General features: G+C 54.9%; 15 protein-coding genes across 15 annotated transcripts; 7 read left to right on the forward strand and 8 right to left on the reverse strand.

The window, feature by feature from the left end:
* Positions 1 to 341: 341 nt before the first annotated feature.
* On the reverse strand, positions 342 to 1,028 carry PHYSODRAFT_366754 (hypothetical protein; the record flags this gene model as incomplete). The annotated part of the gene is made up of 1 exon (XM_009536811.1): positions 342 to 1,028. A coding segment is annotated over one exon (687 nt), but the record flags the coding sequence as incomplete, so codon positions are not given.
* Positions 1,029 to 2,690: 1,662 nt separating this feature from the next.
* PHYSODRAFT_338915 (hypothetical protein) lies at positions 2,691 to 4,429 on the forward strand (the record flags this gene model as incomplete). Its single annotated transcript, XM_009536812.1, has 3 exons — positions 2,691 to 2,807; positions 3,168 to 3,746; positions 3,881 to 4,429. 3 exons carry the CDS (start codon positions 2,691 to 2,693, stop codon positions 4,427 to 4,429), a joined length of 1,245 nt encoding a protein of 414 aa, XP_009535107.1.
* A 1,818-nt stretch (positions 4,430 to 6,247) lies between these two features.
* On the reverse strand, positions 6,248 to 14,700 carry PHYSODRAFT_318554 (hypothetical protein; the record flags this gene model as incomplete). Its single annotated transcript, XM_009536813.1, has 4 exons — positions 6,248 to 6,565; positions 6,685 to 7,359; positions 7,399 to 7,571; positions 13,872 to 14,700. 4 exons carry the CDS (start codon positions 14,698 to 14,700, stop codon positions 6,248 to 6,250), a joined length of 1,995 nt encoding a protein of 664 aa, XP_009535108.1.
* Positions 14,701 to 15,994: 1,294 nt separating this feature from the next.
* PHYSODRAFT_305476 (hypothetical protein) lies at positions 15,995 to 17,073 on the reverse strand (the record flags this gene model as incomplete). Its single annotated transcript, XM_009536814.1, has 2 exons — positions 15,995 to 16,216; positions 16,282 to 17,073. 2 exons carry the CDS (start codon positions 17,071 to 17,073, stop codon positions 15,995 to 15,997), a joined length of 1,014 nt encoding a protein of 337 aa, XP_009535109.1.
* A 282-nt stretch (positions 17,074 to 17,355) lies between these two features.
* PHYSODRAFT_429481 (hypothetical protein) lies at positions 17,356 to 17,676 on the reverse strand (the record flags this gene model as incomplete). The annotated part of the gene is made up of 1 exon (XM_009536815.1): positions 17,356 to 17,676. A coding segment is annotated over one exon (321 nt), but the record flags the coding sequence as incomplete, so codon positions are not given.
* Positions 17,677 to 17,958: 282 nt separating this feature from the next.
* PHYSODRAFT_523287 (hypothetical protein) lies at positions 17,959 to 22,220 on the reverse strand (the record flags this gene model as incomplete). The annotated part of the gene is made up of 13 exons (XM_009536816.1): positions 17,959 to 18,163; positions 18,245 to 18,303; positions 18,381 to 18,523; positions 18,596 to 18,686; positions 18,756 to 20,350; positions 20,422 to 20,807; positions 20,894 to 21,093; positions 21,167 to 21,293; positions 21,362 to 21,450; positions 21,532 to 21,690; positions 21,772 to 21,817; positions 21,909 to 22,021; positions 22,113 to 22,220. 13 exons carry the CDS (start codon positions 22,218 to 22,220, stop codon positions 17,959 to 17,961), a joined length of 3,321 nt encoding a protein of 1,106 aa, XP_009535111.1.
* A 227-nt stretch (positions 22,221 to 22,447) lies between these two features.
* On the forward strand, positions 22,448 to 24,740 carry PHYSODRAFT_247100 (hypothetical protein; the record flags this gene model as incomplete). Its single annotated transcript, XM_009536817.1, has 3 exons — positions 22,448 to 22,598; positions 22,677 to 23,209; positions 23,283 to 24,740. 3 exons carry the CDS (start codon positions 22,448 to 22,450, stop codon positions 24,738 to 24,740), a joined length of 2,142 nt encoding a protein of 713 aa, XP_009535112.1.
* Positions 24,741 to 25,222: 482 nt separating this feature from the next.
* Positions 25,223 to 27,109, reverse strand: PHYSODRAFT_523306 (hypothetical protein; the record flags this gene model as incomplete). Its single annotated transcript, XM_009536818.1, has 1 exon — positions 25,223 to 27,109. The coding sequence occupies one exon, from the start codon at positions 27,107 to 27,109 to the stop codon at positions 25,223 to 25,225; it is 1,887 nt and encodes a 628-aa protein (XP_009535113.1).
* A 1,754-nt stretch (positions 27,110 to 28,863) lies between these two features.
* Positions 28,864 to 30,465, forward strand: PHYSODRAFT_318558 (hypothetical protein; the record flags this gene model as incomplete). The annotated part of the gene is made up of 1 exon (XM_009536819.1): positions 28,864 to 30,465. One exon carries the CDS (start codon positions 28,864 to 28,866, stop codon positions 30,463 to 30,465), a length of 1,602 nt encoding a protein of 533 aa, XP_009535114.1.
* Positions 30,466 to 31,050: 585 nt separating this feature from the next.
* On the reverse strand, positions 31,051 to 31,333 carry PHYSODRAFT_409143 (hypothetical protein; the record flags this gene model as incomplete). The annotated part of the gene is made up of 2 exons (XM_009536820.1): positions 31,051 to 31,157; positions 31,243 to 31,333. Coding segments are annotated over 2 exons (198 nt in total), but the record flags the coding sequence as incomplete, so codon positions are not given.
* Positions 31,334 to 31,540: 207 nt separating this feature from the next.
* PHYSODRAFT_318559 (hypothetical protein) lies at positions 31,541 to 33,879 on the forward strand (the record flags this gene model as incomplete). The annotated part of the gene is made up of 4 exons (XM_009536821.1): positions 31,541 to 32,603; positions 32,678 to 33,054; positions 33,113 to 33,379; positions 33,862 to 33,879. 4 exons carry the CDS (start codon positions 31,541 to 31,543, stop codon positions 33,877 to 33,879), a joined length of 1,725 nt encoding a protein of 574 aa, XP_009535116.1.
* Positions 33,880 to 35,033: 1,154 nt separating this feature from the next.
* PHYSODRAFT_522096 (hypothetical protein) lies at positions 35,034 to 37,799 on the forward strand (the record flags this gene model as incomplete). Its single annotated transcript, XM_009536822.1, has 5 exons — positions 35,034 to 35,129; positions 35,189 to 35,418; positions 35,507 to 36,499; positions 36,572 to 36,882; positions 36,931 to 37,799. 5 exons carry the CDS (start codon positions 35,034 to 35,036, stop codon positions 37,797 to 37,799), a joined length of 2,499 nt encoding a protein of 832 aa, XP_009535117.1.
* A 70-nt stretch (positions 37,800 to 37,869) lies between these two features.
* Positions 37,870 to 39,993, reverse strand: PHYSODRAFT_247101 (hypothetical protein; the record flags this gene model as incomplete). Its single annotated transcript, XM_009536823.1, has 1 exon — positions 37,870 to 39,993. The coding sequence occupies one exon, from the start codon at positions 39,991 to 39,993 to the stop codon at positions 37,870 to 37,872; it is 2,124 nt and encodes a 707-aa protein (XP_009535118.1).
* A 3,656-nt stretch (positions 39,994 to 43,649) lies between these two features.
* PHYSODRAFT_522834 (hypothetical protein) lies at positions 43,650 to 45,179 on the forward strand (the record flags this gene model as incomplete). The annotated part of the gene is made up of 3 exons (XM_009536824.1): positions 43,650 to 44,408; positions 44,692 to 44,767; positions 44,794 to 45,179. The coding sequence occupies 3 exons, from the start codon at positions 43,650 to 43,652 to the stop codon at positions 45,177 to 45,179; spliced, it is 1,221 nt and encodes a 406-aa protein (XP_009535119.1).
* A 12,488-nt stretch (positions 45,180 to 57,667) lies between these two features.
* Positions 57,668 to 57,838, forward strand: PHYSODRAFT_522173 (hypothetical protein; the record flags this gene model as incomplete). Its single annotated transcript, XM_009536825.1, has 1 exon — positions 57,668 to 57,838. A coding segment is annotated over one exon (171 nt), but the record flags the coding sequence as incomplete, so codon positions are not given.
* Positions 57,839 to 58,499: the final 661 nt, after the last annotated feature.

Below are 58,499 nucleotides of genomic sequence, written 5' to 3' on the forward strand. Positions count from 1 at the left end.
GGCGCGGCGGCCGCTGCAGCCCTGGCCTTCAGGTCGACTGACGGTCTGCCGTAGCGTTTGTGAGGAGGAGGCTGGGATGCCGTATTCCCGATGGAAGCAGACTCGGTTTGCCGACCCCGCTTGCGCGATGACGACTCAGTGGAGACCGGGGAACCAGCAGAAGCGTCCACTGAAGCAGCGGGAGCGGACGTAGCCTCGGTGGACTCAGCCATCGGCACGTCGGTCGTCTTGGACTCCTCTCCCTCCTCTGACGAGGATTCGTCATGGTGTGGACTCTCGACAGTGACCGTCGGTGGGGACAGCCCGAGAAGATTCCAATCAAGCTCTGCGGCGGAGATGCCGGCTGAGGCCAGGACCAAGGTGTCGACGTCGAGTCCGTGTGCTGCCGAGTGCCGACGAAGGATAGAATTCGCTCGCCGCAAGCTGTTGTTCTCGTCCGTTAACGCTTGAATGCGTGCGGGGATGACGTTTGCTCGGTCGCGGTCGGCCACCTGCTTCCGAAGCCTCTCCAACTGAGTGTTGTAGGTAACGAGGCTTGCACTTATACGCTCGTGGAGCTGGGTGTTCTGACGTACAGCAGCGGCCGAATCGGCCTCAGCAACGAGCGTCCGCTTCTCCAACGACTGAGTGACGTCAGCGTGGTGAGCGATGGCCGCGTTCGCTTGCATCAACTGAGCGCTGGCGTTGCTGAGCTGGACGCGCATGTCCTGGACGAGGTCCAGAGCTTGGTCGCACTCGGAGTTGGCCGAGACGAGGAAGTAGTCCGGCTTGGTCCGCAGGTTCATCTCTTCAGCGAGTTTATCTTTGGCGTCGGAGAGCTCTGCCTGGAGCCGGTCGTTCTCGCGGCGGAGGGCCACCAGTTCATCAGCCTCCGCAAGAAGGAGACGCGGAGGAGCAACGGCGGCAGCCAGCACCTCACCGACGTTAGTAGCAGCTTGCAGGCTGTGGTCGAGAGCAGCGTTGACTCGAGCTGGAGGTGAACGGGCAACACCTACTACGAGACGAGCGAGTTCCAGCATCTGCTGCTCGCCCAAGACGACCGCTGTCGGAGGAACCTCGGCCGGGCCAGCACCAGCTCCGGCGCGACCCCCTACAGCCGCCTCCCCCCCCCACCCCACCGACGCCCCGCGAGTTGCCAACGTGACCGAAGGCGCGGGAGTTGGCGACGGTGGAGCGCTGGCGCTTGGCGGCGGTGTCGGCGGCGAGTCGGGAGCCTCTTCACTGGAAACTGCCGGCGAGGGAGTCTCGGTCGCCCCAGCAGCAGACTCAGGACTACTTGGAGGAGCCGGGGGAGGGTCGACCGAGGTCCCGGAGGCGGCAGGAATGAGCGTAGGGCCACCTGCAGGCGAGGCCGGGACTGGAGACACAGCACCAGCGGCGATAAGGGCGGGGGCACCCGCCGAACGAGCCTGTCACGCCGGACGACGACCCGAAGTGTCGGTGGCGACATCAACAGCTCCCAGAGATGACCAAGATAGAGATGGAGTCAACAACGAGGATCCGAATGACAGTGAGGAGCAGCGGGAGCGACGAACGTACCGGTCCGGAGCACTGGAGAGCCCGAAGAGCAGCGGCAGCCGCGTCGGCGAATGCATGCGACGGAGGAGCCATGGAGTCGAAGAACGGAGGACGCCTAGACGCTCACCTGTGTGGGAGGCTCGCGTCGAGGCGGGGGCAGTTGTGGTATTGGAAAGTGGCAGTTTCCAACGCTGTTGACCCGCCAGCCCGACAATCAAGTTCAATCATGGGGCGATCAAGGCAAGGTCAAGCGAGAGACGGAGATGGCTGCTTCTGATTGGATGATGACATTATCCTCGGTAGAGTGACAGGCAGTGGCCGAAGCCTCGTCGGGTCCTAATAGAACCCCGAACGAGGCTTCATGGTACCCACTTTTAGGTACAGATGCATTTAGTTATGTACTTCGGTCGCACTTATTAGTGTGGCCGCGGTCGGCATTTGATGTGTCCGGAATCGCCTTATTGCGGTCGTTCACCCTAGATATTTGTATAGGGATATGGGACTCATCATAGGATGATCAGAACGAGGCCCCAGGGCCTCAGAAAACTCAGTAATAAAAAGACAGTCTTCCCCCAAAGCCAACAAGGGTCAAGTCCGACTTCGGTAAGTGTAGCTAGCTTATTGTAGTGCCTGGACACGCTCGGCTGCGTGTGGATGCCTGTCGGGGAGCTTATCGTGCATTGACCGAGAGTTTCCTTGGCAGCGCCAAGAGTTGGCGTGGCCGGAGAGGCAGGAACGGTATTAGAGTATCGTTCAGTATATATTTGTGGGATTAGAGTGTCCCTGAGTGTATTAGTCTACCTACCGAGGTTTTACCTTGGTCCCCCTGTATAAGGCCTAACACGCCGGTACCCTTCCTTTCTGAGGGACTGCAGTGGGGTTGCGCGAAAGCGCTACATAGTATCCTAGCCTTAGCTCGTGGCTAGCGGTACAGGTTTTTGGGTTGACCGAAGACAACCTAAGGTGCACAGAGGCGCTTGCAACCGACCCGGTGTAAGGGATCGTTCCTGGTCTTCAGGTTTTGATCCAATAAGCGCTTACCTTTGCGGGTTAGCGTGTTGTTGGTGCCTCTAATACCTTTTAGTAGATGAGGATTTTAGTGGAATTACCACACCACAATGGTTTGGGCGACGCCAAGCCTCTGCACAACCCCAGCAGCATTTTTTGGTCATATGCGCTACACTCGCGAGCGGGACGCTAGGCGCATCGTTCGCCAACCCTTTGAGTTTCAAAATGAGCTCATAGTGCTGTACGGCTTCACCGACACAATCGACAGTGGTGACATCTCGGTCGGAATCATCTTCACTTCGCGAAGGCTTTTTCGAACAGCTCCCCGAACAGTGGCAGGTCAAAATGGCGAGATGCTCGGGGTCACAGATGGAACATACAAGCTTCACTTCGGTGGTTGGACGCTTGTGTCTTTTGGCACATTTGGACTTCGTTACACCGCTTCGCACGCGTATCAACAGAAGTTTTACCCGATTGCATTCATGTTCGTCAGGACGGAGACCGCCTTTGCGTATACGAAGCTGTTTTCCGTATGCAAGCAACGGTGCCAAGAATGTTTCGGCGTGACACTGGACCTATAGTTTGGCTCATTGGACCACTCCACATCAATTGCGAACGTTTTCCGGACAGTCTGATCGGAGATCAAGCTTCTCGACTGCTGGCCCCATCTCGACCGGAATGCTCGGAAGAAGAAAGGGTTGCTTGCAGAGTACAACCGCTACAACGACATCATCAAGCCCCAGCTCGATTATTTGAGTCAATCGCGCTCGAAGCAGCAATTCGAGGCGCTTTCCGCACTCATTACTCAGAATTGGGACGACTTTGGTGAAGGCGAGTATGCGGCGTGGCTAGACACGGAATATCTTACAGAGCCATGCCACCTGTGGTTCTATACGGCCAGCGACGTTCCAGGAATTATTCCGAACCAGAATCCGATTGAATCGCACCACCACAGCATCAAGACTACTGCAGTGAATCAGCTGCGGGCTTCAACAGGGCATGTGCTTGCGTCGACTCTACCGAAAATCCTGGTCGAGTGCGTGATGGAAATCGGGTCGGAGTCTATCCAGCACTTTGCAGCTGGACCCGTTTCCGCAGAGGTTCTAGCAGCTGGTGTACTCCTCTGCAACGACGACAGCCATTTCTCGACTCACCAGCGCAAGTCGCGCAGAGCAATCTGCAACATCCGGACGCATTACTTCAACCAGAGATACTCCATCGTCCGGGACGACAAGTGCATGGATTGAAGGTGAACGCGAGCCGAACAAAGACCTCTGAGAGCTCGCTCAGCGGATCCCTCAAGGATGATGAAATTGTGGAGAATGTCCAGCTTCGATAACTCTCACTGCACAAGGTGACGGTGTTGGATCGACTTCCGTATGAGCGCGACTGGAACTCTCCGTTGTGGTCCCTGGAGGAGATCAACACCATCAGAAAAAAGGTCAAGTGTGACTGCAAAGATTTCTACCAGACGGGGTGGCTGTGTGCTCATGTACTAGGATGCCTTCACCTCGTTGACAATCTTGATTTGGCGGTGATGCGTCGAGGGCTCCCAGCTCGCAGTCCTCCCGGTAGACCGCGCAAGAAAAGCAAATGCCTCCAGCGAGATGGTGTGAGAACATCCCAATACTCCGTCGATGCCCTGGTGAAACGACTTGTGGACAAGCCAGCAAGTGTTATCAACTGGAGCGTGCTAATCGAAAAGACAGTTGCCGAGGCGGATGGCGAGGGGTCCCAGCGGGCCTATGTTGGCAAGATTAAACCCCCCTTCACTCGTGGAGGAAAGCGGTTCTGGGAGATCGCGTACGAGGATCAAGATGAAGTGACTGTCCTGGAAGTTGAAGCTCTTGCAAGGACGATCAATTTCTCCTTCCAAATGGGGCACAACATTGTTCCCAACTAATGCATATCTTCGACACAACAGCGGTAGCGTGAAGTTTCAGCAGAATAGCAAGTGGACGACATAAGGCTAGACGTAGTGAGCACTTCGGGCGCTACGAACTAGGGACCGAGTAACCCGGACATTTGTTTTACATTTTTCAATAAATGCAATATAACCCTTGTGAATGCAATAACACCACCGAAATGAAAACTAGCCAATAATGAATGAAAAGCAGACTTTTTGACCATAAATGGAAAGTAGCCGCTGAAAGAATGAAAAAAAACTGCGCCCGCCTGAACCTGCTTGGAAGCGATGAAAACTCCAGGCTGAAAAGTCTCTCAAGGAGATCTAGGGATATGCTCAGTTGTGGTTGGAAGCAATGCCTAGTGTCCACGAATTGACCGCACCCTTTCAGAAGCCACTGCCTTCTAACCGACGAGCCCACTCATCTCGTGTCGCCACCTTGAAGTGTTGATGGACTCTTCCCTCTTCATGTGTGTAAGATCACCGAGTGTCCAAGTAACTTTCCAAAGCCCTATTTTCCTCTCCACACAGCATGACAAGACCATTTCTCTGGAGCAGAAGAATATCTGCCTTCGTTGGGTTGACGTGATCTCGTCCCCCTCCAACGTACAACGGTGTGGCGTGACACAACGATGTTGTCATTTCAAGTAATGCATTATGACGAAGTTGGCACCCAAGATGCAAGGGTGGCATGTGATGCTTTATGGAGGAACTTTTTGGCATTTCCCGCTATCCGGAGCTGTGTAGTTGGCCATAGTGTCACGAGCTCAAGCTTACCCTCCGAAATGGGGAATGGCCGATATTGTGTTTGAACTGTAAATTTGTGAAGTAGTGCATAGGTTGTACAGCAGCGTTGCGTAAATAAAAATTGCAATAACACTATTGATAAGATTGGGGTCAACAATTACAATTAGAAAATTGGCTGCAATGATATTATTGTATTGTACAAGACAGTTGATTTGATAACTGTATGTGCGTGGGTAGCCAACCAAATGATACATACAGACCCTATACAAACCACAAGAATACAATTCAATGTCTACATTGTACAATTAAATTGTAGCGTGACGGCAAATCTCAATCAATTTTTCAATATAAATTGACGCAACGCTGTTGTACAGTATATTATTAATACAACTTGTATTGTGGCTTTCATCCGTTTTGGCAAATCGGGTGGTCCAAGATCCGATATATCGGGTCCGATTTGCTGGAGGGCTCCGATTTAGCAGGAAAGGCTGAGGGAAGCAAACTATATATGGCCCGATTTGCGTCTGGGGGCTGCGAGTTGCGAGCAGGGGCCAGAAATGCCGCTTTTCGCCGGCAAAAGGGACCGCAGCGAAAACATGTCTGGGGCCCTCTCAGATCGGCGTGGCACGGAGTTGAAGCGGCCGTAGATGTTCACACATGTGATTTAGATGGCCATAGTGCTATGAAGTGGCTATATACAGTGTACTATTGTCCCCAATGTCTTGCAGTTCTAATGCGTTCTGAGAGGTGGGGAGGTATGTCCAACTTGGAATGCCTCCCCTTTGAGCCTTATGCTACTAACTCAGGCCAAATATAGCTAAATTGGACTAACCGATCATGTGGGAGCTCCATTTTATATAAATCGGACTCCGAGATAACACGTCAAATAGGGAGGCAAAATAGTTGAAAACCACAATACAACTACTAACTCTCGCTGCGCGCAGGGCCAGAGGTTTTATTATTGGATGGGAAGTGCTCGAATATGAGGAACTGCTTTCAGAATCGGGTTCCTTGCTACGCCACGGGCATCGCACCGTGCAACTTATGGTCTTCTTCGCTAGCATGGTACTACGTGCACGGGTGCGCTCGAGTGAGTGTACCGTCCTTCGGGTCCAGACGCCAGAGTAGCAAAAGCACGTTGAACGTGCGTATTATTTTCTTCGGCACCACACGCGCCAGTAGCAACAGCATGACGGAGGACGATCGGTAGATGTGTTCCCCGTAGTAGAGATACCCTGTGAGCAGCAGTGCTTCGACAGTGATGCAGCGCTTGCCGTTGTACACAACGTACGCAATGTCGTCGTAGTCTCGGAAGAGCTTGTCGAAGGGTGCATCGAGGCAGTTCCTCTCGAACGACGTGACGTTGTCAAGCAGGGATGGCCCTAACTTGGTGGACGTGATCTCCTCCACTTGGGCCACACTATCAGCGATGGGCGGGACGATAGCGAGCGACGAGATTGCCACGACAACTGGAACGACTCGAGCACCCTCGTCTTCATCTGTACAGCCACCTTCCTATCGGTGTAGGATATGATCGCAGCCACAAGCGCCAGCGCGAGAGACAGCACTGTCACCACGGTGGGCATGTTAATTCTGAAGAGGACGCAGGCGTCGTTCAGTCCGCAGTACTTGGCACCACGCGCAGAGGTTTTGCACAAGATCTCTGCGTTCTGGGACAGAATGGACCCGATGGCGGTGCGTTGGATGGACTTCAGCAGTAGCCCCACGCACAGCGTGATGGCAACCTGCATGGCTTTCCACGTGAGTCGGAACCGACGGTCCAGTTGTCGGTCCCCCGACCGAGCCTTGGCCAGGTTGATGAACGAGTACGAGAAGGCGAAGAAGGAGCACGTGAGGTTAGCGATGGACTCGTCCGTCAGCGTCCCCGTCGCGAGCCCTAGCAAGCACAAGTCGGAGTTGTACACGAGGTGGTACGTGACTTGGGCGAGGTAGATCACCTGCATGACGCCGTTCTGGCAGCGGTAGGCCCAGATCTCGGTCAGTAGAATGGATCGCTTGTGCGACATCACCTGATAGAGGCTCACGATACCGAGGGCGAGCAGTTGTGCCACCACGAGACCGGACAAGACACTGATGGAGACGCGATCGGCGTAGCGACTACGGAACGTGTTGAGCTTCATCCCGACGCGGTTGCCGACATTGGGGTCGATGTAGTGCTCCTATTCCCACCAGGAGTTAAAGTAGTTGTGGATACAGACGCCTCCTGTGCTGCAGAGAGGGATGTCGTTGGGGGAGTGCACCATCGATCCATAGCTCAGCCAGTGCTTGGAGACCTCGCACGTGTCCTCTATGTAGACGCCCGTAGTGTTCACTGCACGCACCCAACAGCTGCCGTAGTAGGCTCGGAAGTAAGACTGCACGACAGTAGTCGCTCCGTTCTTCGTCATGGAAGCGTCGGCTGGAGCTGAGCGCGAGATTTTGGCCTGACTACTGGTTGTAATGATCTGCACGTGCAAGAGCAGAACACAACCCCATCATCAGTTGAGTCCGCACGCAGAGAGCCCAAGTCGTCGTCTGCATACTCACCGGTTGCGCAAGCTCCTGCTCCGGCACGCCTCAGCCAACCACTTCATGTTTAGGACCGAGCGCCATGAGGGCGCCCTCGGGTAGATCGATAGCAGCAAACAGACAAAGACATCAATTCAGTTTCCATTTTACTCGCAACACAACAAGCACAACCAGAACCTTACACTTGGTAGCACTTGCGCCTCAAGTGCGCGCTTCCGTCCAGTTCCAGTCTCCGTTCGAGTCCCAGTTCCAGATCCAGTCCAGTCTTGCCACGCGTCGCTAGTGTGCACGCCGTCCAGCCTAGTCCATCCCGCGTTGCCTTTGCGCACGCCGTCTTCCTCGCCTACGTTCTTCGGTGCGCCGCACCTGTACCTCTCGCCGTTCAGCTTCTCCGGGTGCGCCGCGTGCGTTGCCTCGTCCGCAGCTTCGTTCCGCTCGTCGCCGACGGGACCTCCATTTTTGCCGGGCTCGCTCCTTTTCTTTCTGGGGGAGGAGTGGCGACGCGCATTGTCACACGTCACTTCGTGTCGACATCTCATTGGTGCATGTAGCCCAATCACTCCCGGGTGTCCATACGCGGCACCCACCTCGACCTTCCGCTTGTCGCCTCGGCTGTCACTTGCAAACAGTGCGCAGTCGAATGTAACATCCGCGTCGGTGGCCGTTACGAGTCTAGTAGTAGGAGTCTTTGTGCTCCGAGGCGGGTTCGAGTTAGCGCCGGACGGAATTGCACCAGTTGCTTCCTTCGGGACGCTGGAGCAAGTGGTTGGTACTTGTCGGAACCAGAGCTCCAGGACGAGCGTCTGTGACTTCGTTGGGGCTTACAGACATTGTCGGAAGCAGCGCTCCTGGGAGTGCCTGCGACTTCAAACTTTGATTGATTTGGCTGAGAGCTTGCGCGCCCCAGCCATCTACTGACGACGTGTCTAGCGTAGGCGCAAACATGGATGAAGCAGCTATGCAGCACGCGGACAGCGTGCAGCAGATGTTCGCCTCGCTCGCGGCGATGATGCGCGATCAGCAGCAGTTCATGGCACAGACAGCCGAGCTGCAGCGCCAGATGGCGGCGACACTGCAACAACAACAGCAGCAGCAATCCACTTCGCAGCAGCAGCAGCGTGGTACCGCGAGTACGTCTCCCACGACGGGAACTTCCTGCACTCGGTCTCGCAGTTCGAGGAGCTGCTGACCAGCGAGTTCACGACCCCCGATCGCCAAGAGCACCTGCGCGACCAGCTCCTACGCCAACGCCAGACCAACTTCGCCTGCCTCGAAGATTACGTGTCGGCCTTCCGGCACATCATCTGCAAGGTAGAGGACATGAGCGATATCGACAAGGTCATGCATTTTCAGAAGGGGTTGGTCGTAGAGATCAGGCAAGAGGTCAAGCTGCGCCAGTTCCGAAACACGACGGACGCGATTTCATTTGCACTGATGTACGACCGAACGCACGCTCTAGGATCGCGTCGAACCCATGCGAACCGGGGAGGTCAAGGTGGCCAACGCCTTTAACAGTCGTTACATCGCATCGAGGAGCCGACACCGATGGAGATTGGAAGCTCGCGCTTCATTTCTCGCGACGAGTGTCTGCGCAGTAATCTGTGCTTCTACTGCAGGGAACCCGGGCATCGCTTGGTCACGTGTCCAAAGAGGCCAGCGCGCAACAACCCCCGGGGTGTATCTCGTCCTCCACATGGGCGCGGGTCCTTCCGCGCAAACCAGGGCTCGTTCCGCCGTATTGTCGAAGACGACGTATCCGACGAAGACGAAGACGACTACGTAGACAGCCGTGACGACCACGTCGAGGTCATTGACAGCTTGCAGTTGAACATGGTGTCCATCGCCACCGAGCCGTCAACCAATCGTGAACTGTCGCGATTCGAGGGGGCGATGAACGGGCGGGCAGTGCGAATCTTGATCGACAGCGGTGCAGAGCGCAACATTGTGCACCCTGGCCTCGCTCAAAACTGCGTTGAGTCCACCAAGGTCACGGCGGAGCGCTTTGACGGTACGACAACGCCGGCCCGTACGACGCAACAATGTTTGGAGACTATCAGCTTTGCTGGCAGAGACTTCAACACAGTTTCCCTCATTGAGTGGGAAGTGTCGACAAATCAAGACGTGATCCTCGGGCTTCCATGGCTGGTGCAGTTCATCCCGGGTATCGACTGGCAAACCGGAGTGATGCGGTTCCCCCAACAAGCGCTTAGTGCATGATTTCAGTTCGGTGAACGACAGTCTCGAGGTAGCGGGACCGTCAGTGGCTTCAGTGGAAGTGAAACCTGAGTTTCTTCAGCACCCCCTGCCCCCGAATCTGCGGCAGCAGCTTGACGCTCGTGTAAAGGCAGGCTACTTCAGTATGCCTTTGGGGCCAAGCTCGATAACAGCGCTAGAATGTCAGCCATTGCCACGCATCTTTGACAACGAAGGCGATGACGACACGGAGGCATCGTCGTTGTGTGTACTCTCGGCGGCAGAGTTTGAGACAAAGGTGAAGGCCGACGAGTACGCCGAACTGTATAATGTCACAGTGAAGACGTCGCCCAAGGTGAAGTCCGTGCCGTCGCAGCTTCAAGCAGTACTTGACGAGTTTGCAGATGTCTTTCCTTCAGAGTTGCCGCCTGGATTACCACCGAGCCGCTCAATCGAGCACGAAGTGGTCTTGAAACCAGGGGCGACGCCCAGCAACCGCGCCCCCTTCCGTCTCTCGAAGGTTGAGCAGGAGGCATTGGACATCTTTGTGGCAGAGCTGCTGAAGAAGAACTGGATCGAAGTGTCGGACTCTCCATGGGTATCAAACATCTTTGGCGTGCCCAACAAGGATCCCGCGACTGGCAAATTCCCATCACGCTTGGAGTGGCTACATTCGAACAATCCGCACATGCCCATTCGATGGGTCATTGACTATCGCTTGGTGAATGCGGCCTCAGATGTTGCCAAGATACCGCTGCCGCACATCGAGCAGCGCTTTGATCGGATGGTGGGAGCAGTGATCTTCTCGATTCTCGACCTCGCCAGTGGATACCACCAGATGCGTATGTTTCCGACGTCCAAGCAGTACACGGCATTCAGGACAAACCATGAGATATATTATTGGAACGTGGCGCCTATGGGCCTGGCCGGCATGCCGGGCACGTGGACGCGCCAGATGCGCAAGCTGCTGAGCCATCTACTGTTCGTGGTCGTTTATCTGGACGACATCTGCATCTTCTCGCGGTCGATGGCCGATCACGTCGAGCACTTACGGCAAGTCTGTGAAATCCTTCGGGCTCACAAGCTTTACGTTCGTCCGGACAAGTGCGACTTCGGTCAAGCTTGGGTCGACTTCCTTGGCCACACCATCTCAGCTGATGGCTTGCACGTGGACGCTCGCAAGACTCGAGCCATCGCCGAGTGGACAGAGCCTAGCAACATCAAGGATCTACAGCGCTTCTTGGGCCTCGCCGGATATTATCGTCGCTTCATTCATCAGTTTGCGACACTGGTACTTCCGCTGAGCTCTTTGGTCAAGAAAGATGTGGCGTGGGTATGGGATGACGGTCAGCGCCAGGCTTTCAATGCCATCAAGCTTGCGCTCCAGCACGCACCGGTACTACGTCTGCCAGACTTTGACAAGCCGTTCATTTTGACAACGGATGCTAGTCACGCGTGCATTGGTGGAGTCCTCTCTCAGCTGCATGGCGGCAATGATCTCCCCGTGGCATTTTTCAGCAAGAAGCTTGGTCCGCATGAGCTGAACTGGCCTGTTCACGAGAAGGAACTCTTTGCGATCAAACAAGCGCTCACCCGTTGGCGCCATTACCTCCATGGAGTCTCGTTTGAAGTGTACACGGACAACTCGGCGTGCAAGTGGTCTCTACAGCATCCCCGCCTGTCTGGTCGCCTGGCTCGCTGGCTGGACTTTTTTGCGTCCTTCCAGTTCACGTTGCATCATCGTCCAGGCGCTTTGAATGTCGTCGCCGACGCGTTATCGCGCGCCCGTGATGCTTCGTCAAGTCCGGGGGAAGAACCGGAGGCTGGTGAAACCGAACCCGAGCCGCTGGCAGTGTGTACGGCGTGTTTGACGTCGCCGACATGCACGAACATTCGCGACGCGGCATCGCGTCGTACCAAGGCTACGGAGAAGCTCCAAAGCATACCGACTCGCGATCAAGCCGTGATGCTTGCCGTCAAACAGCCAGCCGCAAGGGCACATGGTGTAGGCACGGCACAGTGGCGTATGAGATTGAACGCAGCATCGATGGAGGACAGCACGGTGATAAGCACACTCCAACTGGATAACAAAACGAAGCGGGCGTTTCAGAAGGCATACAGCAAAGATTCAGTCTTCAAGGTGCTGTGGAAGTCCGGTCGCCCGTCGGAAGAGTACGAAATCATTCGCGGGTTGATCTATTTGAAGAGCAACGACAGCCAACGCCGCCTCTGTGTGCCAAACAACCGGAAACTTCGGCTCGATGTCATTCACAACGCGCATGATGCGGCGATCATGGCGCACCCAGGCATCCGTCGCACTCAGCTTGCTGCGGCACAGTGGTACTTCTGGCCGAGCATGGATCTGGACATCAAAGCCTACGTTCAGAGTTGTGAGTCATGCATGAGGTACAAGTCAAGCACCGGACGAAGAGCAGGGAAGCTTCAGCCGATCCCGTTGCCCGCTGCGTGTTGGGATGTTGTCTCGACTGACTTCATCACGCATTGGCCTGTGTCAGACGGCTTTGATGCGATCATGGTCGTGGTGGACAAGTTGTCAAAGCGTCCAGTCTACATCCCGACGCACACGACGGCGACTGCGGAAGACATTGCCAAGCTGTTCTTCAACAACGTCATCCGGTACTATGGTATCCCATCGACCATCATCTCCGACCGGGACCCGAAGTTCACGTCGAAGTTCTGGAAAGCACTGGTACAGCTGATGAAGATCAAGACAGCGATGATGACTGCCCACCGAGCGCAGGCCGATGGCCAAACTGAGCGTCAGAATCGGACTCTCGAGGACTCGTTGCGATGCTCTGTTTCGTACCATGGCAACGACTGGAATGAGCACCTGCTCATGATTGAGTACGCGCACGCAACACTGGTGTCCAGCCCGTCGAAGCTGTCGCCCTTCTTCGTCGACACCGGTCGTCACCCTAAGAACCCATTGGGTAGTGTGGAGAGCGATCAGCCGGTGGCGAGGTCTCGTGTGGAGTACGCGTCTCGATTTGTTCAGCATCATCAAGAGGTGATCGAACGTGCTCGGAAGAATCTGTTGGATGCGCAAGAGGCTCAAAAGAAGTTCTACGACCGGCGTCGTGCAGCAAACCCATTCAAGGTCGGTGATCTAGCCTGGCTGTCGACGCAGGACCTGAACATCTCGCACGCCACCGCGGAAACGACGCTTCGCTCACGGAAGTTCATCCCGCGCTTCATCGGTCCGTACTCGATCCTGGAACTTCACGGCAGCGTCGCGCTGCTGGATCTACCGGCCAACTTGAAGCACATCAGCCCACGCTTCAACATCGACAAGCTCAAGGTATACAACAGCAACCCTGATCGCTTCGTCGGCCGTGTGATCCCGAAGTCGACTCCCGTGATTTTCGACGACGATGGCGAGCCACTACACGTTGTCGAAGCTCTGATCAAGAAGCGCATCTTCAACCGCCAACCTGAGTACTTGGTCAAGTGGCACGGGCTCCCTCACCATGAGAACACGTGGGAACGCGAGCGCGACATCAAACACGTCAGCCACTGGCAAGCGCTGCTAAACGATCTTCGCCAACGCAATCGAGTGGCACGGGCCTAGTGGAATTCTCTTGAACAGAGTTTTCACGGTACTGTTCCTTATATCGCGGGTCTACGGTACTACCAACTTCAACTTCGACGACTTCAACGTTCAAGGTGCCGGGACTCGCTCAAGTCGGGGGGAGTGTAATGATCTGCACGTGCAAGAGCAGAACACAACCACATCATCAGTTGAGTCCGCACGCAGAGAGCCCAAGTCGTCGTCTGCATACTCACCGGTTTCGCAAGCTCCTGCTCCGGCACGCCTCAGCCAACCACTTCATGTTTAGGACCGAGCGCCATGAGGGCGCCCTCGGGTAGATGGATAGCAGCAAACAGACAAAGACATCAATTCAGTTTCCATTTTACTCGCAACACAACAAGCACAACCAGAACCTTACACTGGTGAAGCTGTACGGGAAGAGCTTTAGTTGGTCCGGGACGACTGCCAGCAGGTCTCGGCCGTCTGTGTCAAACGCGAGTTTCGAGCCCACGAGCTCGTCGGTGATCTCCACTACCGGACGACACTCGGTGTAGTCGGGGAAGACGTGCGTGTCCACGGCAGGGACCTGGCCGAAATCCGTGCTGTCAGGCTCGGTGGGGTACTGGAATAGCCGCACGACGGACATCATCGTCCACCCCGTGACGCAGTCTTCGGCGTGCTCAATGGCCAGCTCCAGCTCGCGGATCATCTGAGGCGAGAGGTTGAGCTTGGCCACGGTGATGATGTTGAGCAGTTCTTGGGCTGTGCCGGTGACGACGATGGGGGAGGTCCCCCACTCATTCTTGCTGCTCTGACAGAGCGTCAGCGCCTCGTCGCTCAGAGAGCTGAAGTCGTACAGCGACTCAGTTGGGGGGAGGGAGGTGAAGATGAAGAATGGCGGTGCGGAGGTGATTGCCATGTTTTCAATCAGCTTGTACTTGAGCATGGCGATCTTGCACGGGCCTAGGCACCCGGTGCAACCGCCGGCCATTGACGGGTCTCGCTCAGTGAAGGCGAAGATGCTTTGGTCAGCGTTGATGAAGACCGTGCCGTCCGATAGGTAGGCCGTCGAGGTGAACAGCAGAATGAGAGCCAGCGGGCCTGCAATGACGCGCCCTGCGATAGCGATGTACGCAGCGACGGCTGCAGGTCGACAAAGTGAGCTCCATCCTTGCGTCTTGCGTTGGTCTTGGTAGTACGCCTCGGCCCAATGCGCAGAGCTTCCTTTTTCGTCGGTATGACCGCTCATCCCTGTGTGCTCAGCGCACCTTTTGCGAAATTCACTATGAGCAGTAGCTACTGTAGCGAATACAAACAATAATATTTGACTAGAAGCTGTCAATGACAGCACCAAGACCTTTCGTTCAGATTTAGAGGAAAGTCTAAAGATAATCTGACGGACAAGACTGCGAGCATGGAGGCAATGTAATGCTCGACGGGGCCAACGCAGCTCCTTCCCAGCACGGGACTTCATCACATCATATCACATCAACGATGACTGCAATGACGCTCGCAATTAGCGACCAACGGTCAATCTCATCCCGCGTGGGCCTGTAAATCAACTGAAACTATGTTAAGAGGCCCTCTGTTCCTCTGCTTTCGCTTGTGAACCTACCGATGCACCACGCTATGACGTCTGTGCGTGAACAAAATATGGATGTGGGAGCCAAGGACGCCGCGACTAAACCAAACAAAAAAATATAGCGTACTGTTGTTGGTCAAATTCCTCGATTTGAAGCTGTGCACATGCGATTTCTTCTTTTCGATCGAGTCTAGCTGCGCTTTTAATTAACAACGAGCCGAAGACTATCCATAATGACAAGTCGAAGGCTAAAGCCTGCTTTGAAGCAGTGTTGAGAGATAGTTCAATTACAGATTTGAAGTAGGAAATACTGTCACTCAGGAGATCTTTACTGAAATAAAGCACAACGTCTGAAATACTACTTTAGTACTACAAGACCGATCCGTTTCAGTCGTATCCCTCGCCACAAGGATATGACTTCCAACGCAATTCAAACGAAGCCCAAAGCACCCGAGATACGTATAGTCGGCGGGTATTTTGCCAGCTCAGTTGCTGTTAATGATGTAATATCGGGCGTGCACTCGCGTCGCTGCAGCAGTTTGTCAAACACACACAGCTTTTGGATTGGAGATTATGGTTCAAGTAGAAAGCTACGCCTACCGCCTTGCTGTATCTCACGGAACATACAAGGAATTCATCATGAAATCTTAACTCGTATAGAATTCACAAAACAGCACGAGTTTGCTGGTACCTAAATTCAGGGTGGCCACCAATTATCGGTTTAATTTCTGAGATAAGTAGCAGTAATCCGCCAACGATCTAAAAGCGCGCTTGGAAGTTCACAGTAGAAGGCCTTGCACACCGACATTGGATAGAAATCTGCAACATGATGATGTTGCACTCGAACTGCGCCCACGATTTGGAATCGACGACTGTGTCTCAGGCTCGCGAAGGTGTGTTCAAATACAAGACTGTTATACTCGGTAGCGAATTCATGTACGAAAAGCTTGTTTCTGACGCATTATTCGATACGCTTCGCTAAACTCGCGAGCACATCATCCGCAGTGAGCTCCGACCTATCCATCGCCGACAGAAGCATCACCTGCACGCTTTTTAAAGCTTCGGGCAACGGGCAAAAGTCCTTCATCAGCTGCCCCAACTGGAACAAGTCGTGCTGGGACTGCAGGTTTTGTCCTTCGAATGGGTGCTTCCACTTGATCACTGCCTTGTTCGGATGACACGACTTGTCCATGTCAATCAGCACCCAGTAGCTGAGGTGGGCACCAGCACAATGTTTTGCCAACTCACATCGCCATGGCAGTAGCCGCGTCCGTGCCAATAACCCAATGCTGTCAGCATTTGGCGCAGCCAGTCCCCAACTTCGTCCTTCGTAGGAAGTCGCAGATAGCCAATTGGGGAGAGCGACACGACCAAACTGCCGTCTTCCGTCTCAACCATCTTCTCCACAGTCTGCAGATGCGTCACAGCACTGCCTTCTGAGCTTGATTCTCGCAGCGTCTGGTAGACGTTGACGAGTCGCGCGAGGTCTTCCGTGCCAGGCGTAGGTTTGATCGTTCGTTCAACCACTTTATCCAGCAATATGATCTGTCGCGCCTTGTTTAGATCAGGGACAAACGGTTGGAGCCCACACGGATATGGTCGCTTCGTCAACTTGCTCATCTGATGGAGCACAAACGCCAAGTTGTAAAACACTTTGAGCGCGAGATCCTTGTCGTCGAAAATGCTGAAGTCGAAGAGTGTCGATACACGACACGATCGGTTTGCTCTTTCGATTGCCACCACTCGCAAATGGGCTCCGGAGGTTGCGTAGCCCAAAACGAACGGTAGGTCGCCGTAGAGCACCTCATTCCACGCTTGCATCTTGGAGGTCAACTCGTCAACCGACTTATTGATATCCTCCGAAATGTCGTTCTCCTGTCCACGCAGCAGGACGACACCGTGGCTCTGGAGCAGATAGCTCGGGTGAATGTCCAACTTCGCTCGGTCAACATGGGCCCTTCCCCTTCCAACAGGAAAGCCCTTGGCCCGACACATGGAGGTTGTCATTCCGAGCAATACGTCATAGTAGTATTGCCACATCTCAACCGAGGCCGATGCATCCGGATGAACGCGTCAAATGATGGGAAAACACTTCATACACGCCTCGAGGTCGTCACACGAGATGAGTGGGCCATTCGGCTCGAAGAGGCCCTCGGACTGTCGATTCAGCAAGAGCCTGAACGGCAGCGGCTTCTGGAGGAGTGTGACCAGTTGATGGACACTGGGGAATGCTCGTAGCTGCAGCTCGGAATAGTCCCAAGTCTCCGCCAGAGATTTCTCGACGTGGAGTCTCTGGCGCTTCAAAGCAGGCTCAGAGGTGGTCGGGAGAACCACCAGCACGTGGACCTCCTCCTGCTTCGCTTGGAAGTCCTCTCCAAAGTGCTTGGGGTTCTTGATCCATCGCCCAGGATTCATTGGCTCGAAGCCCTGCAGACGCCCCTCCTCATCGAGCGCCACAGCTGCCGCCTCATCCAGACTCAGCCACTTGCCGTCGTCTCGCTTCGCCAGGAAGAGCTGCAGATCGTCCGCAGGGAACTGGTACATCTTCCGCTCCTTGATCACGTCGTGTAGGTCGCTAACCAGTTGGCTGTCGTCGATGGTTACAGCAAACACGCGTCCCGCTGCATTAACAACCAGGCAGAAGAACATCTTCACCGCCATCTTTCCTCGAGACGGCAGATTGAGAAATGGCAGCACCTTGAGTCTAGTGTTTTGGTTGTCGGGGTTCAGAATATAGGTAAGCTGATTGGCACGATAAAATACTGTCACTAATGCCGGAGACGAACGTTAGTGATGGTTTTGGTCTTTGTATGAAATGGATGCCACTTCGTAAACTGAACAACACGAATGGATGCTACTTACTGTACTTCTGCGCAGTACAGTCGGTGTCGGCATACCGCACTACAAGCCGGTCTAGGCATCTTCTCAGGCAAGCGCGGTGCGTTGGTGCGCGACGTGCGACTTGAGCGAGTCGCTGGTGGCAGACACGTCGGCTTCGGCGACGGAGAAGTCCGTGTTGCGAGCCTTGGAGAAGCCGGCGTACATGCGCTCGAACTGGAGTCGCGCGGACTCAGACGTCGACGGCTTCGCGTTCTCGAACGCTGTCTGGACGTGCGCTTTGGTGATCAAGCTGGGGTGTTGTTGAACAGAAGCAACAGTGAGTAGGCGAGTTCTTTACCATAAAACGTTAAGCATATATGTCGGGACGAACCTTGAGCCATCGCCGTTGAGTTTTTCATGCACAAGCTCCAGCTGTGCTGAGTACATGATCTGTATGCAATCGACACGAGAATGCCACTCGGTTAGTACCAAGCTTCAGTATAATGGCAATAGCTACGAGTACGTACCGCTTGCAAGTCAGCTCCTGAAAGGTGCACACTTTTCGGAGCGCTGGCAATCTCAGGAAGGTATTCCTGCGCCTCGTCCGAGAGCTCCATGTCTTTGGAGACCGCGCGAAGAATATCCAAACGCTCCTCCTCATTCGGAAAACCTGTAGCAACGAAGAGCGTGGTATGGCATGAGTACATTGCAGTCAGCCCTGCCTTTTGTCGGCCTAACGTACCGCAGTATAGTGACTTGTCCAAGCGTCCAGGTCGAAGAAGAGCTGGGTCGATCATATCAGGTCGGCTTGTAGCAGCCAACACGTAGACACCCTGTTACCATAGTAAGTCGCACTCAGTAAGTATCCAATGCTTCATCTCTGGCAATGAAATGCCAACTACCTTTCGGGCCTCCACGCCGTCCAAGAAAGTAAGCAGTTGGTTCACCAGACGATCAGTGACCCCAGTGTTATCGGCACCGCGGCGGGGAGCGATCGAGTCGAACTCATCAAGGAACAGCACTGACGGAGCAGCCGATCCAGCACGAGCGAACAGATCACGGATTGCTTGCTCACTCGCACCGATGTACTTGTTGAGAACCTCGGGGCCCTTCACGCTGATGAAATTCAATCCACATTCATGCGCCACCGCACTAGCCAACAGGGTTTTGCCGCATCCAGGAGGGCCGTATAGCAGCATTCCAGCCGGGAGCTTAATCGGTGTGTTGTCGTACAGCTTTGCATAGCGAGTCGGGAGCTCCAGGGTATCCTTGAGTACTGTTCGTACATGCTGCAAGCCTCCAACGTCACTCCACTTGATGGAGCTCTTGAAGAGATCAACCCCGATCAGTGCCGTCGGCTGGAAGTCCTCAATCCCCTCGACGAAGTCGCTTTGTTGCACCTTGTGACTTACCTCCGAACTGTTGCTGGGTTGAAGCAGAGCGTGTCGCTTGAACATTTGATGCAAAGCCCGATCCGTGGCACTGGATAAATCCCGAAGGCTGTACCCTTCTGTCAAGGACGACAGCAAGCCGAAGTCAATGGCGGGGTCAACGACAATTTGCCTCGACTCCTTCGCTCCTTTCCCCGTCGAGTTTGCGTTGTCAATCTTCATCTGCAGCATCTCGCGAATCAAGGTCTCCCGTCGCTCAGCGTCCGGCGATGTTACTTGAATGGGGCGGTCGAAGAGCCCGCAGCCTCGCAACGTCTTGTGGATGCTTGTATCAGATCGAGCAGCGGCAACAACAGCCACGCTCTTGCTCTGCATCGCGTTGCCGACAGTTTCGAGGAGCTTCCTTCTTGCGTTCTTCTTCTGCGTCTCGGCCAAACGCTTGACAGCTTCACATTCACGCTTGAACGACGCGTTCAACTCTGCCGTTGCTCTCCACATCCGCTGGCAGTTCTGGTTCATCAGCACTAAAAGAAGCTCCGCGATACGTCGAGATTGTTCGTTGGCAGCACCCGCAGACTCGTCCTCTTCGGGCACTAGAGCGTCCAGATTATCGAAGACAATTAACGCTGGAGCGTGAGCCGCCGCTTCTTCAAACACGTCGTTCAGCCGCGACTTCACCGACTCCATCTTGAGTCCGCGCAAGTTTCGGCACTCTACCATCGTCGTAAAAGCTCCAAATCTTGACGATGTCTGTACTTCGTGTACTAAGGCCCGCAGCATTGTTGACTTGCCACTGCCTCGCTCTCCATGCGCCAAAGCGTAGCCAGGGGGTTTCGTTCCCAGCAGTACTCGCGCGGCTGAAGCATCTCGAAACAGTACAGGGCGAACGGCCTTCATTAGTGACGAGTACGCCTTTGCTCCACGTGATAGCTCCAGAACTGAAAGGTTCAACGCGCTGACTGATGGAGCCTTGGAGCGCATCTTCACTAAGACTTGCTGTTGGGATCCAGCTGCGTTTTGAACAGTGACTTGGTTTAACGATAGGATATTGCCGCCGTTGCTCCCACCCAGCACAGTGTACTTCTCTAACGCCCCGACTGGAACGCCTACACGTATCGACATAATCATCATTAGGGCATCCATCCAAGTTACATCACAGCACTCGACAGGACAGTACCTTTCAGTTGCTCAGCGCTAAAGGTCTCCTCTGTGTCATACTGGACCTCAACAATTGTATGAACAATTTCGCCACTATCCAGCTGAAGGCGAAGAACCGATCCAGAGCTCACGACATGGCTGCGGTCGGCGGAGCTACTCCGCCGCAAAAATGCCTGCTGAATGCGGTTCGCCAAGACAGAGTATTCGCCGTCAGTACCATCGGGAATGGTGAACAACGTCACCGAAGCAGGGGGAAGCTCCGGCAGCTTCAGCACGCGCAGGTGGACGGATTGGTTCGCAGTGACGCCCAGGCTAGCACTTGCACCTTGGTTGAGCACCACATGACCTCGGATAACTTCGTGGGATGCCTTTAGTTTCGCAACATAGCAGCATGTCGGTTGAGCTCTGTTGTTGCATTGATTCAATACAATTATTAGTATGAGATCCATTGCGTTTAAACAGCTACATACAAACAACAACAGAGCACATACCGTGGGTTTTCACCTTGCTCGTTTGATTCAGGAGTCGTCCTCGCAGGAGATTTAGATTCCGGGCTCCACAACGCGACTACAGGAGCTTGTTGGGCATCCGAAGGAGCATCGGGGATGATTGCACCGTCGAGCATAGCTAGAGTTTCTGGGTGGACCCACAGTTCATCGACCGTATCGTTTTGTAGTGTACCGATATCTTCCTGCAACAGATAGAAGCGAAAACACATGATTTAGTGTAATGAATGCTGTCTTCTTAGTATAACGGTATCGCACCTGGACAAGCAGTGGCGACGACTGCTCATAGTACAAATCGGGGCTCAGACCGCGCTCTTGTTCTTGCACTTGGCGCTCTTTGGGGGCCACAATGACCTCAGATATCGGCGTCAATCGCGCGTGCTCCCTACAAAACCCAGAACAAAGCATTCAGGGTCTATAGCAAAATCCCTTGAACAGCATTGCACTACGTACATTCCAACGGGGAGAGACGCGCGGACTCGAATGAGCGTGTTCTGGTTGATCCAGATCGGACTCACTTGCTTGTCATTGACCACACACATCTGCCATCGCAACCAACACAGAACGACCCTCATCAACAACTGCTCCCCTTCCCCTCAAAAGCAAAATGAACCACTTCCTACCTGTCGCAGCAGTTCCGTCTCGATAGCGCCCGCATGCAGCTGAATGAGCTCCCAGTCGTCCGGCGTGCAGGGCTCCACGTTCACCTGCCGAGCAATGGGCAGCGCGTCCACCACATGAACGCCAATGAACGTCTGCGGTGCCTTCTCCAGGTGATCTTGCTGCACAAAGACGCAATATACACAGTCAGCACCACCAGCACCCTCTTTTCCCATCCAGAGCCTACAGCCTCAAAAACGCACCAGCCCAACACAGCGCGCCAACTCCGCCGGCACTTCAACCACATCACTGCAATGCAAATCAATGCAGCAACCACACGCACCCATAGAAGTCAATTCAAAGAACCCTCGCCATTGTCATCAGCGCGTTCTTCGCCCACCTCCGCAGCGCTCCGTCCTTGACGAGGCCGCCGATCCAGCCCACGCACACGCGCTGGACGTAACCGTCCACCGTCTCCCACGACAGCTCGAGGATCGTCGACCCAGCGCCCACCTGCAGATAGCGAATAAAATAAAATCCACGAGTGAGTGACACAATGGGAGGGATACTGGAGGAGGATTGAGGGGACGAGACGCCAACGCACGAGCTCGGGGCCGCCCAGGAAGGTCTGCACGAAGGCCGGGGGGAGGTTCACGAAGCAGCTGCTCACGGGCACGAGCGCCGGCGCCAGGAACGCCCCGCGCGCAGCCATCTCTCAACTCTGTCGGCGTTGCAGTTTGGGCAATGATGCATGCGTCAACGCACTTGGAGGGCTCCCTGTCAAACCTGCTAGAGTTCGTACTTAAATGAGACTGGTACAAGTTGAAGTGGGCTGGTACACGTACGTGTGCATTGCAGCATCCGTTACGCCAGCTTTGAGTTAGTACATGTACTGAAACGGAGAAGAGGGGCACCAGTATTTTGCAATCGACTATTGATATGCGCGAGGAGGAAGCCAAGAAGGCGTCATTCCGCAGCGAGTGGACGAGTTGCGTGTCCAAGAAGCCGGCGGGATGGCGCGCGCAGTGCCTCGAGATCCTGCACAAGGAGGGAAGACTCACACTGCTGCTCGTGATGCTCGGCATCTCCGGTAAGTTCAAAGCTCCCTCACCGAAATGGCAAGCTTCAATATGCTGCACAGACGCGCTCACGGGTTGTTATATTGCAGCCTCCCTGGTGGACGACATCATCGACATGGTCGTGCTGGGGCTGAATCGCACTCGACGAGAGCTCCTGAAACTCGCTGGCTCGAGCGACGCCCCCTACGCTGAACTCGCAGTCTGGGGCGCGTTCACGATCGTCGTGGCGACGGCGAGCGTCAAGTGGACGGCAGTGTTCGACCCCATGGCGGCGGGCTCCGGGATCCCCGAGATGAAGAGCATCATCTCGTACGAGCGCCGCGAGGACGCCAGCAGATCCCTCCGAGCGCGTACGCTGGTGTCCAAGATCGGTGGACTCGCACTCGCTCTCGGCAGCGGCGTATCTCTGGGGAAAGAGGGACCGTTCGTGCACACGTCGTCGATCATCGTCCATCGACTGATGAAGCACTTGAAGTGTTTCCTCCGGATCTACGACAACGACTTCATGCGACGCCACATGTACGACGTAGCGTGTGCCGTGGGGGTGACCACGACATTCCGAGCACCCATCGGCGGGGCGCTCTTCGCCATCGAAGTCACGAGTACTGTGTTCATGGTGTCGGTACGTAAGACACGGAGGGGTTTCGCCACGACAATCCACTGATCTGCCGTCACTTTTCACGTTGTCGCCGCAGAATTACTGGCGCGCCTTCGTAGCTTCGATCAGTGCCTTGCTAGCCCGTCAGGCCGTCTACATGGCGCATCAGGACTGGGTTGCTGCACACCACGCCATGTTCGCTACGAATTTCGCGTCCGAGTCGTTCGCGTTTGCTGAGATCGTGGCGTTCGCGGTGTTGGCCGTCCTCACAGGCTTCCTAGGCGCGTTGTTCGCCTCGGCCGCAACAGCGTTCCGACTGCGTTGGAAGGCTTGGGCAGCCGGTAAATCGGCCGTGCTGGCATCCTGGACAATCCTGTTCCCACTTGCGGCGATCCTCTGCTTGCCAGTCGGCATGACGCGCTTGACCTTCGGCGATATCCTGGGCGATCTCACGAGTTCAGAGTCCAAGCTCCCTAATCGATGGCATGCCGATCTGTCGACGTCCGTGTTCATCGTGCTGCCCCTCTCGGGGCTCATCCGCTTGGTCGTGACGGCGATGTCCTTCTCCCTGCCAGTCCCCACAGGCGACTTCATTCCGACATTCATAGCTGGGGCCACCTTCGGTCGATTCTTCGGTGAGGTCCTTCGACTTGCCTTCCCCGCCGCTGGAATCGTGCCGGGCGGATACGCATTGGCAGGAGGAGCGGGTTTTGTCGCTTCAACTACAAACACAACATCTGTCGCGGTCATGGCGCTCGAGTTCACGGGGCAGTTCGTCTACACGATCCCGCTCATTCTCTCGACGCTCATCGCTTCAAGTGTTGGCTGCGCGCTCCGGGTGTCTGTCTACGACAGTGTCATCGCCAAAAAGGGATTCAGCCACGTGCGCACACTGGAGCTGCAGGACCTGAAAGCTCGCGACGTCATGCTGCGGCGATTCCCTGCTGTTACGCTTGAAATGGTCCGGGCAGAGCTCGAGTGCGTTCTCAAGGCAACCGCAACGACCACAACAAGCTTACCTGTGGTCGAGAACCTGGACAGTATGATGTTTGTTGGGTGCATCCGCTGTAAGGGCATTGAAAAGTTCATCCGGATGTCCTCAGATGCCGAAAATGGTTCGAGCCTGCAGCTTCGCACAGCGCTTCAGCTCCCTGAGCAGGACGACGCCACAATACCTGCAACAAAGCAGCCATCCGAAAAAGACGATGGCATGCTTGCAGCCTCCGAGGCTAGGCAACCGGAACGAGCGTCGGCAGTGGAGGAAGTAAATTCTACCTCTGCAACCTCAATTGCCAGCGCTGACAACAGCCCACTAGTAGCCTCCGATCACTTGACAACAGCAGAGGAGGCCATCAGCGGGAGCCTGGGCCTCGTGATCGACTCCACCGCGCTTCAAGTGGACCCTGACACGTCCCTACAAAAGGTTCACCTGCTGTTTGAAATGATCAAGTGCTCGAGCATCTGGGTCACCCGGCGCGGCAAGCTCGTCGGGCTGCTACACCGGCAGAACCTGCACGCCCGCATTGCCGAGCTCAAGCGAAGAGATGCCTTGTGAGAGTTTGTCCGTCTTTACCGGCTCGCTCCGGACACCACCTGCCAAACTGACCTGGCAAACAACACATGCACAATCGACTATTCAAATATATCGTGGCAAGACAAACGCACCCAGGTCGCTCCATATGCACGCGACTGGCCCAGCAGTTTCTTGGTTGTTTTTGGTTTGGCTTCTTACGCTGCTTGACATCTTACTTGACTTGTTCCCGCTCGCTCGCGCTCTTGCCCCCAAAATCGATAATGTAACACTCCTAGAACTGCATCTCTATCGAGAGCATCGAAAAAAATTGCAGAAAGAAGAGAAAACAGTGTTTAGATATGTACTCTCGGTAGCATGAGTATAGTACAAATACAAGGGGGCGAGCAGCTTCCTGCTGCTATACAGCTTGCTGCCGCTGCGATCATGAATAACTCAGGAAGCTGCCGCTCGCCCATTCACGCCACGCCCGTGGCGTCACAATGACCAGTCAAAGCATCACAAGGCTAACCTGTAGTGTTGTGGTGTCGTCCGCTCTTCTTGGAGTACGGGTAGCCCAGAATGTTCAGGGATTCTCGGCTGTAGCCGCTGCTGCGCTGCGACGCAGACAGATCGGTGTTCTGCGCCATCGGGTTGGACGCGTAGCTGTCCCGCGTCGAATAGTCCGTGGCCGGTCCACTCGGACGCGAGCTGTACGAGTAGTTGTCCTGCGCGGGCGGGGCGTTCGACCTGCCAGACTGCAGTGCCGTGTTATTCGACAGCAACGACGCGTTCGTGTTGCGCGGTGCCGTCGACGCGTAGCTGTCCGCGCTCGAGAGCACCGACGCGTTGTTGTAGCGGCTGGACTCGCGGCCATTGGACCTCATCGAGTTCTGCTTGCTCGGGCGGCGCAGGCTGGTAGCTGGGACGTAGCTCTGGGGAGACGTCACCGTGTTGGCGTACGGGTCAGCGGCACTGTACGGCTGGTACGCCTGCGAGCCAAAACGACGCGAGTCGCCGCCCGTAGACGTAGCACGGGCCTCAGACTCCCGCATGTCGTCCACATCGAAGCTTGAGCGTTCCTCGTCATTCTCGTCGTACTGGCCGAAACCGGAACCCGACCGAGGCACAACCGGTGCAGCGAGCGTAGGAGCAGCCTTGACGTTCGACACAGTGGAGCGACGAGGGCTGGTGGCCATGCTGTTACTGTACGCGTACGTCGGGGGAACGTACACAGGTTCAGGCGACGGGGTACGGTCCGAGTCGTGCGAGGACGGAACCGACGAGTGGTCCGACGCAACGGGCGACGACAGCGAGTCGACAGCCATCGAGGCAGCGACAACAGCAGCGGGGACGGCGTTCAACTCGGGTGCAGGCGCGTGCGAGCTCGTGTCACTCAAGTGCGAGCTGGGGCCCTTGGAGCTGGCAGCCGGGGAGAACGACTCGGCGTAGTCCACGGTCGGCGAAGCAGGTCGGTGGTTGTCGTCATTGTCCGAATGGAAAGTGGAGGCGCCCGCCGGAGCGGCCTTCGCCGTAGGGGACAGGTACTGGTTCTCCACGTCGTTCGCAGGGTCGGTCAGGTCCTTGGACGCACGGTTGCGGCGTCGGATGAGAATAACCGACCCCACGATAATGAGCAACGCACCGACTCCGCCGCAAATGCCGCCGATAACCGCTCCGTTGGACGAGCTCGACGACGAACTGGTGTTTCCGTCGACACCGTCCGCCGTCGACGCCGAGTTGAACTGAACGCTGGACGTGGCGCATCCGGACGTGCTGGTGAACGCAAACGTGCCGTTCAGGGTCTCGCCGTCGTCCGACGTGACCGAGAAGTCCAGGTTCTTGTACCACGTGCTGGACGACGAGCCCGAGTTGGCCGAGTACAGGAAGCTCGCCGACGTGCTGGTGGCGTTGACACCGGCGATGGTGGCGGCCGTGATGACCTTCTGCGAGTTGTAGAACTGCAGCGGCACGTACGTGGCCGAGGCGCCCTCCATCAGACACGCCTTGATGTCGCCCGACATGAGCGACGTGGGGCACGTGCTGAACTTGTACGAGACCTTGGTGCTCGAGTCGGTCGTCTCGATGTCCAGCGCCGTCATGGCGTCGGCCGAGAGCTCGAGCGAGCCCGACTCGCAGCCGTCGCACACGTCCAGCACGTAGGCCGTGGTGCTCTTGGTCGAGTCGTCGTCGCGCGTGATGGTGATGCAGCGCGCGCAGGCCTCGTTCAGCGAGTAGTCGGTGCTGGGCACGGACGCGTAGTACTTGAAATTGTCGCTCGACTCAGAGATGCCCTTTAGGCGGCAGGTGCCGTACGTCGGGTCGCTGATGTTGTAGACCGACACGGCGCCCGAGGCGGCGCAGAGCTCCGCGAGCGCCGCGGCGGCCGCGGCCAGCGTCCAGCAGCTGCGCATGGCGAAGGTCGATGGTCGATGGACGAGTGGGGCGGAGGCGCGTGAGAGGGTCCTTCGGGGGCCTGTTGGGTTGTGTGAAGAATGTACCGAGCTGGACAAGCAAGCCGGTCGGTCCGTGGGGGAGAAGAGGGCAGAGATGGGGAGGAATACGCCGCCGCTGGAGCTCGTGCGCTCGCTGGCGTTGGTCACTCGCTTGCTGTGCCTCTCGTCTTTGCGCTGCGCTTTCGGTTGTGAGTCGGCAACCGCATTCGATCGACGTCGAGGCCTGAGCTGGCTCCTCACCGCCGGTCGGGGCGGAATCGTGTGCTGCTGCCACCGAGCGCAAAAAGAGGCGCGTAGGGCTCGGGCTCCGAATTATCCTGTGGGGCACGCAGTAACTTTATCGTTTAGTTTTGACAGGTTGGTGGGCGGTTAAATTTGATCAGTGAATTCAAATCAGAGATTATTTACAACTGTTTTATCGAGGGATACGATTTCAAAAGGGGAAAGTAGATGAGTATGCTCGTCAGCTGCGTGAGCTACCGCCACCGGACGGGTCCGAGTGGGCCGTTGCAGGGATTGTGGTGAAACCAGACCAGCGGTTCATAAGATCGAGGGCTTGCTTGCCAGGCAAGGCAAGTTGCCTGGGCCACGGATGTCTGATCGATAAGGACGCGTCGTGTTGCCGTGGCGCAAGGTGGCGCTACGCAATAAGCGCCCGCTAATTTGGATTTTTGCCGTCTGAGGGCGGCATCACTGCGCTCACTGTTGATCGCTGCGCGCTCGACCCCGCGAGCGGCGCGGACGACTGACAGGCGGCAGCCGCAGTTTCGCAGTGAACTACAAAATGCGATGCCGACTGGATCGCGCTGCGCGTTTGCAGCCAGCCAGCCAGCCAACAAGGATCTCACCGTCGCCAACTTTTTCTGAAGGTGCGGCTGGGTTCGAGCTCGCTTCGTATAGGGCTCAGCTCAGCTGAAGCGAGCAGCCTCCTCTTGACAGATATCACAAGGCTCGCGCTGGCGCGCGGATCGTGATCGGCTCGCCGCTGTCAGGAATCAATCGGCAAATTTTGGCTGGGTCCGCCGGGACCATGTCCGCTTGGAAAAGACTTGCCTTTTTCTGTCGTCTTTCCACCCTGCCGCGCGGGACTCGCTCGCTCACCTTGAGTTGACAACTCGGCCGTAGATATCGTGGCGCGGCGGCAATTCGCTCGGCGTGGCCATCGCTGGTGAGCGTCATCGACGCTATGACAAGCAAGCTGGTTTCGGCGGTTGAAGCTTCTGCAGCTGAATGCGGCCCGACGGTGGCAATCGTAGTTGATGGCGGCGCGTTCGTGGCCTCGGCGGCGCGCAGATGGTCGCCCTGCTCGAGCGGACGATTTGCTCGACACGCTCGACAGTGGCAGAGGAAAACTCCTCGTCACGCGTGTGCAATGAGCGTTTCAAACTGCAGTACACACTGCAGCCGAAACCGCAACACGTGCTGAAGCGATGACAGCTCCGCATGGTTGCCGTGACAGCCTTCGAGGCGCGAGCGAGATCGGATGCGCTTGTGAGCTATGACTGGCCGTGCTTGCTCAGTAATTACATAGGCTAAGGGCGTCCTTCGGCTTTCGGGGTGCCAACAGCGGCACCATCGAGAGGCTCTTTCGAGCTCAAGCTCGCAACCGTGATGACCAAAACCCTGATTGTGGCTCCCATCCTGAGCTCTACACCATCGTTACACCACATTGATGTGGCAAACGCCACGATCTCATTGCACTATCGGACACCATGGCTCGCGCACTGCTGCTCCTCGCCGCTGCGCTCGCCTTCCTGGCGCCGGGCGCCGCAGGCAACCGCCGGTTCGCTGACGAGCTGCCGCGATGGGACTTCTGGCCGCCGCTCCCGGGAGGCGCGCGCTTCACAGGCAGATACCTGTCCTCGGAGCCGGGCGGCATCCACTTGAAGCGTCAGAGCTTCGAGCCCGGCGACCTCTTCGAGCTGCGCGAGGACAAGCCCAGCTCGAATGCGCTGCTGTACGGCAGCGTGCTGCTGGACCCTGTCTTCCCGGCGGATGTGACGACAGACTCGGCCGTTCAGGCCGCGTTCCGGGCCGCCGTAAAGTCCATCAAGACGCACGCGAACGTCCACGTGTCGCCCGAGATCAAGGTGGCGCAAGCCACCGTATTCCCCTTGAAGATCACGGGCGACAACGGCGAGTCGGAGATGTCCATCCTGCTTGACAGCACGGATGCCAACGGCCAGATGTACCGCTTCACGAGCCACGTGACGTTCGGCTTCAACTTCTACTTGACGCTGGAAGACGCCAAGTTCAACTTGAGGCATCGGGTCGTCGTGGCGCTGGACCGGGAAGCCGAGCACAATGTCTTTCAGCACACGTTCGGCCCATTAGAAGAAGCGGCAGACGCGGAGACGGACGAGGCGGTTGAGTGCGGTCTCGATGGTGAAGACGAGTGCTCGGCCGCTCCTTCCGGACCGCGTATCTTGTCGTACAATGTCTGGAACACGAACCCTTCGTCGGACGTGTATGGTTCGGGACGTCGGTGGCCACAGTATACGAAGCGTCTGGACCACCTCGTCAAGTTTGTGAATGAAGCGCGGGCTGGAATCATCGGCTTCCAGGAGGTGCGCTATGACGGCGTATTCGGAGAGCCTGGTAACCACGCGCAAGTGAAGCATCTCGCTGATCGCCTGCCTGGCTATCAATACGTTTATCAGGCAGCTATGAGCTACTTGAACTCGAGAGTACCCTACGAGCGGATTGAAGAGGGCCCTGCGATCTTCTCCAAGTATCCTATTGTCTCGACTGATTATTTATTGCTCAGTCGCGATCCGAACGACCCGAACGACTCGCACCAGCGGCTGTGCCTCCACGCTGTCATCGACTATCCGCAGTGGGGAGAGATCGATGTGTACGTGACGCACCTGTCGCTGAGCGAGCGATCCAGGGAGCAGACCAAGGTTGAGATCTGGGAGTACATGCGCCAAGGCAAGGGCAAAACGCAGGTGCTTCTTGGCGATCTGAACTCCGAACCTCAGTCTCTCGGTATTCGCTTCCTCAGTGGTGAAGCCGAGCTGCTTGGCCAAACAACGGATATGAAAGACGCGTGGCTGGAAGTGCATGAGGAAGCTGAGCCTCGGTCGACGGATCCGATAGATCGGCAGCATAAGTTTACCTTCCCCAGTGACAGTCCGTCCAAGCGTATTGACTTCGTGCTGTATCGTGGCGAAGGAAAAGTGAAGGAATGCGAGATCATCGGCCAGGAGCCCACGGAAGATACCAAGGACTACCCAGATGATGTTGGCATGCTTCACCCGTCCAGCCCGATATATGCGTCGGATCACAGAGGCGTTGTTGTCGAGTTCCAGTGAACGATGCTAGTCTTGTCCAAGCGCTGAAAAAAAAAACGGTGACAGCACAGCCGCTTCGTGTACCTGTGGTGCTCATGGACGACTTCGTCATGCTGGTGAGTTGATGTAGATTCATTCGTGTGGGCCGCGCCGCATATGCTGATGCTGACGTGGATAGAATTTCGCTGGTCGAACACGAACTACAGGTGAACCGACCCGATGGCGCTCACATTTTACATACTTCGTACCGCCTGCTAGAGTTCTATGCCGCTGCTTACCACCCTTCTTTTGTCGCCTTCAACGAGGCCTGCTTGAACAAAGCCGTCTGTTCAGCGAGCAATTCTTCACGCGACGCAGTCTTCGAAGCCGCCTTGCGCGATGCTATCCGTTCCTTCTTTTTCTGCAAAATGCCGCGGCGTCAGTAAATGGCTTTGCAATGTGCATACCTTTCCATTGCTCTAACCTGGTTCTCCACGTCCAGCGATCCCTGCAGCTCCTTAATCTCTTCAGCATATCGTTGCATCCCAAGGTTCTGCAGTCAGTGCATGACAACATCAGTATGGTCACGATATATCGCCTGCGTGCCGAATGAAGCCTTTGCCACCCTACCTCCAGCGCGGCCGTCACGTGCTCCTGTGAGATGCGATAGTTTTCCTTCTTCGCAGCACCCTCCGCCACTCTATTGGCCTCTTGTCCAACCACCTGCAGGAACTCTGCAGACGCAACAAGCACACATCAATCATCAATCAGCAACGATGCGCTCCCGAGCATCGTATCCACCACAGCCAGCGACTGTACCGCCAGCGCACTCGTTGACCCAATCGATCGTCTCCTTCGAGATGGCCACGTCGTCCCCCACCACGTCTCTCAATAGCTTCTCGATAGCTCCTGCAAAATATTCAGTGCACACATACACGCAGTCAGCCAACCCTCCATACACCCACAGCGCCCATGCATCGCGCCGCGCCACCTTTGGGTAGGGCCATGGTCGCCAAAACGTTGTTGACAGTCAAGAGCTTTCGAACTCGGCTAATTCCGATTTACAGTCAGGAGTGATGGTCTTAGAAGTTTCCCTCAACTTCAACATCTTCTCGCAATGGGGCGCCAGGTGGTGATCCCGCAGCGTAGTGCGCACTCAGGCGCAGAGGGCGGCGCAGCAGCCGATGCCGACAAGAAGGAAGGCGCGTACTGGAGCCGTGAGCTCGTGGTCCCGTCCAGAAGCCGCCAGGTGAGTCGCTTCTGGCTCGAGAAGGCGCTGGTGCTGACCGACGGCGTGCAGCTCTTCGCGCTCATGTGGCAGCTGTCGCAGCCCTGGCCGTGGCCCGCGCGCTGGCTGGAGGCCACTCGCTGGGTCAACGCGTTCACGCTCGACGTCTTCAGCTTCCGAGCCACGGGCGCCGCCATGGGCTCCACGTCGCAGCCGTTCTCGCTCTGGGGGGAGATGCCCAACTACTGGCTCTACGCGCTCGTGTGGGCGCTGGTGCCGTGGAGCGGCGTGCTGGCGCTGCAAATGGCCAAACGCTCGTGGGCCAGGCAGGGCAGGAGCGACTGTTTGCTGCTCAGTGTGACGTGGGAGAACGTTCTGCTGCAGATAATGCAGTTCCTATACGTGCCCGTGGGGTTGGCGGTGCTACGGCTAGTGAACTGTGACGCTGATGGAGCAGTATCCGTGGACCCTACGGGAATGAGCTGCGGAGGACCTGGCCATGTGGCTGCAGTGCTTCTAGTGACGTGTGGCTTGGGTGGCGGGTTCTTGGTTGGCTTGCCGTGGATGTTGCGGCGGTGCATTCGTGACTCGATGGTGCATACGAGCGTAGAGAAGCACGAACGGTTCGTGAGGGGGAAGGAGCTCGAGTTCATATTGGGCACGTCGGATTCGTATTTGGAGCTGTCTATGCCGCAGTTTGCATCGTTCCGGAGACACTCAGTGGAGATGCCGGTGCAGATGTGTCTCTCGAAGCTGGCGCTCATGTTAGATTTCTCGGTTTTGCGATCTCCACCTCCTTCAATGGCGAACCAGGGAATACAAGGCTCGCTCTTTGTTATGGGAGTGGTAACTATGGCCGTGTACAGGACGTGGAGGTATCCGTATCGCTGCAAATCTACGTCGTATTTGGCGATTTTGGTCGACTGGATGCTTGTCGCCAACGGTGTATTCGGTAAGATGACTTGATTTCCTTGGCCTTGCCAGTGCTGATCATTAACCAAACTATTTTACTGGGATTTTATCTAGTCTTGCTGTGTGCAAATGGCGTCCGCAGCGCACTCACAGTTTCAACATCCGTGACCTCGTCGTTGACGTTCCTGAATTCATGCTTTTTAGTTGTGATCGGCTTGGTGGAACTGCGGGACATCATGCTGTTGAGTCTACATTCTGAACGCTCCAAAACTATTGAGCTGCTTTGGCCAACGAACGCTCAAATGAAGGAAATCGTCGAGTTTGGTCCGCAAGTATCATCCTGGGTGAACACGATTCATAACGCACAGAACGCCATTCTCGCCTCGCTATTGGTGATACCTTCAATGCGGTCCTACGAAGACTTGAAAAAGGCGCTTGACCAAGTTGAAATCTGCTACGAAGAAGCTGCTCGAAGCGACCATTTGTTGATGGTACGTCATTTCGTAGTCTGATTGTCTCCTATTTAGTATATTGACCCTTTATCCTCAGGGCCAGCTATACGAGCTCTCGCTTTATGTTAATGAGCTCTATGTGGAGGCGGTAGCGTCCAGCCCTTTCCATCGGAACGGTAGTCCAACGACAGAGTTAGCTGATCTCACTGGTGTCCTGCAACGCCGGAAAGATCGACAAGTGCTTCTTTCGACACGAAGCCAGCGTGTCCTGAAGAAGCTGCACATTGCTAGGAGCTGGTCACGTCAGACACAGTCATATGCATCGGCAAACACTGATCGAATTCGAAATCACAACGCAGTCGGTGTCCAGGCATTTTTAAACGCCGAGTCGAATAATCATGAAGCTGCTGCTGTGGCAGCGACAGCGGATTGGAGGCCTGTGAACTCTGTCTTCTGTTTAAAGTGCAATGGCTCGAGTAGCAAGCAATCTGGACTACTTGTCACAGTTCTAGCGTGGAGTGAGTCGCTCGGTTTAGTTCGGTGGTGCTCGATGCAAGACTCGGTTAATCATGAAAACTTCCAAGAACAGTATTTTTCGCTGTCAAATGCCAAACATAACGGAATCTACGGTGAACTGGTGTCATGCGGAGAAGCGAAAAGTAGCGCAGCGATATTGCAGGCTCTAGAATCTACGTCGAAGCTCCAAACAATGGTCGACGAAGGAGTGCCGTCTGATTTGCTTAGCAGTCGAGCATCACAAGAGTTACCAAGTATCCCAGCGTTTTTATAACAGGTTGTTGATTTTAATAAAGCGACAGAATGGCTTTCACCAGGATGTTACCACAGCACGTGACGACCAACTGATTCTACAGGTTTGTCGTGGGCTTCAAAGCAATAGTTCCGGCCAAAAGGAAGGTGCTAGCTGTCCAAGATGTATTCGGTGGTGGAGAGGCAGAAAGCGCACTTGGCGAGCCGTTGTAGGTACTGTGAATGCTCAATCGAGTTTGACGAGACGATGTCGGACGCAGTAACTTCGGGTTTGAGCACCCAGACTTCGTCTTTGAGGCACTACCGCAGTACCGACGATTGTAGACTGCAGCGAAATCACTCCGAAGAGGGGCTGTGCGTATCGAGCGCTCCTGCAACTGGAACAAGTTAATGCTGGATGCTTGGATGGTCGCCGTAGGAGAACCAAAATGCTGAAAGTATTTATCGGCGTCGAAAGCGATCGATTTGCCGATGTTGAGATTTATAATTTCCATGTCTCTTTTGCGGTCGAAAGCATCGTCAAAGCTTTCAAGTGAGGGTTTGAAGGTCGAGTCAGTAGCCTCCGTGGATGAAGACATTGGCACGATTTCATGACCGGAGAGGATCGTCCGAATAATACTGAATATTCGAACATACGCGTCTTGTGTAATTTCCTGAACCCACTGAGAGATATGCCACAACAACATTGCCTTACTTAGCCCTGTATAGCGAGATAATACATTTAACGTACTTACCATTTCTGCAAAGTATAAAATGGAGCAGCAGAAGCGGTTGAAGTCAAGACTGGAAAAGGCCGACGCATCGCGCTGCCACATTTTGGCCAGAACGGCGTCGTTTGTCTCTTCATCCCAGCAAATGGTCATCTCGTACAGCAACGTCGAGTACATGCTCTCGTATTCCTCGCGCGACATGGCATCCGGATCTGCACGAGGAAGGAGCTTCCAACACCTTTTCATTTCCTGCAGAGTCCGTCGGTGGTTGCGAATCTGCGTGCGCTGGCGAAGAAGGTACTCGTGGAAATGCTGCACTTGCTCCATGTTGTCATGTAGCAGTCAACCCTGTTTCAGCGTTGTTCCCTGGTTAATTCAGACTGGTGGCCGTGAAGATGCAAGACCATAGCGCTGACCAACTTCAAGTGCATGATCAGCTTCCTATAGATAGGAAAAGTGAGTGCCTCGTTTAGTGTATTTTCAGGCATCACTAGGTTTGCACTGCAGTCGGGCAACTCGTCCAAGCAGTCTGGTGCAGGAATGGGTGAGGCACTGGAAGCTGCAGAGCGAGTCCGAGTCGTCGTCCGAGTTCGACCTCCCAACGATCGCGAGCTCCAGCAAAATTCATGTCACCATGTAAGTTTGTGTTGGTTGAGTGTCAGGTTCGTGTAGCCCTCTGACATGTTGATCGACAGACATTGAATGTAGACGACGAAGGTGGGCAAGTGTTCGTGTGCAAGCGAAAATCTGACAACGAAGTAGATCGCGAACTTCGATACGCGTACGACCGCGTGTTCAACGAGAAAGCCGACCAGGGCGATGTGTTCGACTACCTTCGTGACGGTGTTCAGCAAGTAGCCCAAGGATTCAACTGCACAATTTTTGCGTACGGGCAGACAGGAACCGGGAAAACGCACACGATGCTGTAAGTAAGCGGTGGTTCCGAACCAAAATGATTCTAAAGACAGGCGAAAAACTTATCATTTGTTTGTTCGGTTTGCTGTTTTACAAAGGGGGAACGACCTTGAGCACCATCTCGATCCAGCAACCTTAGATCCCGAGACCCCCGAGTGCTCTCCTAACTGGGGAGTAATCCCCCGTGCGATTGAGAGTTTGTTTGACGAGCTTCGTTCGATTAGTCGGCACGGCTCAGCTGGTGTCGTCCACTGTTCGTACATGCAGATCTACAACAACGACGTCTACGACTTGCTCCAGGATAACAAGCAGCGCATGAAAGACCCTTTGGCTGTACGGGAAATGATAAAGGGCAATGGGAAGCAGATCTACGTGAGCGGACTGTCTGAATTCCGTGTCACGAATCTCCAAGAAACGTTGCAGCTACTGAAGGCTGGCAACCGAAATCGGACGATCCGTGCGACAGCGTACAACGAGAAAAGTAGTCGGAGTCACGCGCTTTTGCAGCTCTCGATCGAAGTTGAGTCTCGTGGTCTGGAGAGCGCGACGACAATCATTCGACGTGCAAAGCTCAACCTCGTGGATTTGGCTGGCTCCGAGAAATGGGACACGGACGTTGTCATGGGTAGCGACCGCAGCAAGGAGCTAACCAGCATCAACCAGAGTCTGTCGGCTTTGGGCAATGTCATATCAGCACTCGTCAACCCAAAGCGGACGCACATCCCGTACCGTGACTCGAAACTTACACGGTTGCTCCAGGACAGTCTCGGAGGCAACACCCGCACGGTAGTGATCGCTACAATCTCTCCTTCCGAATCTGCTATTGATGAGACGATCTCCACCCTCCAATTCGCTGACCGCGCCAAGTGCGTGACGGTCCGCGTAAAAGTAAACGAGTTGGTGGACGACGCAATTTTGCTGGCACAAGCACAACGCGAAATTTCCAGGCTGAAGCTGTTGCTGAAGCAAAGCGGTTCTCATCAGCAGGTAGCTGCGCTCGAGGAGCAGGTGGCACGGTTGACTAAAGAGAAGGCAGCTCTTGCCGCCGAAAACCAAAAGCTTCGGCACGCTGTCTCGAATCTTCGCAAGGCGTCAGCAGTGCATACAACTAATACCGCCGAAGAGAAGGAAGCTCCATCGACTACTAAACGTACGAAACTGAGTATTGTAGCACAGCATCCCAGTCCACCAACTCATCGAAACATCGACCATGTCGATGGTCGACCCCACTCATCGACGTCGTCATTGCAGCTAAATCAACTGCGCCTCGAATTGAAAGCGCTAGGAGCTGAAACACGAACGAAACCCGAGGTTTTCACAGCGTTTGCGGACCACGACCACGGTGATGAAGAGAACGAACGGTTCGAACGAGCAGCCAAGGCCCAAGAACTTATTTTGCAAGAGATTCAAACTGAACGGCATGAGCTGGAACGGCAGCTTGAGCTCCTGTCTGCCGGTGGTGACAATCAAGATCGTGATCATGTAGCCGACAAGACTGAGGAGCAGCCTGGCCGAAGAGAAGCAGACCCTTGCCCAATATGCGGGAATGACATCGACGACCACAGTGATACCGAGCTCGATCGTTGCATCGAAGAGGAAATGAACATGGTCAAACAGCAGCGCGCTGCTGCACTAAGGCCAGAGCCGCTGCTTGACCGAACTCCATCGGAGAAGAAGATTGTTCAGCAACGTCCGAAGACAGACAACGTAACTCCGGTTCAAAGTAGAGGGCCTGGAGTTAAAGCCATTCCTCGTTCAGCTGCGTCTGACCCGCGACTCCGTCGAGTCTCCACCTCAGCGCATGGCAAACCTAGCCCATATCTCACAAACGCCGTTCGAAAGCCCTCGACTCCTCCCCAAACGAGAGTTGCTGCAAAGCCAAACATTGGAGACAAGGGGGTGAACGAGGGAAGGCTGAAAGAAGCCTTCTCCTCCGATACTCCTGACGATGGTGACAGCAACCAAGCAGACAGTCAAGCGCCATCGCTATCACCACCACAGCAGGCACCCATTCCAATTCTGCGCCAAGGACACAAAGGTCTGAAAGCCTTGAAGAAATTCCGTGCGTCGTCTCCATACAGCGCCGCTGTACCTCGAAAGGAGAAGCGAACGATATCCCCAAAGGCAAAGCATGAAGTATCAGCAGTTCCAAGCAGACTTGAGGCAGAGGCTACCCGTCCTACCAACCTCATCGTCAATTCGGTGCGAGATATCGGGCTGGAGTTGAGCGTTTACAAGTTCCGATACGATTGCTGGTACAACTGCACCATCGTGGGCTTTGACCGGAAACGGCGCATGCATTGCTGCCAATACGACTGCGGTGACAAGCAGTGGCAGGACCTCTCGGGGCACAAGGTCAAGGTCATCGGAAGATCCGACGACTCGGGCTGAGCGCGTAGTTGATCACACCTAAGACTTCTGTAGAGATGTTGAGCATAATCATACCGATGGGTCTATGTATTTACTTGCCATACTTATGACGGTGAAGAGCACCAGGCAAGCGACTCAGCACCTTGAGCCACGGGGTCTCGACGATGATCATCTCGCTCTCCGCGACAAAGTCGACGAACGACAGGGGGCGGTAGCGGTTGACCACGCGGCAGAAACCGTCCTCCAGCTCCACCAGCTCGCCCTCGGCAGCGTCGTTCTTGCCGTCGGAGTCGGTGCCGACGCTCATGGCACGACGACGGGCCTTCTTGGGCGGGCTCTTGGTGGAAGCGCCCATGTTGATCTGGTACAGACTCTGCTGCGAGTACAGGTACAGGAAGTCCGGGTTGGCCGGGTCGAACGTCATGCCCTTGAGGCTGCGGCCTTCCACGAGCTCTTTGGGGAACTGCTCGTGGTTCTGGCGGTACCATTCCGAGAGGCCCTTGGTCTCCACGTCGTAGCACACGAAGCTGTTGGACACGAGCGTCACCACCAAAGTCTTGCCCGACGGGTTGAAGCCTATGTTGGTGTGCATCTCGCTGGGGCGAGGCAGGTGGCAGTAGAACTGCATCGAGTCGAGGTTGTAGATGGCGAGGTTGTTCGACGCGTCGCCCGTGGCCAGCCACTGTCCGTCCGAGGAAATGGTCAGCGAGACAAGCGGGGACGGCTCACTAGCTTCCACCTCGAATGTCTTGAGCACCTCCATCTTGGTCAGGTCCAGCACGCGAATCTGGTGCGAAGCTGAGGCGATGACGAGACGAGTCGAGTCGGGCGAGAAGGCGAGTACGCGCGCCGGACCCGCCACACTACGCGGCAAGTTCGTGACCTTCTTGGGCATGAAGTCCTGCGCCATGTTCAGCTCGAACAGCTTCAGCTCCTGCGAGTTCGAACACGCAACGAAGGCGGCGCTGGGGGCTAACGCTGAGCACGACAAGTTCAGCGCCTTGCCCACGTTCAGCTCCAGCAGCAGCTTGTGTTTCTTCGTGACGGCGCCAGTAGCGCTCGACTGCGTGGCGAGGCGCCACAAGTCCAGCGACGTGGGCTTCTGCACCATGAGCACGCGCTCCTCGTTGGCCAGCGCAATGGAACGCGGGTACGGCATGGACGCGATCTTGGCGGGTCTGGACACGTTGAAGGAGTTGCCGCGGTACCACACGAGCTGGGTGTCGATGCCGCCCGAGACCAGAACGGAGTTAGTCCCAGCCGAGAGCGCGAGCGCGCGCACGTCGTGACTGTGTCCGCGGTGGCTGTACGAGTAGGCCCAGGTGCTGTTGCCGCTCTCGGCGACGGAGCGGCGGAACTCGACGACCTGGTTGTCCACACCGGAGGCGAAGAGCTTGTCGTTGTTCTGGCTCACGCAGATGGCCAGGATGTCGGCCGTCAGGTGCGAGAACTTCTGCAGCAGCGTTCCCGTGGGCGCGTTCCAGAAGCAGAGGCTACCGGTGGAGTCGCCGCTCACGAGCGTCAGGTCGTCCAGCACCTGCAGCGCCCAGACCACGGCCTTCTGCTTGGCCAGCGTCTCGAGCGTGATCCGCGACTCGTTGCGGCCAGTGGCGGCGTTCCAGCAGTGGATGATGCCGGCCTCGCTGCCGGAGAAGATCTTGCCCGCCTTGGAGTGCCAGGCCAGCGACACGACGCGGCCGCCCGTGGTCAGGAAGGCCTTGCTGAAGTGCAGCTGGTCGTCCGCGAACGAGAAGAGGCGGATGCGGCCGTCCTCGCAGCCCACGGCCAGCTGCTGCGTCTCGGCGTCCAGCACCATGCTCCACACGGGGCCGCCGTTCGAGTCGGTCACGTGCTTCTTGCAGAGCCGCGTCAGGTCCAGCTCCCAGAGCGTGCCGTCCAGGGACGCGGCGAACAGGCGCTCGCTCTCGGGCGCCCAGCACAGCGCCGACACCTGCGCCTGCGCTGAGCCGGCCACCACGAATTGCAGGTGCCACTTGCTGCCCACGCGCCAGATCTCCACGTCGCCGTTGGCGCGCGCCACGGCCAAGCGGTCGCCGCCCGGGCTGAAGCTGAGTGCGTGGATGGCGGCCGGCATCCAGTCCACGAAGCGGCAGCGGTGCACCTGCAGCGTCGTGTTGGCCTTGGTGCTGTCGTCATCGGCCGCAGCGGGCGTGGCCTTGCGCTTCTTGGCCACCGAGTTCTTGGGCGTCGTCATGGCGGCGGCGGAGGGTAGCGGGGACGTCGAATGACACACTGGAGCTGCTCGCTTCTATTGCATACCTGTTGGTTGGCTGCGGGGGCTTTGTTGCGCTACGTATGTTGCTTCACGTATGTTGCTACAGTAACACCTCCCTAAATGAACCCCTCTAACTGACCATGTGTTCCCTATCTGGTTAGGTCCTCGACTGCAAACGGGATTATATGGATTTCACTATAGGTGTTCTATAACTGATCATAAACCTCTTTATTCTCTTAATGGTCGCAATTGTTGGCGCCTCAACCCTTAGATCCAAACTCAAATATTGTTCTCAATCACTTGCCAGCCTCCTCCCACGTATGTCATTGCTACCACTACTCCCGCCACAAGAAATCGAGCGAAGAGAGAAATTGTATTTGGGATGCTAAGTTGGAACAAAGAGTTTGCAGTAACTGCAAGCTTGTGATAAATAAGCTAGCCACAGTATTTTACAATCAGCGCAGCGTACATATATATTTTACGAAAAACTAAAATATTATGATGTCGAGACAACTAGGGGCTATGCAGTAGATACCAAGCAAAAGATAAAACTGCAGGCATGGTGGCAGGATATCGGGACAACAAATATTCCAATAACCTCGCTCACGTACAACCTGAGGGGATGCGATTCTGCTAATACCAATGAGAAGAAAGAGTAGGAACAGACAATACCGCGCCTACCGTTATTGGTTGAGTTCTGTTTGTGTGAAGACGAAACAAAACAAGAGTACGAAAATGCTGGAGGGGTACCAGGTAAAGAAAGCCCTTGTGCACCTAACATCTGAAAATGTAGCCATTAGAAGTGTAGCCATTTCTTTATCTGATCAATTCTTTAACTGAAACATCGTATTAGACCGAGCGAACTGGGTGTCATTTATAGAGGTGTCACTGTACAGGGGTCACGATCCCCTAAACACGAACAGCTGGTGTAATGTACATAAAAAGTACTACCAAAAGTACTACCACCATTTCGCTCGGTTTCGTCGGTTTTGGTCGGTATACCGACGTTCAGCGCTGACCGCTGAATTGGTACACCGGCAACAAGGACAGACTAATTTTGAATTCAACCTAATTATGAACATTATAAAAAAACTCACAAACCAGCGTGAAACCTATTGTTTTAATTTTTCGATGAACTCATAGACCAGACTTTTGAAATCACATAAACGATGTAACTGCGGTGAATTATTCCAATTTCTTTAATCAGATGATACGGAATAGGGGAGTGAAGAAGTAGTATGCTTAAAACAGATAAATTTGTTCCGAGAAGGACAATTGTAAACGTTGGTGGGGCCTGAATACAGCTAGAGACTGGCTAGAATCGTGGCACTAACAACAGACTTACTGTAAATATTTTTAACAGACTAATTAGGATGCTGTCGATTTCTGCAGTACACGAATTGGCCTGGGCCAGACTAATGTTGAAGCGAGACTGATTTTGAGCCAGACTCAATACTGTAGGCACTGTAGACATTATATTGTAATGAGACATAACATTGTTTTCCCATAATTATACTGATGGTTAATGCAATAACAACTCAAATATTAAAATTTATTTCAAAAAATACTTTAGAATGTCAGCCCATTCTAAACATTTTACTTATGGTATAGGATGCTGATTAGTTGTGTTATCTAGTATCAGTGCATAAATAATATTGTGCGAACCGGCTAAAACGCCCATCTGTAGCAACCCCTTATTAGACCTCAATCACTTAATTAATCAGAGTACAAATTAGGGCTGAAATCGATCGTGGTCTAGATGCATCGCTTGGCTGCGTGATTGCCCAGTAAAAGGTGGGCATTCTGCTCCAAACGCGGCTATACCAAATTGACTTCCATAAAACAATCGCCTAAACTGCACATTCACTCACGTATGCCGCAGGGCGCGATCGATTTGTAAATCGATCGAGTTAAATCAGGGTGCTAATCGATCGGTTTACGACCAAAATTGGCAAAAGAAGTGGTTTTCACAATAATACACACATCGATAAAATTGAATTGTAGAAATGTGTTCTCATCGCTATACGTTTTTGTTTTCCTTACGTCACAGAAAAGCTAGTTAACAAATAATTGCTCTTACAAGACGTTGGGCAACTACTTTTAAAATTACAACGTTGTTTTTACCAATCCAAATGCTATACCGGGAAAGAAAACAAGAAGAAATCTATTTTTGGAAACAAAAATCAGATCATTTTTACGCTAATTTGAGCACCAAAATTTGGTTTTTCAAAATTGATCGATAGATCTCGCTGCGATTTTTCGATTCATATACGTTTTTAGCACCAGAAGAGTACTCCGCGCCAAGATGTGGGCATTTGAAAATTTGAATTTTTAAATGTCGATTAAGTTCAAGTTTTACTATTGACTGTCTAAGAGTAATATTTGGCGCTGAACACGAATATACACTCGGTTTCGCCCAATGATGCGTGGAACACCTTCAAATATGAAGATAAAGATAAGTTCGCATGACCGCGGATGATAACGAAGTGACTACAGAATTTTCATAAATATACATATGGTACTATCGTTTCGTTACGGTCGCGCTCACTTGAACCAGAATTTCTCACCTTCTATCGCACCGATTGGGGAGATTAATGGCTCAAAATGATCCTCTTCTGACAACACTTCCCCCTCTTTTCGTCCCTGCAGCAGATAGTTCGTTTTACCGCTGCTGGCGCGCCGCGCATGCTAGGCGTTCTGTTTCAGGTTCGCACTTGGGATGAGGATTTGTGATTGTGAATGTGAAAATAAAACCAGCTTTTTCTCAGCGCTTCACTTATGTCCGATTTCAAGGTTAAAAATTTGATTGGCCCTAGCAAAAAACTCAAAATGGTGGATAAGTATGATTTGGTTTTGCGTGGTCTCAAATGAGAAAGACCAAAGTAATATTTCTGTGTGGTACAGTATCAATATCATCTTGTAAGAACATGTTATGTAGCAAGCTCAATACTTACGCTGATTTTTACCGAGCAAGGATAAAATATTTGGTACGATATACGATAGGTACAATTCCCCCGTGATGGTAATTGTTTTCGACTAGGTATGCAAATTAAAAATACATTACTCAGCACTATTTGTAATGGATCTACTTTGGCTCACTACTTTAGCTTACACGTATGCGCACGTGTATGAGGAAGCGTAGGTTTTTTTTCCTTGAGTTAAGTATACTCGAGATCCACGAGTATACTTTAAACAAGATAAAGACTCCAAGTAGCGGGTTTTGGTAAAAGATGAGAACTGCTATTTTTGTTTAATGTTTCTGACTTCCTCTAAATGTAATATTCTAAACTAGGAATCTGCCAACGGCTGGTTGGCAGGATTCTGCTAACATGCAAGTCACTCATTGGCTAAAAGATGCTGCTTTCAGCCAATAGGAATCCTAAATGTGTATGGACCACCCGTCGTGGTGGTCGTAAATGTATGTAGCATTTGGTGTATCTACACCAAGGTCGAGAAAGTCTTTCGAACCTCTAACAGACGTCGTGTCTGTTAGAGTTACAAGTGACTGTAGCCACTTGTGCGTGTAACCCTGTTACACCATCCCCCCTCAAGGTTAGACGCGCCGAGTCAATCAGGAAATTGACCACTGGTCAATTCTTCACGTTGGGAGAAAGAAAACTCGATCTCATTCCGCAATGAGCTCGCCTCAGAAGAAGACCGCCGCTGCAGCAGAGGAGAAGGCCTCCGCCGGGATAGAGACCATATCTGTCCCTCAGTACTTCAAGCGTCAGGAAGCAAAGCGTTACGCTCTTGCTGCCAAGGCTACGGCGGGGACAACTCAGCCGGAGATTGTCCTCGAAGGCTCCTCTGTAGACAACGACGCCGTTGACTACGGGAACGGCGACGTGGAGATGGAAGAGGGCGAGACCTCATCAAGCAGGCGCAAGAAGTCTATCGACAGCGATAGTCTCGACCCGCACGCCGGGTCGAGACGCCCTCGTGAAGGAGATAACTCGGGCGCTTCGAGGTCGAAGCGTTCGCGCGGCGAGAGCGACACTCCGCTCTCTGCTGCTGAGGCTTTAAGTAACCCGCGTGATGTGGCGCCTTCAAGTTCTCCGCGCGCTGCTCAGGCAACGCGCGATCCGTGGATGCCGTCTGCGTCAGAGATCGCAGACCGCGTGAGCAACACCGTGCCTCCAAATGAAATCCCGCTGTACGTATGCAGCGGCATCCACGACGATGCTGTACCGGGGGAGCAGTACTTTGATCCGTTAACGAATCAAAGGCGCGATTACTACATCGGACTCTTCCACGAGCTCCGGTACTTCTCCAGCAAGAATACTTCTTCTCGCAGCAAAGTGCCTGCCGCTCAGGCACTTTGTCAAAGTTGGAATGCTTTTGTTGAGAACTTTAACAAGAAACCGGCTGCTTACTGCGAGCGGGTTAACCCTTTAGTGATCAATATTATACTTGGTTTTTGTATACTGAAGTCCCTATAGTAAAGTGTAAAATATGCATAAATGCTTGGTTTTGCGCCGCACCCCGCAGCATAATATATCATTTTGCAGGGATTTACCAATAATTATTGCAATTATTGTTGTAGAACCTCGCAATATGCTTGGTTTACGCAAGTGATATAATAGGTCAAAATCAATAGAGAGGTGATTTGATTGGATAAAATTTGTAAAACCAAGCATATTGCAAGGTTTCAGGACCACCAACCACAATAGGGTTAAGCATGCCCGTGAACGCTTTGGGACGTTCTCGACGCGCGGGCGGCTGGAGCAGCTCCACAGATCTTCTGTGGACGCTGGTATATTTCATGCGCTGTGCCCGAAGGCCAACAGTGCACGCTGTGCTTTCCGGGTGCGGCGCGCTTGAGCGATCGCGACTTAAACGGGTACACGACGTTTCGTGTACCTGCTAGTCTCAAGGATCTCCGTGCCAAGTTCCTGGCACGCGAGGAACGCGACGATCGTGGGACTTCGGGCGCTGCAGGTGACTACAGCGTTCGCACTACCTTCGCGCCGACAGTGCGTGGTGAGCTTCGCACGCCCTCACCATTTCCGGAACGTACTGCAGCAGAACGTCCTGCAGCAGAACATCCCGCGGCAGGACGTCCCGCCGCTCCCATGTATCTTGGTGGGTCGGAAACCCTCTCCAACGAATACGATAACTGTAACGGGGTTACACGCACAAGTGGCTACAGTCACTTGTTACTCTAACAGATGCGATGTCTGTTAGAGGTTTGAACACTTCCTCGACCTTGGTGTAAGGTACACCAATGGCTACATACATTTACGACCACCACGACGGGTGGTCCATACACATTTAGGATTCCTATTGGCTGAAAGCAGCATCTTTTAGCCAATGAGTGACTTGCATGTTAGCAGAATCCTGCCAACCAGCCGTTGGCAGATTCCTAGTTTAGAATATTACATTTAGAGGAAGTCAGAAACATTAAACAAAAATAGCAGTTCTCATCTTTTACCAAAACCCGCTACTTGGAGTCTTTATCTTGTTTAAAGTATACTCGTGGATCTCGAGTATACTTAACTCAAGGAAAAAAACCTACGCTTCCTCATACACCTGCGCATACGTGTAAGTCGTAGTAGTGAGCCAAGGTAGGCCTATTACACCTGGTAGCACTTTGTAGTCCGTCCAACGACCGACTACCTGAACGTTCGTACGGAGCTGTACGAACGAGGAGCCGAGAACCTTTTCATGAGCGCGGAGGTGCCCATGGAAAGCTCCACTTTGCCTGCAACTCATGTTGCACGCGCTGAATGCCTCCACCTGTCGGATCCAGAGTGGGAGGCACTCCAACGACTGTCAACAGTCATCGGGGAGGCGGCAGTAGCTGGGATGCTGCGTACGCTATCGCCGACAGAGCAACATGGTGTTGCTCTGGGGTTCATCATGAAGGAGCAGCGTGATGCTGCTTCCTCTACCACGGTGGCGTCAGAGACGACACCGCGTGGCCAATCGTTGAAGCTAAACGTGAGCAACTATGTCGGAAGAGAGGGCGAGCCTCTCCTCCGTTGGCTTGTCGAACTCGACACTGCCATCGCGGCTCGACGTATCGTCGACCCGTTGTCTAAGGTTGCGTTCGCCATGTCATGCCTTGGCGGACGAGCGAGAAGTTGGGCGTATGGACGCCGACTCTCTGATCCTACGTGCTTCAGCACGTAGGAGGGTTTCAAAGAGAAGCTCAGGCAAGCGTTTGAGCCCCCCCCAAAATGAGTTTCGGTCGAGGGCAGAGTTCCTCGACCTATAGCAGGGTAACCTTGTCATCTTGAACGTGTCTTCGAAGAGAGAGAGCAACTCTCTTCGTGCTTTGGTTGATTCGGGCACGTCGAACAACTTTGTTCGACTACCAAGTCTATTAAGGCTTGACTTCGAGGTATCTTCACATATGAAGATCAAGAGTTTGTCGAGACCTTTATCGTCCTGGATCTGGACGATAAGTTTGACATTGTATTGGGCATGCCGTGGCTTGCACGGCATGATCCGGGCATCGATTGGGAGAAGCGCACTCTCGTGCGCTTCGGTCGCGACAGCGGAACCGTGAGCGATGGCCCTGTTGCCGCTACGCACGCACCGACAGGTGAGCGCGACTCCCCACTCGAGACAGCGCCTAATGCCGCTGTTCCGGAGCACCCTGGGCGCGCGCGAGCACGCGCGCAAGAGCAGCAAGCGTCGGCGTCGCCGCCGACGGCTGAAGGAGAAAACGTGTTGATCTCGGAGATCGACACCCGCTTTTCAGCGAATCAGGAAGAGTCTCCAACCTCAAGGGGCACGGATGACGCAGGCGAGTCACACGCTTCAGCCGTGGAGGCTGACGCGAATCTGATTGGATCAGTTTTGGCCAATAATAAGAGCCAAGGTGACGAAACGCCGTCGACTCCGGAAGTCGATGGCTTGGGTGAATTTGATTCGTCGGCTCCGGGAGCTGACGCACCCTCCGTAACGGGGGTCTCCGCCAATGGTTGGCGTCGAGGTATTGAAGTCGCATCGACTCCGGGAGTCGATAGCTTGGACGAATTTGATTCGTCGGCTCGGGGAGCCGACGCACCCTCCGTAATGGAGGGCTCCGCCAATAACAGGCGTCGAGGTAAGGAGAGCGTGTCGACTCCGGGAGTCGATGCTGCAAGCGGTGCGGACGGTTGCAAACGTCCCGCACCGGAAAAACTTGCACCGATACCGCGACAAGATGTCATCATCGATTCGATGGCCAGGAGCACTATCTACAGTGCTCTTGATCTGCGCGATGGGTTCTATCAGATCCTCATGCGTGAGAGCGATATCCCTCTCACGGCAGTGAGCACGCCGAGCGGCATGCTCTGGGAGTGGCTAGTGATGCCGCAGGGCCTGAAGAACGCCCCTGCGACCTTCAACAGGTGCGTGACGCACTTGTTGCGCTCGGTGCGCGACTTCGCACCGAGCTACTTCGACGATGTGTTCGTCCACAGCCGGGCTGCGGACGGGATGAGCGATGTTGAGATGCCCAAGGTGCATCTCCGGAAGCTGCTTGCGCTCATGCGCAAGCACAAGCTCTATGCAAACCTGAAGAAGTGCATCTTCGGGGTGAGCGAGATACCCGTGCTCGGGTGTCTCGTTGGGAAGAACGGTGTCCGCCCTGACCCTGAGAAGGTCAGAGTGGTCAATGAGTGGCCGACGCCGTCGAACGTCAAGGAACTGCGGCAGTTCCTTGGCTTGGCCACGTACTTGTGTAAGTACGTGAAGGACTACGCGGGTATGATACGCCCGCTGTCCCAGCTCCTGAAGAAAGACGCCGAGTGGGTTTGGACTGCTGAGTGTCAGCAGGCCTTCGGTGCAGTCAAGCGGGGCTTGACTGAGGCGACGATCTTGGCGGTGGCCGACCAAGATCGCCCATTCCACGTTGTGTGACGCATCCGACTTCGCAATCGGATGTGCGTTGATGCAGCACGATCACGAGGGCCGTGATCATGTCGTCTACTACCAATCGCGTCAGCTGAAGCCAGCTGAGCGCAACTACCCGGTACATGACAAGGAGCTCCTTGCCATGAAGTACGCACTCGCGAAGTTCCGAGTGTATCTACTCGGAAGCAAACCGTTCGTGGTCTATACGGACCACGCGTCGCTGCGGACGGCTGTGAAGTCGCCGCACATCTCGCAACGGATGGCGAGATGGCTCTCATTCTTCGCAGAGTATAAAATCCGGGTTGAGTACAAACCCGGAAGACTCAATGTGGTGGCCGACGCGCTCTTGCGTCGACCTGACTACGCCACGACTGATGCCGACGTCAATGCCATTGACGCCATGCGATCGAGCACCCATACGTCGTCACTGTTGGACGACGTGAAGGTCGCGTACGCGCACGACGCGGACGCGAAGCTCTTGCTGGCCTATGGCTCAGCGCCTTCTGACAAAGCTCGTCAGAAGCTGCCGAAGCATCTTCGTGCTCGTGCACACCGTTATCGGCTGCACGACGGGTTATTACTCTACAGTGCAGTCGACGACAACGCGGACCGCGTTGTCGTACCCAATGACCATGACCTGCGACTCAGGATCATGTATTAGTATCACGATGCACCGACTGCGGGGCATCCGGGCCGTGAGAAGACATACCTTCTTCTCACGCGGGACTTCTACTGGGCCCACCAGTATAAATGGGTGCGCAAGTACGTCCGTGCTTGCGAGGTTTGTCAACGTGTGAAGCCTGCGCCTTTCGCGCAGGCTCCCTTGCAGTCACTACCAAGTCCACGGGAGTGTTGGCAGTCCATGTCTTTGGACTTCGTGTTCGGCCTTCCCCCGGACAGCCAGGGGAACACGGGCGTTGTGGCCTTTGTTGACCGCTTCAGCAAGATGGTACATCTTGCTACCGTACCCGCTGAAGTGACTGCGAAACAGACGGCGCGTCTGTTCGTTGACATGGTGTTCAAACGCCATGGCACGCCGATCGACATCGTGTCGGATCGAGACCCGTGCTTCACTGCACACCTTTGGCAAGAAGTGCTTACGCTCGCTCGTTCCAACACTGGAGCGAGTGCCTGCCGATGGCGGAGTTCGCCATCAACAACTCGGCGCATGCCTCGACCGGGCATACACCGTTCTACGTGAATGCCATCAGGCACCCACGCCTCCCAAGTCTACTCGGGACGGTGGCTCCTTCCTTAACCCTTTAGCTACGAGGCTTCGTACGGGTCCAGTCTGACCTATACGACAGCTCATAATTGACTACAATTGGCCACAACACATCGTACGGGCTAGGTAGAAGCTCGCAGAGTCAGCCAACAGGTCCAAGCGGAACTGTACCATAGCCACATGTGAGCAAATCAACAAGCTTGCGCGTACCGATATAAGACTCGGGCAGATTCTCTTCTATTCTACAACTATCGAGCGGCAAATCACACGAAAACCAAAATCCATAAGTACAGGTTTGTTGAGGGGTTGACGAGAGCTGCCATTGGTCTAAATGGAGCGTGTCTGCGCAGGGCACAGACACCACGAAGACCAACGCAGAGGCAGGGCCTACTGCTGGAAGCGAGCTGAACGAGTTCAGCTCGGACGCAATTCACTTCGTACAGCGCAGACAAGCCGTCATTCGGTTTGTCCAGGACGCTATCGCAGCTTCTGTGGACCGACAGAAGCTGAACGCAGACAATGTTGGCAGGGGTAACACAAACGAATTCAAGAAGGGTTCATTAGTTTTGTTAGCTACGCAAAACCTGTCTAAACATGCAGTTTCCGACTTCGGGGCGAGCAAGCTCGCTCCGCGCTTCATCGGGCCGTTCACAGTGCTGGTACGGCACGACAACGCCTACACACTGGACATACCGTCTAGTATGCGCCTCCATCCAACGTTCTACGTCGGACGGCTGAAGCCATACCTGAAGCACGAGCTACCTAGTTCGGCTGAACCGAAGCAGAAGACTCGGCGGAAGCCGTCATCCTCTCCAGTGTGAAGTCGCGCTGGAGCAGCGGGTCGGGCTAATGGTCCAGCTCGGCCGGAACGATCAAGGCGGTCTGGGAGGCCGGCACAACCTGATGATACTTCAGATCGCCAAACCTAGCGCTCTGGAACTACTCCACGACCGGAACTCGGTCGTGGGGAGACGCGAGATCAGGGTCAACACCAAGTTGACCACACACGGGGCGTGTTTTCACCACCACCGTCGCCGATTCGTGATGCACACGGCTCAACTCGATGGATTGTTGAGCGGATTGTTGATCACAGTATCTCGAGAACGAACAGGCAACCAGTTCGTTTTCGTACTCGTTGGAGAGGATTTCCTCCCAACCAAGATACATGGGAGCCACGGAACGTCTTGCTCCAAGACGTTCCAGACTTGGTGAGGGCATACGAAGCCCACATACTGGAACGTAATGCGAGCGCTGCTGTTAACAGCAGCGCCCGAAGACACTTCGAGGGCAGACATAGGTACCTGCCCCCGCGGCAACGACGCGGTTCGCACGTTGCCGCGCATGCTACTCAGCAGCTGAGAGGTTCTCCGCTGTTGCGCCAGCGGTCTTCAACTTCGACGCGCTCGTTCCATTACGAGCTCGCTCTCTTCAACGTCACGCATTGACCAAGCGGTCAATGGTGGTTGACGTGCCGGGACCGGCATATCTAACCTTGACGGGGGGATGGTGTAACGGGGTTACACGCACAAGTGGCTACAGTCACTTGTTACTCTAACAGATGCGATGTCTGTTAGAGGTTTGAACACTTCCTCGACCTTGGTGTAAGGTACACCAATGGCTACACACATTTACGACCACCACGACGGGTGGTCCATACACATTTAGGATTCCTATTGGCTGAAAGCAGTATCTTTTAGCCAATGAGTGACTTGCATGTTAGCAGAATCCTGCCAACCAGCCGTTGGCAGATTCCTAGTTTAGAATATTAAATTTTAGAGGAAGTCAGAAACATTAAACAAAAATAGCAGTTCTCATCTTTTACCAAAACCCGCTACTTGGAGTCTTTATCTTGTTTAAAGTATACTCGTGGATCTCGAGTATACTTAACTCAAGGAAAAAAACCTACGCTTCCTCATACACCTGCGCATACGTGTAAGTCGTAGTAGTGAGCCAAGGTAGGCCCATTACAGTCGTCGACTGCACTGTAGAGTAATAACCCGTCGTGCAGCCGATAACGGTGTGCACGAGCACGAAGATGCTTCGGCAGCTTCTGACGAGCTTTGTCAGAAGGCGCTGAGCCATAGGCCAGCAAGAGCTTCGCGTCCGCGTCATGCGCGTACGCGACCTTCACGTCGTCCAACAGTGACGACGTATGGGTGCTTGATCGCATGGCGTCAATGGCATTGACGTCGGCATCAGTCGTGGCGTAGTCAGGTCGACGCAAGAGCGCGTCGGCCACCACATTGAGTCTTCCGGGTTTGTACTCAACCCGGAATTTATACTCTGCGAAGAATGAGAGCCATCTCGCCATCCGTTGCGAGATGTGCGGCGACTTCACAGCCGTCCGCAGCGACGCGTGGTCCGTATAGACCACGAACGGTTTGCTTCCGAGTAGATACACTCGGAACTTCGCGAGTGCGTACTTCATGGCAAGGAGCTCCTTGTCATGTACCGGGTAGTTGCGCTCAGCTGGCTTCAGCTGACGCGATTGGTAGTAGACGACATGATCACGGCCCTCGTGATCGTGCTGCATCAACGCACATCCGATTGCGAAGTCGGATGCGTCACACAACGTGGAATGGGCGATCTTGGTCGGCCACCGCCAAGATCGTCGCCTCAGTCAAGCCCCGCTTGACTGCACCGAAGGCCTGCTGACACTCAGCAGTCCAAACCCACTCGGCGTCTTTCTTCAGGAGCTGGGACAGCGGGCGTATCATACCCGCGTAGTCCTTCACGTACTTACACAAGTACGTGGCCAAGCCAAGGAACTGCCGCAGTTCCTTGACGTTCGACGGCGTCGGCCACTCATTGACCACTCTGACCTTCTCAGGGTCAGGGCGGACACCGTTCTTCCCAACGAGACACCCGAGCACGGGTATCTCGCTCACCCCGAAGATGCACTTCTTCAGGTTTGCATAGAGCTTGTGCTTGCGCATGAGCGCAAGCAGCTTCCGGAGATGCACCTTGGGCATCTCAACATCGCTCATCCCGTCCGCAGCCCGGCTGTGGACGAACACATCGTCGAAGTAGCTCGGTGCGAAGTCGCGCACCGAGCGCAACAAGTGCGTCACGCACCTGTTGAAGGTCGCAGGGGCGTTCTTCAGGCCCTGCGGCATCACTAGCCACTCCCAGAGCATGCCGCTCGGCGTGCTCACTGCCGTGAGAGGGATATCGCTCTCACGCATGAGGATCTGATAGAACCCATCGCGCAGATCAAGAGCACTGTAGATAGTGCTCCTGGCCATCGAATCGATGATGACATCTTGTCGCGGTATCGGTGCAAGTTTTTCCGGTGCGGGACGTTTGCAACCGTCCGCACCGCTTGCAGCATCGACTCCCGGAGTCGACACGCTCTCCTTACCTCGACGCCTGTTATTGGCGGAGCCCTCCATTACGGAGGGTGCGTCGGCTCCCCGAGCCGACGAATCAAATTCGTCCAAGCTATCGACTCCCGGAGTCGATGCGACTTCAATACCTCGACGCCAACCATTGGCGGAGACCCCCGTTACGGAGGGTGCGTCAGCTCCCGGAGCCGACGAATCAAATTCACCCAAGCCATCGACTTCCGGAGTCGACGGCGTTTCGTCACCTTGGCTCTTATTATTGGCCAAAACTGATCCAATCAGATTCGCGTCAGCCTCCACGGCTGAAGCGTGTGACTCGCCTGCGTCATCCGTGCCCCTTGAGGTTGGAGACTCTTCCTGATTCGCTGAAAAGCGGGTGTCGATCTCCGAGATCAACACGTTTTCTCCTTCAGCCGTCGGCGGCGACGCCGACGCTTGCTGCTCTTGCGCGCGTGCTCGCGCGCGCCCAGGGTGCTCCGGAACAGCGGCATTAGGCGCTTTCTCGAGTGGGGAGTCGCGCTCACCTGTCGGTGCGTGCGTAGCGGCAACAGGGCCATCGCTCACGGTTCCGCTGTCGCGACCGAAGCGCACGAGAGTGCGCTTCTCCCAATCGATGCCCGGATCATGCCGTGCAAGCCACGGCATGCCCAATACAATGTCAAACTTATCGTCCGGATCCAGGACGATAAGTTTCTCGTAGAAGGGTCTCGTCTTCAACGAGTCCCAGCTCTGCTCCTCAAAGCGCTCTTTCTTCGTCTTCGCACTGAGAGGGTCCTCACGCTCAGTGGTGCTCTCCATGAATAACTGCCTCAGTTCTTCATTCTCGCTCTTTGTTCTCTCGGCGTCCGAGATAATGCATATTTGCTCGATGCGTCCATCGTGTAAGTCACACGCGAAGCGCTTCCAGCTCATGACTGAAAGCGAAGTCAACCCCGACGCTTGCGCCGGAGGGTTAGCGAGAGCCATCTCCCTGTACCGGAACCCAGCACAGGTACGCGTCAAGACGATGAACGTCTCGACGTCCGGCTTCTCAGCCTCCGTCTGCCCGGAAGACATTTCTTGTAGTGTCTCGGCCCCAGGCCGAGACTTGCGCAGCGATCTTCGCATGCGTCGTCTTCTTGTTTTGCGGAGCCCGGCTCCGCTTGGTTCTTGACCTCGTCCAGGCCCAGCCGTGGACACCTCGGTCGGGCTAGCATCAGCTCTGGCGTGACCCCCTACAGCTGCCTCGTCCCCCACCGACGCCCCGCGAGTTGCCAACGTGACCGAAGGCGCGGGCGTTGGCGACGGTGGAGCGCTGGCGCTTGGCGGCGGTGTTGGCGGCGAGCTGGAACCCTCTTCAACGGGAACTGCCGGCGGGGGAGTCTCGGTCGCCCCAGCAGCAGACTCAGGACTACTTGGAGGAGCCGGTGGAGGGTCGACCGAGGTCTCGGAGGCGGCAGGAAGGAGCGCAGGGTCGCCTGCAGGCGCGGCCGAGGCTGGAGGCACAGTACCAGCGGCGATAGGAGTGGTGGCACCCGCCGAACGAGCCTGGCGTGCCGGACGACGAAGTGTCGGTGGTGACATCAACAGCTCCCTGAGACGATCAAGAAAGAGATCGAGTCAACAACGAGGATCCGAATCACAGTGAGAAGCGGCAGGAGCAACGAGCGTACCGGTCCGGAGCACTAAAGAGCCCGAAGGACAGCGGCAGCCGTATCGGCAAATGCACGCGACGGAGGAGCCATGGAGTCGAAGAACCGAGGACGCCTAGACGCTCACCAGCGTGGCGGACTCGCGTCGAGGCGGGGGCGGTTGTGGTATTAGAAAGTGGCAGTTTCCAACGCTGTTGACCCGCCAGCCCGACAATCAAGTTCAATCAAGGGGCAAGCAAGGCAAGGTCAAGCGAGAAACGGAGATGGCTGCTTCTGATTGGATGATGACATTATCCTCGGTAGAGTGACAGGCAGTGGCCGAAGCCTCGTCGGGTCCTAATAGAACCCCGAACGAGGCTTCATGGTACCCACTTTCAGGTACAGATGCATTTAGTTACGTACTTCGACCGCACTTATTAGTGTGGCCGCGGTCGTCATTTGATGTATCCGGAATCACCTTATTGCGGTCGTTCACACTAGATATTTGTATAGGAACATAGGACGCATCATAGGATGACCAGAACGAGGCCCCAGGGCCTCAGAAAACTCAGTAATAAAAAGACAGTCTTCCCCCAAAGCCAACAAGGGTCAAGTCCGACTTCGGTAAGTGTCGCTAGCTTATTGTAGTGCCTGGACACGCTCGGCTGCGTGTGGATGTCTGTCGGGGAGCTTATCGTGCATTGACCGAGAGTTTCCTTGGCAGCGCCAAGCGTTGGCGTGGCCGGAGAGGCAGGAACGGTTTTAGAGTACCGTTCAGTGTATATTTGTGGGGTTAGAGTGTCCCTGAGACCTACCGAGGTTTTACCTTGGTCCCTCTGTATAAGGCAACACGCCGGTACCCTTATTTTCTGAGGGACTGTAGCGGGGTTGCGCGAAAGCGCTACATAGTATCCTAGCCTTAGCTCGTGGCTAGCGGTACAGGTTTTTGGGTTGACCGAAGACAACCTAAGGTGCACTGAGGCGCTTGCAACCGACCCGGTGTAAGGGATCGTTCCTGGTATTCAGGTTTTGATCCAATAAGCGCTTACCTTTGCGGGTTAGCGTGTTGTTGGTGTCTCTAATATCTTATGGTAGAAGAGAATTTTAGTGGTATTGCCACACCACATCAGCGCGTTGTGTCCGAGCATTAGCTTCAAGTGGCTACGCTACCGGATGTGGTCAACGTGTGCAAAACCTCCACGAGGCGCCAGCGCGCTGTGTCCGAGCATTAGTTTTAAGTGGGATAGCTTCACGTCGTGGACATAAAGCGTGGCTGAGATTGGTGGTCATATTGTGACCATGTATGGAGGCGTGGTTTGTATGTGTGTGTATCAATCTCTACTTACATGCAAAAGCGTTCTAGCAGCTATTTGTGTTTGGAAGCACGGTACGGGTAGGTTCCAAGAACCCGACGGCTCCTGCCTGAATCCTCGCACCAATAGCGGTGTCCGGACGACCGGATAGTAGTGAAAGCTGGGCTCTACAGGCTTCAACACTCGCGAGGAAACTGTGAGGAACGAGTGATCGCCATCTCGCGTTTTCTTCGTGCTTGCTCGGCTCACAAAAACCGGAATGATAAGGTCAGCTCCGTTGTTACCTCGTGCAAACACTCCTGCAGCTCGATGTCCCAGCAAAAAAAAACACAGCGTTTCTTCCGTTGGCCTCTTGTGGCAACTGCACAAAATGAAGATCAGGTCAACGATATACTTTAGTTTCAGCTATTAATGCTACTTGCAAGTGACACGGCGCTCGAACTTAAACGCAAAGTGCAGGAACACCTCAAGGGAAAGGAGTTCGACTTCCCTCTACACGATAATCCATTTTGCATGAAGTGGACGCTAATCGTCATCCCCTCGAGCGGCATGGCAAAGTTTGGAACCTCTTCAAAGAGGTTGCTGCAGATTACCCCCAGATGAGTCACGGGACATCTCAATTGGTATAGGAGAGGTTTGCAAGAGGCATAGGCTCGGCGTTGATGTATCACACATGTGACTATGGGGCGGTAAGGAACAAATGTTTCAAGCATGGTGGTGGTCTGCGGTGTGCATTCCAAGACTGCGAATCGAGGGCACCAGCGTGGCTGGTGCGCAGACACAGTGGTGCAGCGCAGTGTTCAACCAAAGTGTGGTGTAGGGAACATCAAGTTTTGTGTCACACTCCACGGCCGCAGTGGAACAACGTACCAGGAGCCAAGTACTACTCGGCGGGATGACCGTCCGCCGAGCTCAGTGGGCAAGAATGCGCTGGTGGACGACCGCTGAACTCGGCTGATGGTGTCAGAAACTCAAGGCACACCGGCTTCGACCTGGTGACACGTGGCAGGCCCAGTGATGAAGACCCAGCCGAGTTCAGGAAGGCACTGGACACACTCAGCCGAGATCATGGGGAGTTCAAGCCGCCGAGCTCGGCTAAACGGTACCATGTACCGTCCGATACGGTAACCAGGCTCAATTGAGTCCGGGAGTCGCGCAGTCGAGTTCACGGGTCGCTCCGCCGAGTTCGCGGGTCGCTCCGCCGAGTTCACTGGGTTATCCGGCTCAGCCGAGTTCACCGGCTTATCCGGACACTTTATCCGGCTCAGCCGAGTTCGAAGAGTTATCCGGACGCCTTATCCGGACCAGCCGAGCTCAAGCGTCGCTGCGCTCAGCGAAGGGTCGGCCGAGATCCAAAACCACCCACTTTCATTTGGTATTTGTATAGGATCTTAGGAATAGTAGAGGCGCCCCTTCAGGGCGCCCGACAGAGATAACAACCAAACAGAGCAGAATTTTCTAGGTCCACAACACGTGCACGCGCTTCCAGTAAGTCCCTGCACGGGCCGGATTATGTCTGCTGTCAGCACCCGAGAGGCATAGCTTGTAGGGTGTTGACTGGTAGCGCCAAGAGATTAAGGGCGGCCCGGGTTGGGCGCTGTCTCGCCAAGCGCGAAGGAAAAGTCTCGCCACCGCAGCGAGCCGGTGTTCCCGTACGTCCCGGGCACTGATTGCTGAGTCGAGAAGCCTTTGCTCTCGGCGACCCGTAAAAGCCTGCGAGGGCCGTCGTCCGTCCTTTGGCGGAGGGCACGGGATTTCTAATTCCGGAGTCAGGTAACTCAGCTGGCTTCCGTGATTGACTGGCTTGGGGTACTTGGTCTCGGCGAGGACGAGACATCACTGTCCCGGAAGGGCCGAACCGCTGGGGTACATCTCAGCGCAGGCCAACATGGGCCGACTAGCTCGGCTGTTGTTGTGTTTGTAGCTACGGTGCCACATCTGACGATTTTGTGCGTGCTACTACACCACAACTGGTGCCGCGACCTGGGAGCAGGGTGGTTTGTTTTCGTTGGTACCAAGTCAACCAAGTTTCGAGTACTGAGCAAGATGGTCAAGGGGAGATCTTTGCCGAGCTGGGCCAGCCCAGCGACGGCTGGGGGTTCGCTTCACACGAAGCCGAACTCAGCTGGCGGAAGGATCGCCGACATGACGATGGAAGCGGTCCCAACCGTTCGGTTTGGCAACATCCGCACCCAAGACCGATGAAGAGATGGAAATATCGGAGATTATGATGAAGAATGGAAGAAAGCCGAGTTGCTCAGCGGGGTAGCTGAGTTCTCGCTGCATGTTGGGCGCATGGAGAAACCTTGACGAGCCCAACAAAACCTCGCAGCCGAGCTCGGTGACGATGCGGACGACGACAGTCAAGCCGTCGCTCCAGGGGACCGTCCGCCCCTGATACAACGAGCGACGAGGGCATCCAGCGCGAAATGCCCGAGTTGGGATTCGATGCCGAACGTCTCGTGGGAAACCTTTCCATTCGACTAGGGGCAATCGAATAAATGTGAAACCCGTCTGCAAATGGTGCAAGTTGCAGATGCGGTCTAAGGCTATTGCACCAAAGTGATGATCCGCCGACTTAGGGAAGACAGCAGGCTGGGTCGAGTCGAAGAATGATACTGCGTCAACTGTATGGATTATATGAATTACATGATATCGAAATGGAGTGAGCGAAGATGGAGCTGGAAAGCAAGAAGCCCATTCGCCGGGTTAGCGTTGGAGTCGGCGCGAAGTCTCAGCCGAGTTGCCGAGCTGAGCGGTTAAGCCCAGCTGGCCTGACAACGACCCAGTGAAGAAGCTAAGGAAGGTGATGGTGCGTCTGCACAGATTGAGCGAGTCAGCCGTCGATGCCGAAGCTGTGTTGACTCGTCACTGGGTCCGTGAACACGCTACCCACTGGGGCACTGTGTGTGATATGCGGCGGTACGATCGACACCCTTGGGAACGACCGCCGGGACCTCCGACCAAGTCGATGAACGATCTTCCCGTTGTGCGCTCAAGCTGAATTGGAGCGCAGGTGTGCTGACGCGGAGCTGTGCTGATATGGAGCCACGCTCAAGCAGGAAAGCCGAAGCGAAGTCGAGTTCGCACGATGTTCCAGTGAGGTCGTAATCACTCCATGTTACCGAGAGGCGGCTAGCCGAGTCGG

Source organism: Phytophthora sojae, assembly GCF_000149755.1.
Source record: "Phytophthora sojae unplaced genomic scaffold PHYSOscaffold_9, whole genome shotgun sequence".
Taxonomy (NCBI): domain Eukaryota; phylum Oomycota; class Peronosporomycetes; order Peronosporales; family Peronosporaceae; genus Phytophthora; species Phytophthora sojae.